General features: G+C 46.4%; 3 protein-coding genes across 3 annotated transcripts in view; all 3 read left to right on the plus strand.

The window, feature by feature from the left end:
* Positions 1-19,634: 19,634 nt before the first annotated feature.
* Positions 19,635-21,131, plus strand: PNMA8A (PNMA family member 8A; the record flags this gene model as incomplete). The annotated part of the gene is made up of 1 exon (XM_079724440.1): positions 19,635-21,131. One exon carries the CDS (start codon positions 19,635-19,637, stop codon positions 21,129-21,131), a length of 1,497 nt encoding a protein of 498 aa, XP_079580566.1.
* Positions 21,132-59,262: 38,131 nt separating this feature from the next.
* On the plus strand, positions 59,263-59,874 carry PNMA8C (PNMA family member 8C; the record flags this gene model as incomplete). The annotated part of the gene is made up of 1 exon (XM_079724328.1): positions 59,263-59,874. The coding sequence occupies one exon, from the start codon at positions 59,263-59,265 to the stop codon at positions 59,872-59,874; it is 612 nt and encodes a 203-aa protein (XP_079580454.1).
* Positions 59,875-71,477: 11,603 nt separating this feature from the next.
* CCDC8 (coiled-coil domain containing 8) overlaps positions 71,478-71,833 on the plus strand; it is a gene marked incomplete at its 3' end in the record, with an annotated part of 1,566 nt that continues 1,210 nt past the window's right edge. The window contains exon 1 of the mRNA XM_079722934.1: positions 71,478-71,833. This exon is cut by the window's right edge and continues 1,210 nt beyond it. Coding sequence (XP_079579060.1) covers positions 71,679-71,833 — 155 coding nt within the window. The 5' untranslated portion in view covers positions 71,478-71,678.

The raw sequence follows: 71,833 nt of genomic DNA on the forward strand, positions 1-71,833 counted from the left end.
TGTGTATGATTGGGTGTGTATGTCTACCCAGAGAATTGTGTGGGTGTATGTATAGATCTGTGTTGATTGTAGGCTCGTGTGTGTGTGTGTGTGTGTGTGTGTGTGTGTATCTGGGCTGACGGGTGTTGGTGCATTGTATATTATTTCATTTCATTTCATTTTTTATTTTATTTTATTTTATTCTATTCCATTTTATGTTTCTTCAACCTGATAAAGGGCATCTGATAAAAAAATACTACATCATAAACTTCATCATACTTGATTGAAGAGTTTCCTCCTAGGATTGTGAACAAGGCAAGGATACCCAATCTCCCCATATTGATTTAACATTGTATTGAAAGTCCTAGCAGGTGCATGGTGGGGTTTTTTGTTGTTGTTGTTGTTTTGCAGAATGGGGGCTTCTCACTGTTGTGGCCTCTCCCATTGCGGAGCACAGGCTCCGGGCACGCAGGCTTAGCAGCCATGGCTCACGGGCCCAGCCACTCCGCGGCATGTGGGAACTTCCCAGACCGGGGCACGAACCCGTGTCCCCTGCATTGGCAGGCGGACTCTCAACCACTGCCCCACCAGGGAAGCCCGGTGCATGGTGTTTTAAAAGGTGGGTAATGGTTTGTGAGTTTGTGAATGAGTCTTTGTGCCTTGGTGTGTGTCTGCATGTCTGTGGCTGTGTGAATGCCTGTGTGTGTTTGTGATTGTGGGTGTGTGGGTGTGAGGGAGGGAGTAAACAGTCTCCTCAGGGAGAACAGTTTCAAGATTAACAAGGGTGGGTCTGTTCATGTGACCAAGGCACAGAAGGACACAGATGGCTTTGAGCAGGGTTTACCGGAAACTGCCGTAGCATGAGTTCCTCTCTGAGCTCCTTGGGGCAGGGTCCGCTCCCAGCTCCCTGAACTCCTCCCAGGGTCTCTCCCCATCTCTGCTTCTCCCATACCCTCCCACCTTGCAGATTCCCAAATAGGTGAGGCCTCCTGAGTCTGTGGCCAGCAGTTCCCCTCCCTCCAATCCTGGCACTCAAGCCTCCTCTCTGTAGGCTCCAGAGATGGTCCCTGTGCAGTAAGGGGTTAACTCAGTGGGCTTGGCCCCTGCACATTCAAAAAAAAGAACTGGCCTCCTGGGAGGGAACTTCTAAGCCCTAGGAATGTACTGCCTGATAAGAATGTCTTTGTTTCCCCGGGGGCCTTAGGGCAGAGAGTCTATGCTAACAATGCGATTTATGCTGAATGCCTGTTTTTGTTCATGGTGGGGTCTTGGGCCAGGCTGCTGAGTTTGATCTCTGGAGGGGCTGGAGACTGAGTAACCAGGCTTACGTGACCAACCCCCAATAAAAACCATAGACAGGGCTTCCCTGGTGGCGCAGTGGTTGAGAATCTGCCTGCTAATGCAGGGAACATGGGTTCGAGCCCTGGTCTGGGAGGATCCACATGCCGCGGAGCAACTAGGCCCGTGGGCCACAACTACTGAGCCTGCGCATCTGGAGCCTGTGCTCCGCAACAAGAGAGGCCGCGATAGTGAGAGGCCCGCGCACCGCGATGAAGAGTGGCCCCCGCTCGCCACAACTGGAGAAAGCCCTCGCACAGAAATGAAGACCCAACACAGCAAAAATAAATAAATTAATTAATAAACTCCTACCCCCAACATCTTCTTTAAAAAAAAAAAAAACCACCATAGACACCAAGGCTCAGGCAAACTCTTCAGAATACCTCTACCCCCTAGAAAAGTCAGAATCACGTCGCAGTTTTTAAAAAGTCCCCTAGTTCATTAAAAAATGAAGATGTGTCCGGGAGTTCCCTGGTGGTCTAGTGGTTAGGATTCGGCACTTTCACTGCCATGGCCCGGGTTCAGTCCCTGGTGGGGGAACTGAGATCCCACAAACCGTCTGGCCAAAAAAAAAAAAAAAAAAGAAGAAGATGTATCAAAACATTCTGAGCACACCACTAAACAGTGGTCTAATCTGACCAGTTACATTTAAGGAAGACTTGAGTACACACTACAGATAAAGACAATCACTGCTGTGCACAAGACAGTGAGTGGGCTCAGAAAAAAATGAGGATTTCTAGTGCAATGCAGGCTGGCCTGGGGCTTGGGTTTCAAGCCTCAGGGTGGCTTACCTGCGTGGGCAGAACATCAGAAACACCGGAAATGCCATTGCTGGGAGAGTGGCTGAAAATGATGGTGCAACACCACGCTGGTGTCTTATGCACCCGGAATGTGTGGACTGGGGTCCTTTGGAGTAAGCACAGAGAGAGGCAAGAAAAGTTGTAAGTCATAGGATCTCCTTTTTTTTTTTTTTTTGTCAAAAATAAAATACTCCAAATAACCTCTGTATCTCTATGAGTCCATGAACAATGAGAAAATGTGAACAGCTGTGTCAGGCTATAGAGGTGAGGGTTACAGCGTAGCCAAATCTTGGCTCTGTGACTTGTGTGACCTCAGATGACCTCTCTGGGCCTCAGTTTCCTCATCTGTAAAATGGAGATAATAGTATCTGCCTTGCAGGGTGACTGGGAGACATGTAAAGGGCTTCTAGTAGCTCCTGGCCCACAGTAAGTGCTCAATAAGTACAAAAGTTACTAGTTAACCTGGTTATGCAGGGAAAAGGGGGCATTTATAGGGGAATGGGGTGGGGTGGGGGGTGGATCTAAACCACAAAGGGCACAAAGGGTCACCACCTATGCGATCACGGTTATCCAGTCATGTAAAGTGATGTGTGTGCAGAAGGAAATTAAGCAGAACTACTTTTTAAAAGAAAAACTGTTAATATGATCCTCTTCTTTTCAAGCTGTCAGAGTCTCTCTGAGCCCACTTCTGAAACTTCCAAAAAAGCCTTTTCTGCTTAAGGCGGTGTATTGGGTTGAAGACTGTCTTTTAAAAATTCAGGTCCAGGGTGTTCCCTGGCGGCCCTGTGGTTAGGGCTCTGAGGTTTCACTGCCGAGGGTTCGATCCCTGGTTGGGAAACTAAGATCCTGCAAGCCACTCAGCGCGGCCAAGAAAAAAAAATTCAGGTACACCCAGTACCTTGGAGTGCAAGGTTGTTTGGAAATAGGGTGTTTGTGGATGTAATTCTTCTTTTTTTTTTTTTCATTTATTTATTTATGGCTGCGTTGGGTCTTTGTTGCTGTGGGTGGGCTTTCTCTAGCTGCAGAGACGGGGGGCTACTCTTCGTTGTGGCGTGCGGGCTTCTTATTGCAGTGGCTTCTCTTGTTGCGGAGCACGGGCTCTAGGTGCGCGAGCTTCAGTAGTTGTGGCACATGGGCTCAGTAGTTGTGGCTTGCGGGCTCTAGAGCACAGGATCAGTAGTCGTGGCGCACTGGCCTAGTTGCTCCACGGCAAGTGGGACCTTCCTGGTCCAGGGCTTGAAACTGTGTCCCCTGCATTGGCAGGCGGATTCTTAACCACTGTGCCACCAGGGAAGCCCTGCGGATGTAATCCTTTAAGGATCTCTAGATGGGCTCCAAATCCAATATGACTGGTGCCTTTATAAAGGGAGGAGATGGGAATTTGGGCACAGAGGAGACAGCCATGTGAAGACAGAGGCAGAGATGGGGTGATGCTGCCACAAACCCAGGACCACCTGGGACCACCAGAAGCTGGTGTGCTGGTCACAGCCAATCACAGAAACAATGGCTCTGGCCACCTGTCATAAACTGGGTGGCTTAAGACAACAGAAATGTATTCACTTACAGTTCTGGAGGCTGGAAGTCTGAAATCAAGATGTTGTCAGGGCCACGCTCCCTCCAGAGGTTCTAGGGAGGGGTCCTTCCTCACCTCTTCCAACTGCCGGTGTTTGCAGGTAATCCTGGGCTTTACTTAGTTTATATTATAGCTGAGTCACTCCCATCTCCGCCTCTGTCATCACGTGGCCTTCTTCCTTTTGTATCTGTGTCTCTCCTCTTATCAGGACACCACTCTGAATTTATTTATTAATTATTATTATATTATTATTATATTAATAATATATTATTATATTAATAATATATTATATTATATTATATATTATTATTATATTATTATATTTTATTATATATTTTGGCTGTGCAGTGTGCAGGATCCTAGTTCTCTGACCAGGGATCAAACCCATGCCCCCAGCAGTGGAAGCGCAGAGTCTTAACCACTGGACCGCCAGGGGAGCCCCTCCACTCTGAATTTAGGACCCACTCTAATCCAGTATGAGCTCACCCTAACTGGGGTTCTGGGTGGACATGAATGTTGGGGGAACTCTATTCAACATACCACAGCCCTGCTCTAGAAGCCAGGGACAGGCACCGAAGGGACAGCAGTGAACAATCAGACAGACATCTCTGCCCTCGGGGAGCTGATGTTCCTATTGCAGGGTTCAGTCAATAAACAAAGAGACACATCTTATTAAATCAAGTGCTAAAAAGAAGAATCAAACAGACCAAGGAGACAGAACATAAGGGAGCTGCCTTAAGATAGTCAGCAAGGGCCTCGCTGAGGAGGTGACATTTAAACAGAGACCTGAATGATGAAAGAGAGGGAGCCATGTGGATTCCTGGGCGGAAGGGCATTCCAGAGGGAACGGCAAGTGCAAAGGCCCTGTGGCAGAAATGAACTCGGAGTGTTTTAAGAAGAGCAAGGGGGCCAGTGGGACTGGTGTCTCATCATAGTTTTGTTTGGTTGTTTGCTTTTTCTTTTTGGCTGTGCTATGAGGCTTGCGTGAACTTAGCTCCCCAACCAGGGATCGAACAAACCCATGCCCCCTGCAGTAGAAGCACAGAGTCTTAACCCTGGATCACCAGGGAAGTCCCTCATCATGGTTTTAATATTCATGTCCCTGACAAGTAATGATGTTGAGGATCTTTTCATGCACTTTGGATGAATAGCTATATTTTAAATCTCGTCTTAGTTTGTAATTATAAAAAAATAAAGAAAAAGATATGAGGCTCTTACATCCCCAAATCAAAACATTTTCCTTAACGATGAAAATAGCTAAATTTTACAGAGAGCCAATCAAGTGTCCCGAGTTATAAGAGACTTTTATACGAATCTGTTTATATGAATTGACTCATTGCATCACTAACAACAGCCTTACATTGTTAATTGTAGCACATGCTTATTGAGCATTTATGATGGGCCATTCTCAGAGTTTTACTTGATTTAACTCCTCTAATTCTCATTTCCTCGTGAGTTGGGTACTAGTCTTATAATTCCTATTTTATAGATGGGGAAACTGAGGCACAGAGAAGTTAATTGCTCATCCAAAATCACCCATCCAGGAAGTACTGACACTCAGAGAATCTAACTTCAGAGATGGTACTCCTAATGACTAAGCTCTACTGCCTTAAAAAATTGGGATGGATACGTGGATAGATGATAGAACGAAAGTATCGTTTCCTGAAAATGGCAAGTGTAGAACAGTGCTTGCCTTCTCCCTTTGCATCATCTGGGAGCTGGTTAAACAGCAGACACCCAGGCGCCAGCCTAGAACTACTGCCTCAGGATCTGCTTTTTAACCAGGCACCGAGGTGATCTGGATGCACATTACCATTTGTGCATTACCATCTGAATTACCAAAAAAAGAGAAAATATGTGTATGGATGAACAAAGGATTTTGTTTTCATTGTGTTCCTGTAAAAAAAAGAGAACAGCACGTGAGACTTCCCTGGTGGCGCAGTGGTTAAGAACCTGCCTTCCAATGCAGGGGACACGGGTTCGAGCCCTGGTCTGGGAAGATCCCACATGCCGCAGAGCAACTAAGCCCGTGAGTGAGCCACAACTACTGAAGCCCACGCGCCTAGAGCCCATGCTCCGCAACAAGAGAAGCCACCGCACTGAGAAGCCCTCACACCGCAACAAAGAGTAGCCCCCGCTCACCGCAACTAGAGAAAGCCCAGGCGCAGCAATGAAGACCCAACACAGCCAAAAATAAATTAATTAATTAAAAAAAAAAAGAGAGAGAGAGAGAACAGCACGAGTGGCCAAGAGTCTAATCTCTGGAGGCCTGATCTGGGTTCAAGTACTAAGCTCCCCACTCCTAGGCTGTGTGAACTTAGACAAGTCATTCAGCTCCATGGGCCTCAGCTTCCACAACTGAAAATGGGGCGATGCTGGATGCAGCCCCTTCCCTGCTGGTCGCTGTGAAGTTTTAGTCCTCAGCACAGAGGACTCAGAACAGTACCCAGCCCAGAGCAAGGTCTGCCCGTTCCTTGTGCCACTTACATTTTGTAATCATGTATAAATGTACCCACAATGTAACACCTCTGTAATAAAGGGGCCAACTCCCACCAACCACTTGGCCAGGCCACGCGCTTGTGTGGGATCTTAGTTCCCCAACCAGGGGTCCACCCGGGCCCTCCGCAGTGAAAGTGTGGAGTCCTAACCACTGGACTGCCAGGGAAGTCCCCCGACTTTCTTTTTGAGGTTTGACCATCCACAGCGTTTAGATCGCCCGCCCCATGTCTGGGAAAGCTCATAGAAAAGCCCACTCCCTCCTGTCCTTGGCAATGGTGTGAAGGTCAAGGCTTACAACCCCCAGCCCCACCTACCGTAAAGACCCAACCCACTCACTCCAATTCTGTTCAAGCCACCAGACTGCCTTGTGCCTGCCCTGGACTCTCCAGAAAGATCCAGCATGTGAGTAAGAAACCTTTTCATACCCTCTTGGTGCTTGTGGTATCATAAGTCTCGACATCCCAACTGATTTGGGGTGTGTTTGATCCACCCAACCACAAAACCACCTTTTATGGGGCAACCACAAGAAGACTTCACTATTAAAAATGTGTTGACATCCAGGAATCATTTGTTTTTAATTGACATATATTTGATTTACAATGTCATGTTCATTTCTGCTGTACAGCAAAGTGACTCAGTTATACATATATATGTATTTTATTTCATATTCTTTTCCATTATGTTTTATTGCAAGATACTGAATATAGTTCCCTGTGCTCTACAGTAGGACCTTGTTGTTTATCCATCATATATAAAGTAGTTTGCGTCTGCTAATCCCAGACTCCCAATCCTTCTCGGTTTTGTTTATAATGACCAGAGACTCATAAACTTGTAGGATGTCACAGCAGGGAGAGAGTTAACTAACATCTACAGCAGTGATTCTCAAGCTGTGTTCCTTGGAGCAGCTGCAGCAGCCTGGGTCCTCTCCTCCCTGGAAACTACTGACTCAGAACCCCAGATAAAGGATGATTAAAAGATGATGATGGTGGGCTTCCCTGGTGGCGCAGTGGTTGAGAGTCCGCCTACCGATGCAGGGGACACGGGTTCGTGCCCCGGTCCGCGAAGATCCCACATGCCGCGGAGCGGCTAGGCCTGTGAACCATGGCCGCTAAGCCTGCGCGTCCGGAGCCTGTGCTCCGCAACGGGAGAGGCCACAACAGTGAGAAGCACCATCTTTACAAAAAAAAGATGATGATGGTGATTCTTTTTATTTATTTATTTATTTATTTATTTATTTTTGGCTGCACCGTGTGGCTTGTGGGAATCTCAGTTCCCCAACCAGGGACTGAACCTGGGCCACCGCAGTGAAAGCCCGGAATCCTAACCACTAGGCCACCAGAGAACTCCCAGGATGGTGATTCTTAACCTTAGCTACTCATTGGAATTCCCTGGGGAGCATTTTAAAAATTGGAATGCCCTGGCCACACCCCCAGAGAGTTTGAACCTGTTGGTCTGGGATGGGGCGTAGTAGGCATCATAATTGGAAAAGCTCTCCAGGTGACTCTAACGTGTGACCAGGGCTTCGAACCATTTCTACTGCAATCCTCCAATTTCAGAGGCAAAAAGCTGAAGCCAGATAAGGGAAGAATCTTGCTAAGGTCACAGGGCAAGTTGGTGACAGAGCAGGAGCAGAACTCAGGAGTCCTGATTCCCCCTCAAAGCTTCCTTTCATTCTATATGGTGGCCCTGGGCCCTGTCGGTGGTGGTGTTGTTTTAAAAGTAATAATAATTATTATTATTATGTGCCATGGGAAGACCAATATGGCTTACTTTGAAGGCTTCTACATTTTTTTTTTTTAAGATTTTTTTTTGATGTGGACCATTTTTAAAGTCTTTATTGAATCTGTTACGATGTTGCTTCTGTTTTCTGTTTTGGTTTTTTAGCCCTGAGGCATGTGGGGTCTTAGCTCCCCTACCAGGGCTCGAACCCACACCCCCTGCATTGGAAGACAAAGTCTTAACCACTGGACTGCCAGGGAAGTCCCCAAAAGGCTTCTACATTGTTTGAATTAAAACCAATAATCTAACTTTAATAAGCAAAATGTTCTACAGCAAAATGTTTAAATGGTGTATACGTGGCAAAAAGATGGCTAATTTTTCCATGTTTATCGAGGTTTTTCTATAGTAATCATATATTACTTACATCGTTAGATAAAGAGTGTCTATATAAATGACACTGGGGGTAAAAAAACAAAAATAAGTAACTAGGGTGAGGCGGCCACGGAGCATTTTAATGGAAACGCCAGCTCTAGCCAGGAAAAAAAAAAGAAAGATGTACAAATGATTCATTTTTCCCTTCAACCTCTGAGCTCAAAACCTTCCTGGTGTGTGAGTGGGTGGCCCTGGAGGGTGGCCTCATTCCTGCATAAACCTTATTTCAGTTGGAATAAAATCTCTCTAGTCATGGGTTAGATGTATGTTCCTCATTACCACGACCCCTCTCCTAATGTCCTCCATAGCCCAATTCCTTGTATTTAGGGCTTAAATATATGTCATTTTTAAAAACCATTTTTAATTAAAGTATAGCTAATTTACAGTGCTGTGTTAGCTTCAGGTGTACAGCAAAGTGATTCATATATATATATATATTCTTTTCCATTATAGGTTATTACAAGACATTGAATATAGTTCCCTGTGCTGTACAGTAGGTCTTTGTTGTTTATCTCTTTCTTTTTTCTTTTTTTTTTTTTTTTTGCGGTACACGGGCCTCTCACTGCTGTGGTCTCTCCCGTTGTGGAGCACAGGCTCCGGATGTGCAGGCTCAGCGGCCATGGCTCATGGGCCCAGCTGCTCCACGGCATGTGGGATCTTCCTGGACCGGGACACGAACCCGTGTCCTCTGCATTGGCAGGCGGATTCTCAACCACTGCGCTGCCAGGGAAGCCCTGTTTATCTCTTTTATACATAGTAGTGTGTATGTGTTAATCCCAAACTCTTAATTTATCTCCCCCTCCCACCTCCCGCTATCCCCCCTGGTAACCATAAGTTTGTTTTCTATGTCTGTAAGTCTATTTCTATTTTGTAAATAAGTTTATTTATATCATTTTTTTTAGATTCCACATATAAATGATATCTTATGATATTTGTCTGTCTCACATGCTTCACTTGATATGATAATCTCTAGGTACATCCATTTTGCTGCAAATAGCATTCTTTTTATGGCTGAGTAATATTCCATTATATATATATATCTATATATATCTTCTTTATCCATTCATCTGTTGATGGACATTTAGGTGACTTCCACATCTTGGCTATTGTAAATAGTGCTGCTATGAACATTGCGGTGCATGTATCTTTTCGAATTAGAATTTTCTCCAGATATATGCCCAAGAGTGGGATTGCTGGGTCATATGGTAGTTCTATTTTTTGTTTTTTAAGGAACCTCCATACTGTTATCTATAGTGACTGCACCAATTTACATTCCCAGCAACAGTGTAAGAGGACACACCCAAAGATACGTGATTTTTCCCTCCCGTGATATCTTTCAGGCCCACAAGGGAATATGATCTACCTCTCTTCATGTTTACCTCTCTTCAAATTTATTAAATTTGGTTTACCAGTTGTCTTTCTGCTGTGTTGCCATCTTCAAGTAGATATTTATAATGTTTGGCAAACGTAAACATAATTTAGTATCCAAAGAATTTGAAGACAACAATACATATCTTCTTTCAGAAAAATAAATAAAATAGTTTATTGTCTTTTGTCCTTTAGTTAAGGGCTTCAGACAAAAAAGCAGGATTAGTCACCAGCCAAGACTACTATTCTCACCACGTGACACTTTCCAGACACCAGGAAGAAATATGATCAGCGTCCACAACATAAACGAGAGAAGTTTCACCTGACTGTTTTGTGCATTTGGTCTTTTTAAAATGCGCACTTGTACCACTGGGTTCAGATTTTCATCCATGGAACATTCTAGAAAGTAGACATAACATTCATTCCATTGCTGTACCCGAATGAGTAGCTGCTTGTAAAAAACATTTTTTAAAGTCATGGAATATGTATCATGCATACAGACATGTGCCCCAAACACAGTTTAACAAAAAACATAGCAAACTCCATGGTACTATGACCCATCAAGAAATGGTCAATCCAGAAACCCCACGACGTATCCTGCTCATCACAAACTCCTCCCTCCCCCCAGGGTAAATCATACCCCGCTTTGTGATAAACACTTCCTTGCTTTTCTATAGATAAGGTATGTTTATTACCAAGCTATGCATCTCTCAACACTATAGATTTGACTATTTTTGAACGTTATATTCATGCAATCTTACTGTATAGATTATTTTGCCGTGTGGCTGTTTTTCAGGAAAAATAAATGAAGCAAAGAAAAAGAACATGGGGCCTCCCAGTTTCCTGGCCATGTTTCCTCCCTTGGAACCTTTTTCCTTCCCTTTAGAGAGTGGAGACAGCTGCTGGGTATTTTTTTGTCAGGAGAAAGTTCAGGGCCTGCAGCTGGTGGCTGTAACCTGAGCCCCAGCTCAGATGAGAACACATCTCTCCCCCCAACACATAATCCCAAGGTTTTGTCGATTATTTCCAGAGAGGAAGAGAGAGAGAACTCAGAATGGCCCTGGGAGGGGATAGAGTTGCCAGTTCTGTGGTATTGAAGCATGAGGCTGTATTTTATTTTATTTTTAAAGTTTTTTTTTTTGATGTGGACCATTTTTAAAGTCTTTATTGAATTTGTTACAATATTGCTTCTGTTTTATGTTTTGTTTTTTTGGCCCCGAGGCATGTGGGATCTTAGCTCCCCAACCAGGGATCGAACCCGCATCCCCTGCATTGGAAGGCGAAGTCTTAACCACTGGACCCCAGGGAAGTCCGAAGGCTGTATTTTAGATTCCTGTTCCATGCAATGAAAATGTACAAACCAGACGCAGTGTCTTTGGAAAAGCATCATCGTTTCAAACAAGTTGAAAAGTCACATCTGATTTCAAGCAACGTAGAAACAAAACCTACCCAATGACTCTGCTCAGCCCTCCATTTGAAATAGCAAAAAAATCAGCAAAAAACACCTTACATATCCATCCATAGGGGAGTAGCTAATTAACCTATGTCAGTGGCTGTCACACGTCGCTGACCATGATCCATGGTAAGAAATGCATTTTACTGTGACCCAAGAAAACACACACACACACACACACACACATACGCACACATACACACATATGCCCTATAGAAAATAAAGCTTCCTAAAACATACTACTACACAAGATGAATTCAGATATTTTGTATTCTGTTGTTTCTGTTGGGAAAAATTGTGCAAGACCTTGAAATGTATTAAGAAGCTGACTGGTGTCTTTGCCGGAAAATTCAGGGTTGTCTGGCACCCTTTTTCGGGTTTTCAGATTCCATGGGGTCTCGGAATCTTTGAGCGCTTTACTCCTCTGTAAACTGCAGATAACAAAGCAATGCAAATGATTGTTGCCCATAGACAGTAAGTGAATTTTGTCTTGGAGAACAAAGTATTTCCCTCTCCTGCTGGGGGAAAAGCCAGTTTTCTATATACAAAGGAAGTTCATTTAAGCTTTCCTAATGGCTTACCTGTGTGTCTGCCCTGTGGCTTTTTCCTTTTGAGCTGGTTGTACTATCTTACCGAGTGTGTCCATTTTATGGTTGTATCTTTTTTTTTTTTCTTTGCTGTACGCAGGCCTCTCACTGTTGTGGCCTCTCCCGTTGCGGAGCACAGGTTCCGGACGCTCAGGCTCAGCGGCCATGGCTCACGGGCCCAACCTCTCCGCGGTACGTGGGATCTTCCCGGACCGGGGCACAAACCCATGACCCCTGCATCAGCAGGCGGACTCTCAACCACTGCGCCACCAGGGAAACCCTACGGTTGTATCTTTTTACCTTTAAAAAGATTGTCACGAGGTTCTCCATGCAGCATGAATTTGTGGGAGATTTTTATTGTCCTCTTTTCAGTATGTTCTTTTTTTTTTTTTTTTTTTTGCAGTACGCGGGCCTCTCACTGTTATGGCCTCTCCCGTTGCGGAGCACGGGCTCCGGATGCGCAGGCTCAGTGGCCATGGCTCATGGGCCCAGCCGCTCTGCAGCATGTGGTATCTTCCCGGACCGGGGCACGAACCCACGTCCCCTGCATCGGCAGGCGGACTCTCAACCACTGCGCCACCAGGGAAACCCAGTATGTTCTTTCATAATAGCTATATATTGCTCTTTTTTGGTGTTCTATAATCAGATTAAGACACTTATTCATACTTGCCCCCTCACAAATTAGGAAAAGATAAAATAAGTGCTTGTCCAGAAAATCATTCATTTCCCCATCTTGGATAATAATAGTGATGAAAGCTATGTGCTGAGTGAGTTCTACGTGCCAGGCCCTGAGATTCATATGTATCATCCCCAGAATCCTCCCAACACCCCATTGTGCAAACAGAGAAGCTGAGGCTCAGAAAGATGGAGTGATGTGCTCAAGGTTTCCCAGCTCTGAGGTCATGAGCCTGACCCAAGAGGACCATCACTTTAAACGTCTTCCCCTCTTGCATTAGTGTCTTTGGAGAATTTATGGCAAATCCATCCAATAAAAATATTCCCCAAGCCCTTCCTCTGTGTCCGGCCTGTGCTGGGGACACAGAGGTGACCAATGACAGCCCCAGCTCTGAACCCCCAGGATTCACAATCCAGTGGGGGAGACAGACCCATCTCCAGGCAGTGATGACCCAGAGTGTGCAGAGTTGGGACGAAGGAGTCTCAAGGGGGCGCTGGACCCAGCTTGGGCAGTCAGGGAGGGCTTCCTGGAGGAAGCCGAGCCCTGAAGGACAAGGAGGTGTGATCCAGGTCAAGTGTGACCAAGGCTTTGCAGAAAGAAGCCCAGGGCACTGTGAGAGTCCAGAAAAACTTACAGTATAAGTGGAGGAATCCAAGCGGAACAAGAAAGGTAAATTCCAGATCCTCCCCAGAACTCCTCTTGGATAATCACATATCTTAGGACTGGCCACGAGGTTTGGTCTCTGGTTGGCAGGCGATGGAACAGAGGAGGAGGGTCTCTGATGAGAGCAGCTGGCAGTCTTTTCCAGGCCCAGCCCTACTCAGGGAGCTCTGTGGATCTTTGTTTTCCCAAATCTACTCTGCTCAGTTCCAGAGCCAGGGTCACCAGGCTGCCCTTATCCTCTTTGCTTGGGGTCCAAGTCCCCGGTCAGGGACACAGCAAGCCAGCCAGATGTAAGTTCAAATCCTGGCTCCCGGGACTTCCCTGGTGGTCCAGCGGTTAAGACTCTGTGCTTCCACTGCAGGGGTCTCGGGTTCGATCTCTGGTCCGGGAACTAAGATCCCACATGCCACATGGTGCGGCCAAAAAGTTAAAAAAAAAAAATCTCACCAAATCCTGGCTCCCCTACAAACTGGATGTGTGGTTTCTGAGCCTCAGTGTCCTCATCTATATAATGGGTTGATAATCTCTAGTCCATGTGCCTGTTGTGAGGGTTAAATTCATATCAGATCACACCTCTGCTCAGAATGTCATGGTGTCTCCCATGTTCCTCTGAGAAAAAGCCAAGTCCTCCCGAGACCTCAGTCCCTCTCTGATCGCACCTCCCACCTTCTCCCCCTCCCTCCCTCTGCACCAGTCACACTAGCCTCCTTGCTGCTCCTCAGACATCTCACGATCTCCAGCCCCTGGGCCTTTGCACTGGCTGTTTCCTTGTCTGGAAAGACTCCACTCCATCTATCTGCAAGGCTCGTGGATTTGATCTGTTTTGTTCACTGCTGTATAAACAGTACTAGAACCATGCTTAATAATAATAATAGTAATTGTATATTATATTATATTAATATAACAATGATAATAGTGATGATCATAATTATTACAAGAGCCCCTAGGCATATTCAAGCGCTCAGCTCCATCCCTGAGGTTACCCTGTTACCAAGTCTAAGCTTGTACTTACTGCTGACTGCATGACAGGTCAGTAAGTCGAGAGATGAATTGATGAGGCAAGGAATAGCAACTTTATTTGGAAAGCCAGCAGACCGAGAAGATGGTGGACTAGTGTCCCAAAGAACCATCTTGCCTGGGGTGGATGTTAGTTTCTTCTATAAAACAAAGAGGGGGAGGTAAGGAGGTAAAGTAAAAAAGGTGATAAGTTATTGTATTTCCTGGTTCCAGCCAGATTCCAGAGGGGATGTATTAATTTCTTCCTTCCTGCAGCCATTCACAGGTAAGTCTGGTCAGGATGTTTCCTATGAGCTAAACAAAGGTACTTTAGCTTAACGCTCAGGCATGGGAGACAAAGTTCCTGGAGATGGGCTATTATGTATACTTTAAGCTTATAGGCAACATCCCTTTAGTGAATAATTTATAGCAAAAGCAATAAAATACAAAGGTTAAAATAAAAGAAACAGATCCAGTATGGAGTCAGATTTGTTCTTCCTGATTACAACCCCCCTACCTCTGGCCCTTACTTTCTCTGGGTCTCAGCATGCACTACAGCCAGGCCAACAGGGGTTGTCCTAGAAGATGGCTCTCATTGGCTCTGACCATCTGATGATTCTTTTAGCTGGACCAACAAGGAGAGGGAATTCAAGAAATCCACTGGGAAAGCTTGCCAGGATAAAAAGTAAATTCTTGTGGTAAGGCCTGTTAACAAGCAGTGGAGATTTTTGAAAATGTACATGTGAAGAGTAATGGAGGGTGGTGGTGAGAAGGGGACTTGAGCTGTGAATACTCCAACCTTGATTTGACTAGGGGGACCTGAGCTTAGAGAGGAGAGGCAGAGAGAGTACAGGTTGAAAAGTTTCCCTGGAATGGCCACCCACAGGACTTATGGCCACCTGGAGTGACTGGCCTCATTGACTGTCATCAAGAAAAAAAATCACCCTCTAAGGCAGGGGAGGGCGGGCGTCTCTCATGAGTTTACTATTTACCTGTCTACACTGATGAATAAGCACTCCTTTGTTCTGGCTCCCTTCCCAGCACTGCAGACAGAGGCAACCCTCTTTCTTTTGTCTTATTTATTTATTTTTAAAGAGAGTGTCTCACTCTCTGGCTTCAGAGTTCCAGTGGTTGTCCAAATGGCCGGCTCCATTTCCAACCCAGGACAGTCAATGGATGCAGTCATTTATTCATTCAACAAAGAATGATTAAATGTCCCTCTATGGCGAACACTGTCTAGATTCCGGGAATCTGATGGTGAAAAAGACAGGGAAAGTGCTTACCCTTGGGGGCTTCTGTTGTCATGGGGAGTACAACTTTAGATAGTGTATGTACTATCTTTAAACCACTTTGGGAATTGTTTGTTATGCAATGATGCTAACTGATACACTAATAAGCCAACGTGATATGATAGGGATTTTTGTGAGTGTGTGTGAGGGCAAAACTCCTGCAGTTAGGTAGAGTCTGGTAAGGCTTCTTAGAGGAGGTGACATTTGGACCAAGGCTTGAATGACAAGGAGGGAACCACACAGGGAACAGCAAGTACAAACATCCTAAGGTAAGAATAGTGGAAGATCATGGCTGAAAAAGACGTAAATGAACATGGAAATGCTTCAGTTCTTAAGCTGGGGGTGGGGTGGTGGGTAAGCTGGGGGTGGGGTGGTGGGTAAACTGGCATGCAGGCACTCATTCTATTCTAAAAGTGTGTACTTTTTTCATATATCTAAATATTTAATAATGACAGTTTTCTAAAATTATGAGAATAATTATTTAAATAGAGAACAGGGTATATATTTATTTGGTTAAATATTTCAACAAAACAAGGACAGATAGGATGACTTTTTCTAACCAGTTAACTATATGAATTTTACCTTTTAAAAGTTGTAGTACCAGATATTATGAGAACAGTTAGTATTAAAACAATAAAATCCTGTGGGGATGCATTTTACTCTTTCTGTAAACCATGTTAGCAAGAAAGCTGAAAAATAAAATACCAAAGATAGAAGACATTTTCTTTCTTTCCTTAAAAAAAAAATTCATGGAAATTTAAAAATGTAAACGACAGTAGTGAGAATAGTGTAATGACCTCCATCTATAACAATTTTTTTTCAGGGTCATCTCACAGCCAATCTTGTTCCTTCTATCCCCGTACCCTCTTGTTTTTTCTGGAGTATTTTAACAATAATTTTTTTCAAAATATAAATAAATTATGGGTATTTGGAAATAGCCTGTGTATTTTTTTTTTTTTTTTTGCCACACTGCACGGCTTGTGGGATCTTAATTCCCTCTGCAGTGGAAGCGTGGAGACCTAACCACTGGACCACCAGGGAATTCCTATAGTCTGTGTATTTTTAATGATTATATGAGATGGAGAAATATATGTGCAGACTCACATCAGGTGCTGAGGTTAGCAGTCTGGGGGTTAGCGGTGACCGGGAAAGCCATGTCACGGGACCTTTAGAAAATACAAATTGAAGAAACTCTGGAGCAAGAAGGAGCTCTCACAGCGCAAACTGGATAGAACAAGTCAGATGAGTCACAGAACTACCACGGTGGGTTATTACAACTTACTCAGGAGGGGAAATCTGGGTGGGAGCCCAGAGCCCCTGGACCTCAGTATTCATGGAAATTCTGTGTGTTCTCATTTAAAGTACACAAGAAGGGCTTCCCTGGTGGCGCAGTGGTTGAGAGTCCGCCTGCCGATGCAGGGGATGCGGGTTCGTGCCCCGGTCCGGGAAGATCCCACATGCCGCGGGGCGGCTGGGCCCGTGAGCCATGGCCGCTGAGCCTGCGCGTCCGGAGCCTGTGCTCCGCAATGGGAGAGGCCACAACAGTGAGAGGCCACAACAGTGAGAGGCCCGCGTACCGCAAAAAAAAAAAAAAAAAAGTACACAAGAAGACAAAATAAAAACCTAAAGGTGAAACAGAGAGGAAGAGGATGCAAAGGTAATCCTAAAGTGCCAAGATGGGTGAAAGTGTTGGGGTTGCATGGACGCATTGTCATGGAAACTGCAGTTAGAAGTGTTGTCATGGAAACCACAGCCAGGACTCCTACCAAAGTTGCTTCAAAACTATTTTTAGATCCACTGGTAATCATCGGTGGTTCACTGATGGGAGAAGGGGCAGGCAGCTGATTCTGCTTACACACACACATACACACTCACACACATATATATACACACGCATATATACAAATATATATTTATAATTACCTATACATATAATTGTATATTGTATATGTAATTATAAATATATATTTGTTTGTTCATATATAAATAACAAATTTAAAGTTTTTCTCTCTCACACATTTATTTATCTGTTTAATATTTTGGAATGTTTAATTAACTCAGAATCTGCTTCTCTGATTGAACCCTGACTGAAACACTCTTAGGCATCCATGTAGAGAAGAGTTAACTCAATAGGTCTGGGTTGTCCAAACCCCGTACCTTTTTTCTTTTTTTGCGGTACGCGGGGCCTCTCACCGCTGTAGCCTCTCCCGCTGCGGAGCACAGGCTCCGGACGCGGAGGCTCAGCGGCCATGGCTCACGGGCCCAGCCACTCCGCGGCATGTGGGATCCTCCCAGACCGGGGCACGAACCCGCGTCCCCTGCATCGGCAGGCAGACTCTCAACCACTGCGCCACCAGGGAAGCCCCACTTGGCATTTTTTGACCTTTTAATTTTATCCATTTTCCATCAACAAACTTATAACAGCGCCTTGTGCTACCACTAGATTTTAGTACAACTTGCTACACTCTTTTAACAAGAATATCCCATTTGGTAGACATTATGCTACCAATCTTCTTGTTACTTTCCTGGACCCAATGGTTCAACCATCCCAGAACAAACTCCAGGTCAATGGAAAGATGGTATAAGAAGAATTCCACTCAACAGTGGGAGGGCTCCTGGAGCTCTTGCCTTTACAATAATAACAGTTTACTATGTGCCAGGACCAAATACACATTATTTATTTATTTATTTATTTATTTATGGCTGCGCTGGGTCTTTGTTCCTGTGTGTGGGCTTTCTCTAGTTGTGGCGAGCGGGGCTTCTTTTCGTTGCAGTGCGCAGGCTTCTCATTGCAGTGGCTTCTCTTGCTGCGGAGCACGGGTTGTAGGTGCACAGGCTTCAGTAGTTGTGGTGCATGGGCTTAGTTGCTCCACGGCATGTGGGATCTTCCTGGAAGTGAAATGGATATCTGGCTATTTGGTCTTGCAAAGGCCAATTCCAAAATGGAATCCAAACAACAGATTTTGGTTGAATACCCAGGCCCACTGCATTTTTCATATGTGATCTCCCCTAATCTTCAAAATTTCCAGATCAGGAAAGTTTTTATTGGTATTCCTATTGTGAAGAAGAGGAAGGAGCTCAGAGAGCTCAAATTTCTTGTTTAAGATCTCACAGTTAGGAAGCCACATTGATAGATGTATCAGTGAGGGCCTGACAAGAAACATGGCAACTCAACCTGAGTCACTGAGGACTGTTTCATTAACTATTAACAAAGGTGTTACCTGTAGGCAGTGAGTTGAGGAAACCAGCAAGGAAAAGGTGAGGCACTATCCCCAGGCTTGAAGGGGGTGGAAAATCGAGAAGTTTCTAGAAACTTCTGGAAATTTCTGGAACAAGGAACTGTAGCTAACCTAGAAGGCTCTCAACAAGAGCTGTGGCTTTTATTAGGGGAACTCAGGGGGATTGAAGCTGCTGTTTCCTCGCGCCCTCTGCTTTGTGTTTTCTCCTAGGAGTCTTGTTGGCTCAACCCAACAGGAAGGCTGAGGGTAAGAGGGGTAGTTGGTGCAGCCATAGAAGTCAGCGCCCCCCACCCCCGTCCCGGAGGCCCATGTTGAGTAGAGAAAGGTGGAAAGACCGGATCCGGGAGGGCAATCGGAGAACATGCAGACCTCGGGCTCGGTGAATAGGTAAACAGTCGCACTCCCACGCGATTCCCCAGGCCCAGTTGCACAGCCCACGCGCTAGCTTGCAACCACCGGTTGCCATGGAGACCGCGGGCACTACGCGGGAGCAAGTGCGCAAGCGCGCCCTGGGACGCCGGCCTCGGCTCAGCGCAGCTGCCTGGAACCAGGCGAGACGCCACCTGACGCGCCCTGTCCGAGCGGGGGCGGACGCTGTCGTCTCGGGCGCTTGGCCCAGAGCATCCGTGCCGGCGTGGCCCGAGCTGGCACCTGGCGAGCGGCTGCATCCCGGCGGCCTCTCCTTGGCCCGTCTGGGCGGTCAGAGGCGGGGCTGCCGCATCCCTGACGGGCTGGCCGAGAGCCCGGCCCCGGGGAGGCCGGTCGCGGTTTTAGGCGATTCCAGGACACGTGTGAGCACCCGGGGCCCGGTTTGGGGAGGAAGGCCTTGGGAAAGCGCGAGGCCTCCTGCAGGCCAGCCTTGGAGGGGGCAGCTGAGAACTCTGAGCCTGGCCGTGTTCCCGGGAATTTGACCTCCCTCTCCTGTCACCTTACAGGATTGCTGTTTAGGGACCGCTGCAGTCCCGGTCCCCGTCGTAGACTCTTCAGTACACGTGGGAATCGAGCTGCCAGGTGTCCACGACCATGGCGGTGAACCTTTTGGAGCACTGGTGCCGGGGGATGGAAGTGGACATCCACAGGTGCCTGTTGGTCACAGGCATCCCGGAGGACTGTGGCCAAGTGGAAATTGAGGAGACCTTGAATGGGGTCCTCTCCCCGCTGGGCCCATACTGTGTGCTCAACAAGATTTTTTTGAGAGAAGAGAATGCCAAAGCTGCCCTCATTGAGGTAGGCGAGGGTGTGAATCTGAGAGCCATACCCCGGGAATTCCCAGGAAGGGGGAGCATCTGGAGAGTGGTCTGTAGGGACCCCACCCAGGATGCTGAGTTTTTAAAAAACCTGAGTGAATTCCTGGCTGCAGAGGGGCGCACCTGGGAGGATGTGGTCCGCCTGCTGCAGCTCAGCCAGTCCCCACCACCCCAGAACCGGACTCAGCCCCCAGAGAACTGGGCAGAAGCTTTGGGGGTGCTTCTGGGGGCAGTGGTGCAAATCATCTTCTGCATGGATGGCGAGATCCGCAGCCGGGAGGAAGCTAGGGCTCAAGAGGTTGTTGAGGCCCAAGGAGTGGCATCCTTGGCCTTGGCAACAGCGAGGAAGGTCAAGAAGGAGCCAGGGTGGGCTGCAGAGGTGGGCTCTGCCTTGAAGATGGAGAACCTGGACGGCTGGAATGACGTGGAAGGTGAGGGTGACCCTCCTGAACCTCAGGTTCAAAAGGCGGGAGCTAAGACTCGCCCCAGGAGAAAGAAGCAGAAAAAAACTCCCAAGCAGGAACCAGTGCCCTGGAAGAAATCCAGAGGTAACCATTCCCACAGCTCGGCCTTGTTGGAGGATCCTGAAGCTGATGAGGCTGAAAATATGGAGCTATCAGAATATATCAGGAGGAACAAAAAGCCCTGTGTGAAGCAGGAGGAGTCAGCTTTGAGGAAGGCCCTAGCGAAATGTGCCTGGAAGTCTCCCAGCAACCCGCCCCACGATGCCCAGGCAGAAGCTGCGAGCCCTGGAGTTGCCTCTGAGTCAGACCAAGATGGTGGTCCAGAGGGTCCACCAAAGAAGAAGGCCATGGGCTGGGCCTCGGCAAAGAGCCCTGCTCCCACGAGGAAGAAAAAGAAGGTGAGCTTGGGCCCTGTCTCTTATGTCCTTGTCGATTCAGAAGACACCAAGAAGAAGCCAGAGATTCCAAAGAAAGGGCAAGGCTCGAGAAGGGATGCATTGGATCAGAAGGCCCTTCGGAGCCCACAGCCCGCTGAGTCACCAGCCTCAACCTCCCAGGGTCCAAAGGCCAAGCCACAAGGCTCTCCTCATGCCTCCAGTGGTGAGAATGACAACAGAAGTCATTTGGGTTGTGTCAACAAGTGGCCAAAGGGGGAGGAACAGCACGGGCAGGTGGGGACGGAGGAACCCAAGGGGACAGAGGGTCAGATGGTCGTTGAGGACGACCCCAGTGCAGTGGAGGGAGTGGGTGACACACCAGTTGAGGTTTTAGAGGCTGGGAGCCCTGACCCCCCTCCTAGGAGCCCCTGAAAGCCAACACTGGGGACACCTGTGGGGACAGGAGGCGGCAGAGCAAACCCACTGACCTATCTTTTGTTGGTGAGTGTCCCCGTGGTATTCTCCGGTCATCTGACACTTCATCTGATCCATCTCCCTCAGTAAGAATCGAATAATTTGGGGTTATATTGTTTGTCAAATTAGGTGGCTTTGAGGGTGGAGTTTTCTGGAGGCCTGTTTGGGAGATGGAAATGTTCAAGGACTTAGAAGTTCCAAGGAAGTGAAAAAACTTTCCAGTGACACCTCTCCCTGCTTCCCCTCTTGAGCTGTTCTGATTTAGCCACAGAACCCAGAAAACTTTGATTTCCATCTGCACCTGAGCAGTCGAAAGAAGACCAAGGAAGAAGTTCCAAGTGGGGAACAAAGTTTCTCTTGTCGTTGACTTTTGACTGTTTTAGGGACCCACCCAGTTCGTAGAGATCCAGCTCTCAGAGGTAAATGGTATGTGAGTTGTAGGTGGGAGGAATTAGTGTAAGGAGGCGTACCCCTATGCTTTTCTCTGCCAGGCCTGCTTTTTCACCTCCTCCTAGACTCACCTTCAGAGGTTGGAGAGTCACTAAGCAGATTGGGAAAACTCTAAAATGTTCACCTTGGCACATGGGCAAGTTCACTGTTACGTTCATCCGTGTTCAGCCTTTCTCCCCCATCCCCTGCTTCCTTTTCTGGATGATCAGCCAACCTCTGCAGGGCCTGTCAGTGTAAAGGGCGGGGCGGCCGTTCGCTCCCTTCTTCCCTTTCTCTGCTTTGACCACGGGGTAAGTTAAGCCAAGATCTTTGCTGCAGACCTGACTTCCTTGCTGCTACTGGTCTGCAATATCCATCCTCCAGTTCTCTAACCAGAGGACGTTAAGGTCCCAAGCATCGGTGTGGGGGGAAAAAACTGTCCACTTAGGCCTTGAAGTGTTTGGTTTTCGGTCCTGTTAATAAAAATGATACTTGGATTCCCATTTGGGGTGAAACCCTTGCAGGAAGCACGTGGGAGCAATGGGTAGGAAAAGACTCTGGCATTCCTGGCTCCCTGGCTCTAATTCCATCCAATACCCCCAAACTATTTTTGAGGCTGAAGACCAAATCTCACATTCTAGGAAGAGAGAGAAAAATATTCTTTAAAACTTGGCTGTTAATTTCTGCCCTCTGACTAGACCAGAATGCCATGTGTCCTGGGTGTGCAGGAGTCGGGGGAGAGGCGGGTTACCTGAGCTCAGTGGTTTCCAGATTGTATCCCCGGGAAGCGCAAGCTGTGCTTAAAGAAGTAATCCGAATCTATTTTTTCATGGATTTAAAGAAAAAAACAAAAAACTGAAAGATGACTACTTGAATGTGTCATAAGCCAAACAAGTCACATCAGAGACTATCAAAATACTACCTTGTGTTCACCAGTTAGCTTGTTTTGGTACAGGTATCCAATTCGTTGATTCCACCACCTATTTGCCTGTAATTGAATTTCTTGTAAATGGGACTGATAGGAAAAGTTCCAAGTGGGAGAAGTTGGTCCTGTGCATGGCCTGTCATAGAACACTCTGAAAGAAGTTTCCCTTTGTAATTCACATACTCTTGTCCTGCTGTGATACTCAATTGTGTGATGGCAGATGTATCAATACGGCACGCAGTAATTCATATTCTATCAGAGAGAGTTTTAGGGTCTCTCTTCTGGCTTCAGTTTTTGTGATAAAGAATGTGAACAGTTGTTAGATGTTGTGGGTGATTCAACTTTGAAAACAGATTTCTTGTTGACGATTCATTTCAAAAGCCTGGATGAGTCTGAGGACGCAGGAAGAAAGAAGATGGTTTCCATTTGTAGCTCTTCCCCTGTGTGCATCACCGTTTTCCTTGGGTCTGAGCAAAACAAAACAGAGGAGTGAATTGGCCTTTCAAGGTGACGAAAGCCTCCAGCTCTCCAGCTCCTCATTTCAGAATCAGGTCCATTAGGGCTTCGTTGTGTTAACACGTTGACACCATGATTAGTAAATGTAAATGTATATGCTATAAAATAAAGTTTAGCAAACTAAGTATCTGTTGAGTCTCTTATAGGTGCCAGTGGTATGGACTGTTTAATTTGAGAAAAGGGTTCCCCCCGCTGAACAATACCCACTGTCCTAGACACCCAGCCCAGCTGTTGCAGACCTGGGTTCAAGCTGCAAGGGTCATCAATTTCCTGTGAGAGAAGACGTCATCAAGATGTCTCTCATTGCTACATGGCTTGCCACCAATGTGAAAGCCTTCCCCAGAGAGTCTGCGTTTTTTAGAAGTTTCTAGAACAGGTACCTGGTGTTGTGAATTAACCTGAGAAGGCGAGTTTATTTTTAAAAGCAGCTTCCCCTCAGACAGAAGCTGAGTTTTTTCAACAAAAAATCGAGTTAAGTTTCCTCCTGCCCAAGCCCCACCCCTGCTTGGGACGCCTGAATCAGGGGGCCACTGCATCAGAGTCACCTGATGCACAAGAGACCAAAGGGGAAGCTGGACTTTGAGGACGGGGGAGCTAATTAGGCACTGGAGTGTGCACGCATAAAAACCCAGGTCAGAGGTTAATGTATTGGGTCCTTTTCTCCGCCCCTCTGTGGGAAAAGCCATGTTTGGCCAAGATCTTTATGCACCTCCCATGACCAGCCACTCCGTCCAGTTGCACCCAGTCTGTCAGGAAAGGCTGGAAGTGGGAGAACATGGCCGGAAGTGGGAGGAGATCCAGGGGTGGGGCTCTGTGGGGTACAGGGGAAGTCAGCTGTCCAAGGAGACCCCTCAGACCACTGCTTGGACAGGGCAGCATTCTGTTCGGGGGTGGGCCTCAGAGCAAGGCCTGGCCACAGGGGCCTCCGGGGCAAGGTACGCGGTGCTGAGGAGAGGCTTGCACACCACCAGGAGGGCCTGAAGGTAAAGTTTGCTCATCCATTCATGCTTCTGTTTAGCCAGAATTTATCGAGCATCTACCATAGAACAGCCGGGAACAAGACAGAGCCCTACCCTCCTGGAGCTGACATTCCAGCAGGGAGGTGGACCATGCATAGATACATGATGGCAGGGAAGGGTTGGCGAGTACTGTGACAAGGTACAAAGCAGGAGAGGGTCGAGGTGAGTGTGTATGCAAGAGAGAAGAGAGTTGGCTGTTTTGCACAGTGGTCAGGGAGCGCCTCTCTTAGGAGGTGACGTTTGAACAGACCTGAAGGAGGTGAAAGGTAAGACAGACCACTGGCTGGTGGAACAACATCGCCAGCAGAGGGAACAATCGGTGTGAAAGGAGGCTCGAGGGCACCTGGTCTGAGAAAAAGGAGGCCGGCGTGGCTGCAGTGGAGGGAAGCAAGGAAGAAGTGAGGAGACGACTCAGGAAGGATGGGCTTTGGCTTTAGTCTGAGTGAGTCAGGAGAGGGGAGGGTCGTGATCCAGCTACGATGTTCACAGGCTCCCTTCCCCGTTCCATTCTCCATCCAATTGTTACTCTGAGGAGGAGGTTTCTCTGCTCGTGGTTGGACATACGGGCTGTAAAGTGTAATCCTTGACCTGAAGCAGTGATGCTCCACTGTCCAAACTGGTCCAGGTTCTTCTGGCTCTTTTATAGGACTCTGGGCACTTGCATCTTCCACTGAGTGAGAAAAGCCCAGTCTGGAATCAGTGTCCACTTCCGTCAACCTCCGTTTGGAGCCCCGCCCCCCCGGGCTAGCAGCGTCAGCCTCACGTGCCAGCTACGTACGATCAGGCCTTCCCACCAGAGGGTTTTGCCACACAGCCATGTGCAGTCTCTGTCTCTCGTTGGCAGATCCAGCAGTTCTTACTGGCATTTTGTGCCTCAGAGGGTGCAAGAGGACTGGGTCTGGCTTCAGCCCCTCTCTGTATTGCTACAGTGCCCCCATAGCCACTCATTCCATGGCCCCAGGTGACCAACTCAAGGGACCATATGGGGATATCTGCTTGTGGATTCCAGTCACCTTCCAAACCTGGGAGTTCTGAAAGGCACCGACATGTCCTACTTTAACGCACCTCCTAAATTCCCCTAGTGATTTCCACAGGGCTGTGCCCCATACGGGCATCCCTTTATTTATTTATTTATTTATTTATTTATTTTTGGCTGCGTTGGGTCTCCGTTGCTGCGCGCGGGCTTTCTCCAGTTGCGTTGAGTGGGGGCTACTCTTCGTTGCGGCGCGCAGGCTTCTCGTTGCAGTGGCTTCTCTTGTTGTGGAGCATGGGCTCTAGGTGCGTGGGCTTCAGTAGTTGTGGCAGGTGGACTCAGTAGTTGTGGCACGTGGACTCAGTAGTTGTGGCTTGTGGGCTCCAGAGCGCAGGCTCAGCAGTTGTGGCGCACAGGCTTAGTTGCTCTGCGGCATGTGGGATCTTCCCAGACCAGGGCTCAAACCCGCGTCCCCTGCATTGGCAGGCGGATTCTCAACCACTGAGCCACCAGGGAAGTCCCTGGGCATCCCTTTAATAGGCCAGGTTTCCCATGGCCAGGCCATTGCCCATCACTCATGAGTCAGTAAAAACCAAAACGGATTTTACCACTTTAATTCTTCCACCACCATTGGGAAAACAGCATGCACTTCAGCCCACTGAGCTGATTTGTTTTTACGTCCTTCCACTCTCTTCTGGAGTTCCCTACTAGTAGAATGCAAACTACTAGATGTAAAAGACCAGTAGATGCTGATGGAGGTCATCTTGCCACCATGTATCAGGAAGTGCAAAGGCCCTGAGGCAGGAGTATTTCTTGTGTCGGGGAGGCCAGTGCAGCTGGAGCAGAGTGAGCAGGAGGGGAAATAGGAGGTGAGGTCAGAGGGGGTAGACTTTCTGAACCCAAGGCAATATAGAGGAAAGCAGATGCAGAAGAGAGAAAAAGAGAATATTGTTTGTATTGAGAGCCTGGCTCCAGCCATGCCTGAAAGCCAGACTCTTGGACTTTTGGGTTACATGAATCAATAAATACCTTACTTTTGCTTTTCTTTCTTTTGCCTTAGCCTATCCTCTCCTCCCCCAGCAATCTGAATTAGCTTATTTCACGCCTGACATTTTCCTGATGAATGAAACTACGAAAAGGAGTACAATGAAAACGAAATCACCCATCCACCCTAGCTTCCAGAGTTTAGTGGTTTCTTTTGTATCCTTCCAGAGATGCTCTATGTAGATAAAAGATTTACAGCATTTATATGCAGATATATTTTCATCCGCCTTTTCACTCAAATGTACGAATACTATGCACATTTTTCTGGACCTTGTTTTTGCACCTAATATATCTTAGAGGATGTTCCATTTTTCATCATCCGGCTGCCTAGGGTCAGGGTTGGTGGCTTCAGGTACGATTGTATCCAGCTGCTCAAAGACAAGTCTCAGGAATCTGGCTCCCTTGCCACTCTAAGCTCTTTTCTGTGTGTTGGTTTCCTTCTCAGGCCAGCCTCTCCATGGCGACAAAGGTAGCTGCCAGCAGTGTAAAGCTATTTGATCCTGAAAGCTCCCAGTAAAAATGGGTGTGTTTTCCAATGGTTCCAGTTACTGGTCCACGGAAGACTTCTGATAGGCCCCCCTGCCCTGGATAACATGTCTAGCTCCAAACCAGAGTGGCTATGGGAACATAGTGCCCTGATTGGCCAGCCTGGGTCACATGTCCCTGTGACAGTGGGTGTAGGCCCTTTGATAGACAGCCAGCCCCTCCAGATATCAGTGGAAGAAGGGAGGGACCAGTTTTCAAGACGGATGCAGGGCTTCCCTGGTGGCGCAGTGGTTGCGAGTCCGCCTGCCGATGCAGGGGAGACGGGTTCGTGCCCCGGTCCGGGAGGATCCCACATGCCGCGGAGGGGCTGGGCCCGTGAGCCATGGCCGTTGGGCCTGCGTGTCCGGAGCCTGTGCTCCGCAACGGGAGAGGCCACAACAGTGAGAGGCCCAAGTACCACCAAAAAAAAAAAAAAAAGGAAAAAGAAGAGAGATGCAGAGAGGACAAAATAGATACCGAATGACTCCTAATAGAGGCTCAGGACAAAGCTTTAGTTCTCCAGCTCAGAGTAAAGCCTTGGAGAGACCCTAGAGGGCAGGCCACAGGATGGGCCTGGGGGAGACACAGCCTAAGGGAGTGGGTAAGGGAGACAACCTGCTTGAGTTTGAATCCCAGCTCCACTCTCTGACTGTGTGACCTTGGGCAGGTCCCTTCCCCTTCATTTCTTTATCTGTAAAATGAGGCTTATCAACTTCACAGAGTCCTCCCAAGGTGGGAGACTCTATAGTAATGGGTAAGGCTGTTGGGTCTTTAAAATCCTTTATAATAAGCACCATAACTAGAGGGTAAGTAAGAAATATTTTAAACGGGAGGTGTCTTTGGGGAGAGGGATGAGAAGGTGATGGGAAGAGAAGAATTTCTTTTTCACTTTGGTCCTTTTTTGTACCTTTTGCGTTTTTGGCCTTTGCCCATGAATTCTTTTTACTTCTGTAAAATATCAGTAGGGCTGTTTTCTGAGAGGCAGGATGACAGGCCATTTATTTTCCTCCCCAATATTTGTGTTCTATAACCTAAAGCGCATTGACTAAGGTTGCCAAGATAACTTGTTTTTCTAGAGGTTTTGGAATAAAGATTCCTTTGAGATATGAACATATATTTGACATTGTGTTAAATGTGCCATGGGTAGGTGAATTGGTAGCTTTGTGCTGCCTTTTTTTAAAATTGTGGTAAAATACACATAACATAAAATGTAGCAGTTGAATCGTTTGTTTTAAGTGTACAGTCCAGTGGCATTAAGTACATTCACATGGTTGTGCAGTCATCACCCCCATCCATCCATAGAATCTTTTCATCTTGTAAGACTGAAACTCAAACCAATAACAATAACTCTCCATTGCATCCTCCCTCCAGCATTCAACAACCACCATATAAGTGGAATCACTTTATGACTGGCTTGTATCACCTAGAATAATGTCCTCAAGTTTCATCTCTGTCATAGCATGTGTCAGAATTTTCTTCCTTTTAAAAAAGAAGAAGAATGTTCTTCCCGAATAATATCCCATTGTATGTGTGTATCACATTTTGTTTATCCGTTCATCCACTGATGGACACTTGGGTTGCTTCCACCTTTTAGCTGTTGCAAATAGTGCTGCTATCAACATGGGCGTATACATATCTCTTTCACTCCCTGCTTTCAATTCTCTCAGGTATATACCCAGAAGTGGAATTGCTGGATCATATGGTAATTCTATTTTTAATTTTTTGAGGAACTGCCATACTGTTTTCCATCATGCTCCCTTGATTGTTTTGTTTTGTTTTTTTGTTTTCATTTTTGTTTTGTTTTTGGCTGCATCAGGTCTTAGTTGAAGCACAGGGGATCTTCACTGTGGCATGCAGGATCCTCCACTGCAGCACGCAGACTCAGTAGTTGTGGCATGGGGGCTCTCTAGTTGTGGCTCGCGTGCTGAGTAGTTGTGGCGCGTGGGCTTAGTTGCCCCGTGGCATGTGGGATCTTAGTTCTCCGACCAGGGATCGAACCCAGGTCCCCTGCTTTGGAAGATGGATTCCTAACCACTGGACCACCAGGGAAGTCCCATGCTCCCTTGATTTTGAAATCCCAGCCCTTTCTGCAAAATTGTAGAAGCAGGGGACCACATGGCAGAAACTTCTCCAGCCCATCTGCCGCCAGTATGCTCCACTTTCACTGTGGTAATGATGAGTGAACCTGGAACAGATTTTGCCAGCATAATCTGGCATGACAGATGATGGCTGTGCTTATTGTAAATTTGAGGTGTTCTCCTAATACCCTCTGTTTATGGGAAGGAATGTGAGCGCTTGTTAAATAGTGTTAAAAATTCAACACTGATACAAAAATATACCACTCTTCTTCCAGGCCTTAAGATCTGTTAAATTTGAGCATTTCCGGTAATTGCAGGGTGAACAGTTTTAACATTCTCACAGCTGGAGTAGCCAAGAAAATTCTAAAACAGACCAGGAAAGAGGATGAGCCTTGTGGGTTAGTAAAGATATTATAAAAATATGTTACGAATCCACAATAACAGATAGTGCAATAGAACAGACCGGCAGATCCAGGAATAGACACATAGATTTGGGAAATTTTGTTTGGTGGTTTTGCAAATCAGTGGGAAAAGAGAGATTACTGAACAGCTGGTGTTGTGGCAGCAGTGGGAAGAGAGGCTAGTTACTCTTATAAAGTATAAATTGCAGATGTATCAAAGAATAAAACACAAAAAACAAAAAGGATAAAAGTTGTAGAAGAAAACACAGGCGAATTTGTCCGTCGTTCTGGCGTGAGAAAGATCTTTCTAAGCAGGATACAAACCCTAAGGGCCAAACCAAGGAAGAAATTAATTCATTTGTCAACATAAAAATTAAAAGTCACCCTGTGACAGATGTTGCTATTAAAAAAAAGACAGATGATACACTTGCAAAATGTTTCTAATATATATCATAGTAAAGAGCTAATTTTTTTTTTTTTTTCGGTACGTGGACCTCTCTGTTGTGGCCTCTCCCGTTGCGGAGCACAGGCTCCGGACACGCAGGCCCAGCGGCCATGGCTCCCGGGCCCAGCCGCTCCGCGGCATGTGGGGTCTTCCCGGACTGGGGCACGAACCCGTGTCCTCTGCATCAGCAGGCGGACTCCCAACCACTGCGCCACCAGGGAAGCCCAAAGAGCAAATTTTTTAACTCTAGTAAGAGCTGGTTCAAGTTAATGAGCAAAAGATGAACACCCTAATAGAAAAATGGGCAAAGCATATGAACAGGCAATTCACTGGGAAGATATTACAAACAACTGATAAATTATGTGAAAAGTAAGCTTACTGCACTCAAGCTGCAATCAGTGCAAATCAAAACAAGAGAGCATTGTTCACCTGATGGGCAAACCTTCTTACACATTGTACATACTCCCTCCTGGCAACCATATTAGGGAAAGGCAGCTTCATAGAGCGTATTTGTTTAAACGGATGCCAAGTTTCTGGAGTTTTTAATCAATATTTGGTGATTACAACTAATATTTTCACAGAACACCAGTGAACCTCTGTTACTTTAACAAAATAATCAATTTGGTGGTGCTACTTGAGTGGTGGGATGCCGCATACTTTTAAAATTTTACTTTTTTATATTTCCTCACATTAAAAAATACAACACCACAGACATTAAAAAGCATGCAAACAGACATGATTCAATCCAGACATTAGCCAGTGTGGTCGGATGAACTCATTTCTCCACAGATAATGCAGTGACTTTTTCTACCCATTGTGCTTAGAGATTTGTACTTTTTGTGACAGAACGAGTGACTGAGATCAGAGAGCTGTGCTGGTCTGTGCTAACACCACCTGGTACATCCAGGCCTGTAAAAGTGGCCCCGGAAGTCCTGGGTCTACACAGCGCGTCTCTCCTTCTCAGTTAAGCGTCAGGTGGGACTGTCACAGGTGCTTTGGGTCCTGGCTCTTGTCGAGCCCTGATGGCCATGGAACAGCAAGAGGATGCATGGCAGGTCTCAGCATGACTCCATGGTCCTGGGATCATCTTAGTGGCCGGTGTAAGATTTGGCGTTCTCCTGTGACTTCTGCAATTTTGATGAGGAAAGGAAGGACTTATTAGATAGACTTAGTGGGTCCACTATGAGACCACGTTTCCTGTGACTTCACTTTCAAGCTTCTGGCTCCATTTAATTGAAGTGTATCCTGGGTTTGCAAAGTGAGCTATAGAAAAATTATTACCATATGAGAAGACAGGGAAATTTCTGGGAAAAAAAATGTACTGAGTAGGGATTACCACATAATCTCAAAAAATGTAGGTAACACATAAAAATGTAAACATGTATATTTTAATTCATTTAGAAGTATAGTGTCTGTGCTTTTAGCCACTGAAGAGGAAGTGAGAAAAAAGAAAGATGAACTGCAAACTGGGAATAATATTAACAGCATGTATAACACACATGGGCTAATTTCTTTCATTTACCAAAAGCTGATTCAGAATAATAATATGAAGAAGACAACCTGGCAGAAAAGTATACAAAGGCCAGGACAGGCAGTTTGGAGAAAAGAAATCAAGATGACTATTAAGTGTGTGAAAAGAACAACGCTCGACCCCATTCCTATTTTAAGAATTAAAATCAAAAGCAATGAATTATAGTTTTTCACCAATCAGAAATTTGAAAATTGGATAACAACCCACTGCTGGTGAGGCTGTGGAGAAATGGGCAATCTCCTCCACTGTTTGTAGGGAGGTGAATTTGTCCAATCCGGAAATGATCTCAATGCCTGTGGTTTCAGGACTGGTTAAATCAATTATCAGCCATTCTTATGTGCCAGAGGCAAAAGGATTTCTGAGCTATCTTATTAATTTAAGGAAACATTCAGAAGAATGCATATTAAGATCATTTTTGTTTAAACACAAAAGATTTGTGTATAAATGCTGGTTTATGGGGCCTCCCTGGTGGCGCAGTGGTTGAGAGTCCGCCTGCCGATGCAGGGGATACAGGTTTGTGCCCCGGTCCGGGAGGATCCCATGTGCCGCGGAGCGGCTGGGCCCGCGAGCCATGGCTGCTGAGCCTGCGCATCCGGAGCCTGTGCTCCGCAACGGGAGAGGCCACAACAGTGAGAGGCCCGCGTACCGCAAAAAAAAAAAAAAAAAAAAGTATGCCCTTTATGGAGGGTATTTAAAAAAAAAAATGCTGGTTTATGAATAATTTATTTTTCTGATAGTAACAAATAAAGAGTAATAAGAAAGCTGTCCTCTTGGGGAGAGGGACTAGGGGAGGAGTAGCAATAAGGTGAGTCTCACTTTTCGTATTTTGTCTTTAAGTACTCTGAATATTCCAACAATGAACAATTCATTCATTCATTCATTCAAAATAACCAGAGAGGGACTTCCCTGGTGGCGCAGTGGTTAAGAATCCATCTGCCAATACAGGGGACATGGGTTCGATCCCTGGTCCGGGAAGATCCCACATGTCACAGAGCAACTAAGCCCGTGCGCCATAACTGCTGAGCCTGCGTGCTAGAGCCCACAAGCCACAACTACTGAGCCCGTGTGCCACAACTACTGAAGCCCACACACTTAGAGCCCATGCTCCGCAACAAGAGAAGCCACCGCACTGAGAAGCCCACACACCACAATGATGAGTAGCCCCCGCTTGCCGCACACAGCACCAAGACCCAATGCTGCCAAAAATAAAACAAACAAACAAGAAAACAAAATAACCAGATATAGTACAACCACTCTGGGGAACTATTTGGAAGTTTCTTAAGGTTAGCCATACCCTTGCCACATTACTCAGGCAATCTACTCCGAAGTATTTTTGCCCAAGAGAAATGAAAACCTATATCTACCAAAAATGTGTACCTGAACATTCACAGCAGCATTTTGCTGATTGTAGCCCAAATCTGGAAACAACCCAAATGTCATACCAATTTTAGTTATCCATGAGTTGATGGACATTTGGGCTGTCTCCACTGTTTGGCTGTTGTGAATAATGCTGCTGTGAACATTCACGTAACAAATTTTTGGGTTGCCATATGTTTTCTCTTGGGTTACCTAGGAAGTGGTTCATCCACTCAATGGAATATTACTCAATGACAAAAAAGAATGAAATACTGATACCCACAACAATATGGACAAATCTCAAGGTTTTTTTTTTAATTGAAGTATAGTTGATTTACAATGTTTCAGGTGTACAGCAAAGTGATTCAGTTGTACATATATATATATAATTTTTTTCAGATTCTTTTCCATTAGAGGTTATTAAAAGATATTGAATCTAGTTCCCTGTGCTGTACAGTAGGTCCTTGTTAATCTATCAAAGGTTTTATTTTAAGGGGAAGAACCCAGATACAAAATAAATACACATACTAGTCTTAGTTCAGGCTGCTTGAACAGAGCGCCATAGACTGGAGACTTATAAACAACAGAAGTTTATTTCTCACAGTTCTGCAGGCTGGAAATTCGAGATCAGGATGCCAGCATGGTTCTGGGGAGGACCTCCTTCCAGGTTGCAGATGGCAGACTTCTCTTTGAATCCTGACATGGCTAGGGATCTCTCTGGGGTCTCTTTTATAACGGCACTAATCCCATTCAGGAGGGCTCCACCCTTATGATCTAATCACCCCCAAGACCCCCCACCTCCTAACACATCACCTCAAGGATTGGGATTTCAGCATATGAATTTTAGGGGGACACAAACATTCAATCCATAGCATTACTGGATGAGTCCATTTATAAGAAGTTTTAGAACAGGAAGAACTAATCTCTGGTGGAAAAAATCAGAACCGTGCTTGCTTCCGTTGGGGGAAGGTCTTTGCGAGGGGGTTTGGTGGAATGTTCTGTGACCGGGGTGGTGGTTGCACAGGTATACGTGTCTGTCCAAACTCACCAAATTATACACCTAGAATGTGTGCATTTCATTGTGTGTAAATGACACCTCAATAAACACAATTTTTAAAAAGTAAAGAGGGTAGGGCTTCCCTGGTGGCACACTGGTTAAGAATCCGCCTGCCAGTGCAGGGGACACGGGTTCAAGCCTTGGTCTGGGAAGATCCCACATGCTGTGGAGCAATTAAGCCCGTGAGCCACAACTATTGAAGCCCGCGCGCCTAGAGCCCGAGTTCCACAACAAGAGAAGCCACTGCAGTGAGAAGCCCGTGCACCGCAACAAAGAGTAGCCCCCGCTCACCGCAACCAAAGACCGCGTGCAGCAACAAAGACCCAACGCAGCCAAAAACAAATAATAAATAAATTAAATAAATAAGGAGGGGGCCCGGGTTCGATCCCTGGTTGGGGAACTAGATCCCGCATGCCACAATTAAGAGCCTGCATGCCACAACTAAAAGATTCCGTATGCTGCAAGGAAGATCCTGCATGCTGCAACTAAGACCTGGCGCAGCCAAAATAAAAATAAATAAATATTTAAAAATAAAAAGTAAGGGAGGTGATTTTATTTTCATCTTTATAGTTCTGTGCACTGAATGATTAACAGCCAAAACCATAACTATGTTGTACACTAAAAGCCACATCACCGTAACGGGGCTGGTTTAACGCATTTTGTGTGTGGTTATAAATCTTGTGGTAAGCCAGCTCCAGCTCACTTTGTGAGCCTGTTTACGTTACCCATCAACGCGATGTGGATTAAGACCGTTATAGCCCAGCATGGGTCTCTGTTTGAAATTCAGGTCTGACACGTCCATTCTCATAAAACTGTGCATGTGAGTCACATCTCAAGTGTGTGGAAGTCACATTCAGTTCAAGGTCAGGGGGCTCAGACAGAGGGGTGGAGGCTGCTTGGTCCAGTGTGAGGATGCAACAAATCTCCACCCCGGAGGAGGAGCTGTTGGAATGGATTCTCCTGTTGGATCCTGTGATCTTGACATTTCTGAGGGGAAGGTGCTTAGTTATTAAAGGATGTTAATGATTCAAAAGAACCAAATTCCCCATACTTGACTTACAAGCATTTGGTTTAACCGAACCACATCTGACATTATAAAGGCAAACTATTGGGCTTCCCTGGTGGCGCAGTGGTTGAGAGCCCGCCTGCGGATGCAGGGGACACGGGTTCATGCCCCGGTCCGGGAAGATCCCACATGCCGCGGAGCGGCTGGGGCCGTGAGCCATGGCCGTTGAGCCTGCGCGTCCGGAGCCTGTGCTCCGCAACGGGAGAGGCCACAACAGTGAGAGGCACGTGTACCGCAGGAAAAAAAAAAAAAAAAAAAAAAGTGCGAAGCCAAACAGCCATGCGATCTCATCATTCACATATCAACGCAACAATAATGCAAAAGTTTAGGGATGCCCAGACTGGCGAGGGCTTGGGGAAGCAGGCACGGTTTTTGGATATATTCAAAGTGCTGAAAGGGAAAATCCTGCAACTTAGGATATTCTACTCAGGTGTTCTCTTTTGTTTGTTTGTTTGTTTGTTTTTTGCGGTATGCGGGCCTCTCACTGCTGTGGCCTCTCCTGTTGCGGAGCACAGGCTCCGGACGCGCAGGCTCAGCGGTCATGGCTCACGGGCCCAGGCGCTCCGCACCGTGTGGGATCTTCCCAGACGGGGGCACGAACCTGTGTCCCCTACATCGGCAGGCGGACTCTCAACCACTGTGCCACCAGGGAAGCCCTACTCAGGTGTTCTTAATAGGCTTGGACATTTGTACTTCCTTCTGAGGGCGATGTGGTTCTAGCCATCAAGATTTAAAGTATACTCATCAAACTGTGCTGAGGTATGCCAGGGATGCTGGTTACAGCATTTTTGTAAAAGGGAAGAGGAAACTGGAAACAATATGGTTAAATGATTTATGGGACACCATAGAAAGGAACACTGTGCAGTTGTCAGAATGAAATGGATCTCTGAGTGCTGATTGCCAGGCCATATTTTTAACACCTTTTATTGAAAAGTATGTGTATCCTAAGTGTTCAGCTGGATGCATTTTCACAAATGGAACACACCTGTGCAACCAGCCCCCAGAAAACGCCTAAGCCTCCCCCACCAAAGTCTATTGAGAGCCCTGCCCATCCCCCACCCTTCCCCCACCCCCAACCTCACTCGCAGAGGTAAGTTCTGTCCAAGCCACACTTTTCAGTGAACAAACTGTGCTGCAAAAAAGATGCATTATGATCCCTTTTGTTGAATATTTTAAGAAGGAGTAATAACGCATTGATATTGTTAATACATGCATACAGATCTATTTGTTTCAGGAAGGTACAGGTATTTTGTTAATAGTGATTGCCCTTAGAGTGAGGGACGGGGTACAGGGCAGGTGGAAGGGGTGCAAGGTGGGGACCTTCAGGGTTTATTTTGGTTTCCTGTGCTTTGTCAATTTCTAACCATACAATCATATTGTGTCTTTTTTTCTTTCTTTCTTTCTTTTTTGGCCGCTCTGAGGCATGCGGGATCTTAGTTCCCTGACTAGGGATCAGACCTGTGTCCCCTGCAGTGGAAACGCAGGAGTCTTTAACCACTGGACTGCCAGGGAAGTCCTGTATTAGGTGTTTTTTTTTTCAGTAGTCAATATTCAGCCATAAAATGGCATGAAGTGCTGATACATGCTACATGTGGCTGAACCTCAAAAACATTCAGCTGAGCGAAAGAAGTCAGGCACAAAAGGCCACATATTGTATGATCTATATATATGAGATTTCCAGAATTGGGAAATCTGTAGAGACAGAAAGTGGATTAGTGGTTGTCAGGGGCTGGGAGAGGGCGAATGGGGTTCGACTGCTTAATGAGTACAGGTTTCTTTTTGGGGTGATGAAAAGGTCTTGGGTCTAGATAGAGGTGGTGGTTCCACTACATTGTGATCTACTAAATGCCACTGAATTGTGCATTTTAAAACGGCTAATTTTATGTCATGTGAATTTCAATGCAATGTTTTTAAGTAGTTAAAAAAAATCTGGCATCTGGATCATGGACCTTTTTTGAGGTGGGTACGGTAGAGGTTCTTCTTTATACTTTACCTTGAATTAAAAAAGCCACAAAGCCAAACGCCCGTGTTAGCTCTGGCTGCTGGGGAAAGTAGCTCTGTTGCAGATCTCGGAAGAAAGCTTTTGCTGTCCTCTTTAGATGTGTATTTGATGTGTTTTTTTTAATCAACATGTTTTTGGTTGGAAAGTTTTTAGCTTTCCAAGGGTCAGTTTTTAAAATTCCAGCCTGGGCTCTTCCATTCTCACAAAACTGGAAAAGCAAGAGGGCTGGCAGAGAGTACAAGTCTGGTCATGCTCAAGTAAAGCGAAGCCATGGGGCCCCCGCGTCAGTGGGAACGTTCTGAAACAAGCGTGAATGTGTAGCTAAAGTCAACGATTACAGCCCACTTTCATGCTCCAGGCGTGTTCTGGGTGTTTCCCCTATGACTTTCACACTTCGGTAAGAAATGCGAGCATTTACAGAATGTTCAAGGGCAAAACGCTGAAGTAAAAATTCCCTCCCACTGCTTTTCCGTGATCCTGTACGCACTTAACTGAAGCATTTCCTATGAGGGCAGGCTGAGCTGTTTTTAAAACTGTCAACATACAGGAATAGGGAGGGAAACATCCGAAATAAGCAACTGGAAAACAGAGAGATAGATCAGTCACGCAAGGGGATTGGCTCGGATAAATATGAAACTGTATGATGAGCCTGCAATAATTAAAACAGTCCAGTACAGACCGAAGAAAGGGAGAAACAGAGCAACCTAAATCTACGAAGAGTGTTTACAAATATAGGTGGGGGTTTCAAATCGGCACAGGAAAGGTGAATTATTCAAAAAGTGGTCTTGGGACAACAAGCTAACTGTTTGGGGAAAAACAGCCCACTCCTTACATCAAAATTAATTCCAGACGGATCCAAATGTATAAAATGAAATTGTAAGAGTTGCAGAGGGAAAGATGGGTGGATCGTTGATCATCTTGGAGGGGAGGAAGCTTGTCTCTTTTTTATTTTTAATTCTTTTAAATTGAAGTATAGTTGATTTACAAAGTTGTGTTAATTTCTGCCGTACAAAGTGATTGAGTTTTATATATATATATATACACACATATATATAAATATATACATTCTTTTTTAAATATTCTTTTCCATTATGGATAATCATAGGATACTGAATATAGTTCTCTGTGCTATACAGTAGGACCTTGTTGTTTATCCATTCCATGTATAATAGTTTGCATCTGCTAACCCCAAACGCCCACTCCATCCCTCCCCCAGCCCCCTCCCCCTTAGCAACCACAAGTCTATTCTCTAGGTCCCTGATTCTGTTTCTGTTTCATAGATAGGCTCCTTTGTGTCATATTTTAGATTCCACATATAAGTGATATCATATGGTATTCGTCTTTCTCTTTCTGACTTACTTCATTTAGTATGCTAATCTCTAGTTGCATCCATGTTGCTGCAGATGGCATTATTTTGTTCTTTTTTATGCCTGAGTAGTATTTCATTATGTATATGTACCACATCTTTATCCATTCAACTGTCAATGGACACGTAGTTTGTTTCCATGTCTTGGCTATTGTGAACAGTGCTGCTATGAACATAGGGTTGCATGTATCTTTTTGAATTATAGTTCTGTCTGGATATATATCCAGGAGTGGCATTGCTGGATCTTATGGTAATTTTATTTTTTAGTTTTCTGAGGAACCTCCATACTGTTCTCCATAGTGACTTCACCAGTTTACATTCCCACCAACAGTGTAGGAGGATTCCCTTTTCTCCACATCCTCTGGAGAGGAGGAAGCTTTTCAAAGCTGAGTGGACTCGCAGAGTTCAAAGATCTTATCGCAAATGTAGGCACAGCCAGGGACCCAGCGAGGGTTTCCAGTCTCTTGTAACCTGAAACCATCAAAGAAAAGAGGCTTCTTAGTCACTGTGATTAACAGAAAAGTTAAAACTTTTATACAAGAAAAAAATAACAAAGTCAAAAGATAGTGACAAACTGGGGAAAAATAGAGGTTTCATGCCTCCCTTTACAAAAAGCTCACGTAAATGATCAAGAGAAGGAGGAACAGCTGAGAAAAATGGGCAAGAGACACGGATTGGAAGTTTACCGAAAAACAAGCGTCCACAGCTAGTAACCACATAAAAAGATGCTCAGCGTCACACTTAAAGAAAAGCAGAGCAGAAACAGTCACAAGGATGGACTTAGAGATCAGGGGAATAGAGCCGAGAGCCTAGAAAACAACCAGGAGATACACTGTCCACGTATGTGATGGGCAAAAGTTCTAAAAGTTGTGTAATAGCCAGTGTTGACCAGGATGCGATGAAACAGTGTCACTCATTATTAGTGGGAGTGTGAACTGGTGCAAAGGCCATTTGGCAAATAGCTGTCAAATTTTCAAAAGACTTTTGTTTTGGGTCCCAGGGAACCTGCTGCTAGCAGTTTTCTCCTGCCACATCGTCTCAAATATATGCCATAGCTCTCAAGAGGTATTAAAGGAGAGGGTTTGTAAGAGTGGAAAATGAAAGTGATCCAAGGGTCCATCAGTATGGAACTGATTAAATGAACTGGGGTATAACCCTGGGAGGATGGGACACTCTACAGACATTAAAAAGAAATGCTTAGGACTTCCCTGGCGGCGCAATGGTTAAGAATCCACCTGCCAACGCAGGGGACACGGGTTCGATCCCTGGTCCCGGAAGATCCCACGTGCTGCGGAGGAACTAAGCCCGTGCTTGCACTCTAGAGTCTGTGAGCCACAACTACTGAGCCCACGTGCCACAGCTACTGAAGCCCGTGCGCCTAGAGCCCGTGCTCCGCAACAAGAGAAGCCCCCACTCGCCACAACTAGAGAAAGCCCGCACGCAGCAACAAAGACCCAATGCAGCCAAAAAGAAATAAATAAATAAAATTAATTAATTAAAAAAATAGTTTCCAAGTTGTTCTATAATACATCAGTGATAGACATCTAAGCATTTCTTTTTTGTTTTTAAATTTATTTATTTTTGGCTGCATTGGGTCTTTGTTGCTGCGTGCGGGTTTTCTCTAGTTGCGGGAGCGGGGGCTACTCTTCCTTGCGGGGTGCAGGCTTCTCATTGAGGTGGCTTCTCTTGTTGCGGAGCACGGGCTGTACGCACACAGGCTTCAGTAGTTGTGGCGCGCGGGCTCAGTAGTTGTGGCTCGCAGACTCTAGAGAACAGGCTCAGTAGTTGTGTAGCTCGGGCTTAGTTGCTTCATGGCATGTGGGAGCTTCCTGGACCAGGGCTCCAACCCATGTCCCCTGCATTGGCAGGCGGATTCTTAACCACTGTGCCACCAGGGAAGTTCCGGAAAATATTTTTAAAATACCCAGGTGCAGTAGGGCACATGGGATCACATTGGTATAAGTGAAAAATGTTATGTGGTTACAAATGGTAGTATATGCATCGATTCTTTTTTTTTTTTCCCCTGGAAGGAAAAACAACAAACTTTGAAAACGGATTCTTCTGAGGTAGGGAAATGAATGGAAGGTGGGTGGGTGTGGGAGTGGGAGGGCTTTACTGCCATCCTTGTCTGTAACTCTCACATTTGAACGCACATTATTTTTTAGAATGCCTACATGGCGAGATAGTAAGACGTTTTTCATTTTCTCTGTATCTCTTTGCATTAAAAAATGACACTGTACTTTAAAAAAAAAAAAGAAATTCCCTGCACACCACATTCACAGATATTGCTAAGTTAACCAGATTTTTCTGCTCTTCTTGGCAGCGTTTCCTGTCGGTTTCTGTACAAATATGTACTTCTTATAAAGTATCTTTGTCTTGGAAAGTGTATCCCTTTGGACGCTGGTTAGTTTTTAAACATTTTTGGTCTGTGCAGGTCCATGCCTGAAAAACTCCACCATTTCTGCAAAGCACATGCCTTGTCACACTCAACGTAATGACAAGTAAATCTTGGGCACTGCTGTTGTGGACAAAGTTCCAATCCCTGAGTAATTGTTCTATAAAAGCCAGTGAATGTGTAACAACTGAGGCGTGATCACATGCTGTGGGGGACACGGGTTGGGTGCCTCCCCGTGACTTTGACATTCAGGCTAAGAAGTGGGAACAGCTGAGATTCTTATTAACTCTAAAATGAAAATCCCCCGCTACCTGTTTGTCCACCTCCTGGAAATTGACATATGCTTGCAGGATAAGCTGCTGAAAAATTGTTACCATATGAGAATAATGGAGAAACTTTGAAGGTAGGGGCAACAGTAAGCCCTATCAGACAGCAAAATGCGACCTAACTGTTTGGTGCCCCCAGGTACAAGATTTTTGGTTTTGATGAAGGCAGTGCTTCTATGCAGCAGGCAAGATGAGGACCAAGCAGCCAAACCTTTCTTTGGAGTGTGAGGGGAATAAAAGCTGGATTTCTATGTTCCTTTCACTGAAATCCAGATGGATCCGAAAGTTAAATGCAAACCATGAAGCCATCAAACACTCCAAAAAAAACTGGTGAATTAATATATGCACTTAGAAGTGGGGGAAATATTTTTCTAAGTGGAAAAACAGGACTCAGAAACTATGAGGAGCAAGCTTGATATATTTGAATTTGAAAGCTTGTATATGATCAAAGAATTGTAAAGTCTAAAAAACTGACAAACTGAATGCCTATATTTGAAATCATTCCATGGATGTGTTCTTTTTTTTTTCCTCCATTTCCAAAACCTTTTAATTGATTTTGTTTTTTAACATTTTAATGGTTGTTAAATGAGCTGTTCTCAACTTTCTTTTCAGCAATGTCCCAGCTCTGGTAACAGTTTTTAAACAGCTGTCAGTTCTAATCTTGGTTACACAAATCCAAAAGGATTCAAAGTGGGGCAATGAGGAAGTTGTGTTTTTTTTAAAATTTTTGATCAAATTGTGAAATTCTTGTCATTTCTAATCTTGGTTATACAGGTCCAGAAGGATTCAAAGTGGTGCAGTGGGGGAATTTTTTTTTTTTAATATCTGAATTGAATTGTGAAACTCTTGTCATTTCTTACCACAAATGAGAAAGTCACAAGGGAAATACCCTGAATTTGCCAGCATGAAGCCATCTAGAATAGCAAACCCTTGTGTTCAAACTTGTTACACGGTCATTTGTTATAAAGCTGTTATGTCACAAGGCTGAATAAATCCTTAGCAGATGCTCTTGTCATTTTTTGGAGCCTGAGGAATGTGAGAGGTGGCAACTGCTGGCTTAAACAATCTCACTGGCGAGGACGTGCCAGGGCCGGACTATTCCGATACGGCTATAAGTGTTTTATTCAGTGACAGATTTACAAGAACAATCAGAGCTGCAGAAAAAGGAAGGGGGAAAAAAAAGAAAGAAAGAAAAAAGAATCACTGTGGTTGCTGCCAATAATGTGGTCTTGGCTTCCAACAGATTTTATTTTTAGGTTGTGGTGGCTTGGTTTTTATTTAATAAGGACCCATATAAAGAAGAAAACAAGAAGTGACCCATTAACCTAGTGCCAAAATAGCCCCTGTGGACATTTAAAAATAAGGTATGCACAGTGTTAGACACTGAGGCAGTGCAGGATTGAAAATAGAAAGCACCATCCCATCCCACTTCTCCTCTGCCTCCCCTAAAGCCAGCGGCCATAGCACGTTCACATTTCTCCTTCTAAAAGAGAAAAAATGTTTATGTATATACTGGCGCACATCTCTCTATGTGTGTGCGTATGCATGTATTTGTGTATATGTGTCTGTGTCTATATGTCTTGTGTACATGTGTGTAAAAGTATGTATATGTTTGTATGTGTATATAGACGCATATGTATTTATGTGTATTTATATCTGTATACATGGTTGGATATGTACACATGTATATGTGTGCATGTATAAATGTATGCATATATGTTGGTGTGTATGTATGTATGTGTTTTTGTATATGTGATATGTCTGTGATAACAGCAGAAGTAGTTGCTTATATACCACAAGGATCTATTTTTTAATTAATTAATTAATGTAAAAAAATTTTTATTTTTGGCTGCATTGGGTCTTTGTTGTTGCACGCGGGCCTTTCTCTAGTTGTAGCAAGTGGGGGCTACTCTTCGTTGTGGTTCGTGGGCTTATTGCTGTGACTTCTCTTGTTGCAGAGCATGGGCTTTAGGTTCATGGGCTTCAGTAGTTGTGGCACGTGGGCTCAGTAGTTGCGGCTCACAGGCTCTAGAACGCAGGTTCAGTAGTTGTGGCACACGGGCTTAGTTGCTCTGCAGCATGTGGGATCTTCCTGGACCAGGGCTTGAACCCGTGTCTCCTGCATTGGCAGGTGGATTCTTTTTTTTTTTTTTTTTTTTTTTTTTTTGCGGTATGCGGGCCTCTCACTGTTGTGGCCTCTCCCATTGCGGAGCACAGGCTCCAGACGCGCAGGCTCAGCGGCCATGGCTCACGGGCCCAGCCGCTCCGCGGCATGTGGGATCCTCCCGGACCGGGGCACGAACCCATATCCCCTGCATCGGCAGGCGGACTCTCAACCACTGTGCCACCAGGGAAGCTGGGCAGATGGATTCTTAAACCACTGCGCCACCAAGGAAGCCCCACACAGGATCTGTTAAGAAATATCATCAGTTCTACTTTCCGGATGGACACGGCATCCATCCACTTTTTACCCTGGATTGGTCTCCATCTCCTCCCACCTCCCTGCCTGCTCCCATGACTGCCGCATAAACCCAGTGAAATTTAGATTTCAGATAAACGATTTTGTTTGGTATAAGTATGTCCCAAATATTGTATGGGCCATGCTTATAACTAAAATAATATTCATTGTTTATCTGAAATTAAAATTTCACTGGGCAACCTACCTTTTAATTTATTATATCCAGCAACCTCTAGCCTCTCTATGGAAGATTCCCCACATGCGGCCAGAGGGCTCCTGTTAGCCCCTAAGTCAGATCATGTCCCTCTCTGCTCAGAACCCTGGCTCCTATATCCCTCAGAATCAAAGCCCAAGATCTCATCATGGCCCTACTAACATTACCTTCTACTTACGTCTTTGCCTTCATCTCCCTCCACTCTCCCTTGTTTACTCCGCTCCAGCTGAGACAGGCTGGGACCTGGGACCCTTTGCCGCAGTGCTGCCATGCTTTCATCTGGACACACCCCTCCTCCAGCAACAGAATACAAAGAAACTGTATGGGACTAAAAATAACTGCGTGCATGTGCACTTGGGGCAAATTCTGGACAAAAGACACAAAGAGACCAGAAAGACCCAACTGCCACTTTTGAAGAGCCTGGAGCAAAAGCGGGGGTCGGGAGCAAAAACAGTGTACTGCGCTCGCCCCCTGCACACAACACCACCTAAGGGGTGGGCAAACCACCTAAGCCACCGCTCCAGCCGGACTCCTGGACACACCCCTACCCTCACCCCATGTAAGGAACAAGCTCGCCCCCCAACCCCCTGGCCCCAGGGAGCGAGCCAGCAAGGGAAACTGTTGTTTATTCTCGCTCCCCGCTGCTGCCGCAGGGGCCCCAATAAAGCCTTGCCTGAATTTCTTGTCTGGCCTCTGATCAATTTCTATTGATTAAGGAGGCCAAGAACCCTGGTGGGTAACACAGCTACCCTGCTATTCCTTGATCCCAATATGCATAGTCCTGCCTCGGGGCCTTTGCACTGGCTGTTCTGTCTGCCTGAACTGCTGTTGCTCCAGATAGTTCCATGACTTACTGTCTCATTTCCTTTAAGTCTTTGTTCAAATGGCATCTTTTCAATGACACACGCTCTGACCACTCTACCAAAAAATGCCTCCCTCCTCCCCCCTTCTCGTATCTTTCAAACTTATCACTTCCTCACTTACTGTTTTATTTATTTGTTTATTTATTTATCTATTATTTGTCTCCTCCTACTAGAATATAAGCTCCATGAGGGCAGGAGTTTTCTTTTTTTCTTTCTTTCTTTTTGGCTGCGTTAAGTCTTAGTTGCTGCACATGGGCTTTCTCTAGTTGCAGTGAGCAGGGGCTACTCTTCCTTGCGGTGCGTGGGCTTCTCATTGCAGTGGCTTCTCTTGTTGCGGAGCACAGGCTCTAGGCTCGCGGGCTTCAGTAGTTGCAGCACGCAGGCTCAGTAGTTGTGGCTCATGGGCTCTAGAGCACAGGCTCAGTAGTTGTGGCACATGGGCTTAGTTGCTCTGTGTCATGTGGGATCTTCCCGGACCAGTGCTCAAACCCATGTTCCCTGCGCTGGCAGGCGGATTCTTAACCACTGCGCCACCAGGGAAGTCACTCTTTTTTGTCTGTTTGTTTGTTTGTTTTTGTTAACTGCAGTATCCTAAGCACCTAGAACAGTGCCTGGCATGAAGTTCAATAAATATTTTGAGGGTGTGTGTGTGTAATTAATAAATGGAGCCAAGACTACTTGGGTTCAGATTCAAGTTCTCTGCTTACTAGCTGTGTGACCATTGTCAGTTTTTCTTAATCTCTCTGAGCTTCAGTATCCTCTGCTGTAAACTGGGGATAATAGCATGACCCTCATAGAGTTGTTGTGGAGACTAAATGAATGAATGCAGGTCAGGTAGCTTGTGTATGGTAAGCATTATATAATTTTTTATTATTATAATCAGTAGTAGCATTGGGAATGCCAACAGTGTTATTAACCGGGCATCATTCAGGTGCAAATAATAGAAACACAGTTCTAATTGGCTTACATAAAGTAACATTTTCTTAAAAAGGGATTTTATTGGCTAACGTAATTCAGCGATGGTTTGGCTTCAGGCATGGCTGAATCCAGTTGTATGGAGTAATGTCCTCAGAGAATCGTTCTCCCTTTGTCTCTAGACTTTTTTGTGTATTAGCTCTATTCACAGGCAGGCTTCCAGCAACTCTGGGCTCCTGTCCTCCCAGATTCATCCAGTGTAAAGAGGAAAGAGAGCTCCCCCCAACCCCAGTCATTCTAGGAAAAGTCCCAGGTTGAGCTGTGCTTGACTGTGAGTGGGTCGTGTGCTGACCCTGGGACCAGAGATAGAGTTCGTGCCACAGGGATCACGTGGAGGAGATGGAGAGAGGCATGATTTCCTGAGGAACATGAAGGTAGTGTTTCTAGAAGAAGGGATGCTAGCTAGACCAATGCCACATTTCACCACATCATCATTGTTAGTATATTTATTATCTGTAATTGTGTTTTATGTTACTATTTCAGGATTGTGCAGCACGACACAGACTGCTAGTAGTTCTGCAAAACTGTTTCCTTCTTTTCTTTTTAAGATTTTAAAAAATATTTATTTTATTTATTATCATTTATTTTTGGCTGCGTTGGGTCTTTGTTGCTGTGCATGGGTTTTCTCTAGTTGTGGCGTACAGGGGATATTCTTTGTTGGGGTGTGCGGGCTTCTCATTGCGGTGGCTTCTCTTTTTGTGGAGCATGGACTCTAGGCACGCGGGCTTCAGTAGTTGTGGCTCGCGGGCTCTAGAGTACAGGCTTAGTAGTTGTGGCGCATGGGCTTAGTTGCTCCGCGGCATGTGGAATCTTCCCAGACCAGGGCTCAAACCTGTGTCCCTGCATTGGCAGGCGGATTCTTAACCACTGCGCCACCAGGGAAGCCCCTGTTTCCTTCTTTTGCTGTGCACACCTCTGTAAGACACTTCCCAGCCTCCTTTGACCACATGACTGAGTTCTAAGCAACGGGACCTTGCTTAGAAGGGGATTTAAACCTCCTGCCCATGATTCTCTCTACTCGTTCCTCGTTGGAGCCAACTGGAACAGAGAAGACTCCCGGCATCACCTCAGAAGCCAAAAGTTGAACATGGAGGAGCTATAAGGTGGAAGGAACTCGGGTTCCTGGATCACACCTTGAGGAAAAGCATCTGCAATCAAGAACAACCATGACTTTACATGAGCAAGAATAAACTCCTATCATTGTTTGAGCCATTAGACATTTTGGGGGGACGTGTTTGTTACAGCAGCTAATGTTACCCTGACTAAGACAACAGGAGAAATGAAGTTTATAGTTTCCCCAGGTGAAGTCTAGTTGATGGAGAGATACATATTCCGTTCCCAGCTCTGGACCTAGTAGTCAAAGGCAGGTTCTGGTGTAAAATTCACGGAGTGTCTTTCCAAGGAGGACTGATAGCAACCATCTTCCCTATGTATTGATCACATCAACTTAAGAGGCTGTATTTATTAGGCTATTTTACTTTTAAGCTACAGAAGCTCAGGCTTCTGTTTTAAAAAAGCTGAATTGGCTCTTGGAAATACAGTGTGGGCAGAGCAGAGTGGGTTGTATTGTTTGTTTGTTTGTTTGGACACCTTTACAACAATTGGGAATATAAATGGCTGTCTCTCTCAGTCTGCCTTCTCTGCATGTCTCTGCCTGTTGGCTTTATCTTTTGAATCTGAGACCACCTTTTTTTTTTTCAGGAGAAGCTCCTGGCACATTCTAAGCTCACATTCCCCAAATTCTCATTTTTCCAAAGAAGAATTGAGGCTGTCTCTGGTCTTAAGGTCTGAGAGCCCACCTGTCCCCTCCTGCAATCCTGTCCTGGCATCTCCAACAACTATCTGTGTAATGCTGAGTATCACCCCCATGGCGCTCTGGGCCCAGTTTCTCTTCTGTAAGTCAGTCAGTAAAGAATGTGTTTGACTGAAAGTAATAGAAAACGATGATATAAAAAATATGTACTTATTTTTCTCACATAACAAAAAATCCGGAAGAATGTGGTTTGGTATTGGTTCAATGGTATTGAAGGTATTGGTTCAATGACATCTGATGTCCTAGGTTCTTTGTCTCTCTGCCTCACCATCCTTAGAGTGTTGACTTTCATGATTGTGCCTGTTGCTTCATGACCACAGGATGGCTGCTACAACTCTGACCATCACATCCACAATCAAGGTAGGAATAAGGGGAAAGCCCTTTCTGACCCTTATTATCAGGGACACAAAGGTTTACCAGAAGCCTCCCAGCTGACTTCTGCTTTCATCTCCTTGGCCATGATGGTGTCACAAGACGGTGAGTAATAGTCAAGGATGCTGGGAAAATGAGTCCCTGGCTTTCAGCCTCGAAAACAGTGGTGGGTAGTGAAGAAGGGGGCTGGGAGTGATCTTTGGGTTACCATAGGAACCACTGGAGTTCAGAGTCATGAATGTGATGAAAAAGGAAGAGTCTGAGACAAGGAGGAAACAGAAGTTCTTATGGGGGGTGAGGATGATTCCTTTCTGTGGGGGCTGTAATTTATAGCTGGGGGACAATCCATGGTCAGTTGTGACTCTGGAATCTTCTGTGACAAGGGAGAAGTAACAGAAACAACAATAATAATACAACAGTAATAATTAGCAACTAACATATGTGCCAGGCACCTGCTCTACAAACACAGACTCATTTATTGCTCCAACAAACCCTATGATTACTCCTATGATTATATCCTCACTGGGCTCACAGATTCACTCTTATTCCCCACAGTGTGTTCCCCACTCAGCAGCCAGAGGGAATCTTTAAAACTGAAGTCAGATTATGTCTCTCCTTAGCTCAGAGCCCTCCCACAGCTCCTCCCTCACTCACAGTAAAAGCCAGAGTCCTTGCCGTGGCCCCAAAAGCCTCAGACAATCTGCCCTCCCTCCACCTGTCATCCCTCTGACCTCATTTCCCCCTACTTCTCACCCTGCCAGCCACACTAGCCTCCTTGCTTTTTTCTTGCAAGCTCTAGGCATGCTCCTGCCCCAGGACCTTTGCACTTGCTAAATCCTTCTGCTAAGCTTCTTTCCCGATTTCCACAGGACTTGCTCCCTCGCCTCCTTCAGGTCTCTACTGAGATGTCCCTTTCTCCCCAGAGTCTCCTTGACCCAGTCCCCCAGCTCTGTCAGTTCCTCATTCTTTTTGTGTGTGTGTGTGGTACGCGGGCCTCTCACTGTTGTGGCCTCTCCCATTGCGGAGCACAGGCTCCGGACGCACAGGTTCAGCGGCCATGGCTCACGGGCCCAGCTGCTCCACGGCGTGTGGGATCCTTCCGGACCGGGGCATGAACCCGCATCCCCTGCATCGGCAGGCGGACTCTCAACCACTGCGCCACCAGGGAAGCCCCAATTCCTCATTCTTGATTTGTTTGCTACCTAGCACTTACCACCATCTGACTGCCCATAGAGTTTATTCATTTCTTTTGTTTTTCTCCTTCTCCTGAGTGGAAGCTCCCCAAGGGCTGGGGTGTTTGCCTGTCTCATTCATGCTGCATCTCCAGCACTTAGAACAGTGCCTGAAACGTACAAGATGCTCAATAAATATTAGTTGGATAAAGGAATGGTTGATCTCCATTTTGAAGTTAAAGAGAGCTACTGTTGATTGTGCACGTACTGTGTGCCAGCGACCACCCTAAGCGCCTCCAATGTATCCATGCACCAAACCTTCATTACAATGTTGTGAGGATTCAGTTATACCCAATTTACAGATTGAGAAATTGAGGCCCAGGGAGGTGAAGAAAGCTGCTCTACCAAGTTTCTGCTACGGGAATAAATTACCACAAACTCAGTGACTGAAAACAATACACATTCATTGTCTTAAATTCTGGAGATTCGAAATCTAAACAGATCAGCAGGGCTGTCTTCCTTCTAGAGGCTCCAGGGACGAATCCCTTTCCCTGCCTTTTCCATTGTATAGAGGCTGCCTGCATTCCCTGGCTCACGGCCCTTCCGTGCCTCTCTCGGAACTCTGCTTCCCTCCTTCTCTGACTCTGACCATCCTGCTTCCCTCTTTCCTGTATAAGGATCTTTTTGATTCCGTTGGGCCCTCCTGGATGATCTAGGTTACTGTCCCCATCTCAAGGTCCTTAACTTGATCACATCTGTGAAGTCCCTTTTGCCACAGGGGGCAACACGTTCCCAGGGTCAGCACAGCAACTGTCCTTGGACATTATTCATCCCATCACAGTTGCTATAGTTACGTTCAGAAAATAATCCACAGCGCTGAGATTCAAACTTGCTGGCTGGCTGCAGAGCCCCCGGTCTATCCTACTCGCCATGACTGCGGGAGGAGACCCATCACAGCCCCCACCTTTCTCTGGGGTACAAAGAGAAGCTTCCTGAGCCGCCTCGGAGGCTCTCCAAGCTCTGGGCGCCGCGTTCCCTCCGTCCCCCCAGCTCCCCATCCCCTGCCACTGGGTTCCTGCTCCTGGAATGCAATATGTTTCCTTTGGACTTTGGCCTGTGAACAACCTTCCAGGCCCTTCCCTCCCCCTCAGCCTGGGGATGTGCTCAGGCGGGTTGGAAGGACCGAGGGGCCAGCCGGCGCCAGATTCTGGGCCCGGAGCACAGGGAGGATTTGCAGATGGGCTGGGGAAGGGGCCCCACTTTTTGTGCAAAAACCATGCCCTGCCATGATGCAGGGAAGACTCAAACATACAGCCGCCCGGATTTCACAGAAAACCCAGAACCACAAACCTCACATGTGTAACCCTCCTGTTTTTCTAGTAAGTTTTCCTCACCAAGCCTGTGGCTGGCGATTCTCCTCTGTCCTCAAACCTCCAAGTGCCCCCACCCATCCTGAATCCCCAACCGCTGATCATGCGTCTTCCTTTATTAAGAACAGAGGCGAGACAGGCAGAGGTATTATGGGATAGAAGTTGAGTCTGGATTCTGCAGCCCGACTGCCCAACTTCAGAAAGACTTGCCTCTTACCGGCTGTGTGACCTTAGGGAAGGCCCTTCCCCTCTGTGGGCCTCAGTGTTCTCATCCGTAAGATGGGGATGAAATCGTAACTGTACCTACCTCTGAGAATTTTTATGCAGATCCAACGAGTTATATTTGCAAAGTGCTTAGAACAGGGTCTGGTATGTAAGCACTATATACGTTTTTGTTAAAAAAGAAAATAAAATTAAAATTTGCTTCTTTAGCCTCCCACGGTGAAACCCAACTTTGCCAACATACGCTTGCTTTTCTCTTCCGTCCTTGGAGGAAATGGCCATGCTCCCACCAAAAGCCAGTCCCTTCTCTGCACTGGGGTCCCACCTTCCTTACTGGGGGAAGGCTCCATCTCTCTCTAGCCTGTTTCACAGTCTCTCTTGCATCATTTCTTGGTTTTTAGAAGCCCTCTTTGACCCCATCTCCAGCTACCACCCCATTCCCCCCTTTCCTCTTTATAGCAAAACACCTTGAAAGAACTGCTACCCTTGGGTTTCGACAGACATACCTTCCGGTCACTCTTCCAACTCCCTGTGCTTTGATTTCTGTTCCCACCTCTCAAAAAGTACAGGGGCCTCCGTTTTGTAAAGCCAACAAAACAGCCGCTTCTCTGCCCTCATCTGACTGCTACCCTTTCCCTGAAGCCCTCTCCTCTCTGTGCTGTTACATTCTTATTTTGAAATAATTTCAAACTTACAGCTGAGTTGCAAACTAGGACCCAGAACGCCTGCATCCCTGTAACATTCTGGCAGGTATGTGTCATCATTCCATCCCTCTCTCTGTTTCTCCCCAGCCTTCCCCCTTTCTCCCTCTGTTATGAGCTGTGTCCCTCCCCCCAAAATGGTATGTTGAAGTCTTAACCCCCAGTAGCTCAGGATGTGACCTTATTTGGAAAGAGGGTGGCTGCAGACGTAATCAGTAAAGATGAGGTCCTAGTAGAGTAGAATGGGCTCCGAATCCCATGCGACTGGTGTCCAGTAAGAAGACAGCCACGTGAATGAAGACAGAGGCACAGAGACGTGACACGTGACAGAGGCAGAAATGGGAGTTGTGCAGCTGTAAGCCAAGGAAAGCCAAGGCTTGTCAGCAAACCACCGGAAGCTAGGAAGAGGCAAGGAGGCAAGGATGGATTCCCCTCGACATTGCAGAGGAAGCATGACCCTATTGATTTCAGACTTCCGGCCTCAGAACAGTGAGTGAATAAATTTCTGTTGTTTGAAGCCACCCTGATTGTGGCATTTTGATATGGCAGCCCTAGGAAACTGATACACCCCATCCTCCACTCTTTCTGTCCATAAGCATATTTTTTTTCTGAACCTTTTGAGAGTAAGTTGCATACATCATGCTTCTTTACCTCTAAATATGTCAGTGTTCACTTCCTAAAAATAAGAAGGACCTTCTCTCACACAACCACGGTAGTTACCAAAATTAGGAAATTCAACACTAACACCACACATTTATTCACCCCGAAGTCCATATTCAATTTCATCAATCATCCCAATCATGTCCGTTCCAGCAACTGTATTTTTCAGCCCGGGATTTAATGTGAGATCAGAAGTTGCATTCAGTTTTCTCCTTCTCATCTCCTTCACTCTGGAGCCATTTCCCATTTTTCCTTGACTTTTGTGACCCTGACACTTTGAAGAGTACAGGCCAGTTATTTTGTGGAATGCCCCTTGATGTGGGCTTCTCTGGTGTCTCCTGGAGGTTGGATTCAAGGATGCACTTTTGGCAGGAATTCCCCGGAAGGGATGCAGTGTCCTCCTCGGTATATTATAGCGGGGGCGCCTGATTTCAGTATGTCCCACCACGGGGGATGTTTGCTTTGATCACTTGATCAAAGTGGCGTCTGCCAGGCTGCTCTGGCATGAATCACTACCTTTCCCTTTGTAACTCCTCTCTTTGCTTTAAACACACACACACACACACACACACACACACACACACACACACACACCTCCCTTCGTTTTGTAAGCAATACCTCTTGAGGATTTCAGTTTCCTAGAAAGGGAATCTTTTAATACCTGCACAGAGAGAACGCCCTCCTGCTTTTCTTTTACACGTGCAATTGTCCCATTATATGGATGCACCATGATTTGGTAAACAGCCCTCTGTAAACGGGTACTTGGGCCAATTCCAGTATCTTGCTATTCTTCTTTGCTCTTCACACTGTTGGGGTTCTTCCGCCCCCTCCCCTCCTGCGCAATCCCTCTTCCTGATTCCTCCTCTTCTGCCTGATCCACCCCAGGGCCATTTGCTCTCCTTTCTCCACACCCTCTCTCTAGATGATCTCATCCTGCCCCTCAGCTTAAAATACCTCCATGTGCCAATGACTTCTATATTTATATCTCCACCCCATCTCTCCCCCGAACTCCAGGCTTGTGTGTCTAACTCTGTTTGGATGTCTGATAGGCATATCACATTTAAGACCTCCCCAAAAGGAATTCCTGATCTCCCAGCTCATTTCTCCCTAAAGTTTCCCCATCATAGTGAACAGACCCACCATCATTCTAAACATCTGAGCCAAAAATAGTCATTAAAATTTTTTCATTGAGGTGCAATTCATGTAATATAAAATTAACCATTTTAAAGTGTACAAGTGGCATTTAGTACCTTCACAATGTTGTGCGACCATCACCTCTATCTAGTCCAAGAATTTTCATCACCCCCAAAGGAAATCCAATACTCATTAAGCAGTCACCCCCCATTCCCCCCTCCCTCAATACCTGGCAAGCACTAATCAAATTTTTTTTTTTTTTTTTTTTGCGGTATGTGGGCCTCTCACTGTTGTGGCCTCTCCCGTTGCGGAGCACAGGCTCGGGACGCGCAGGCTCAGCAGCCATGGCTCATGGGCCCAGCCGCTCCGCGGAATGTGGGATCCTCCCGGACCGGGGCACAAACCCGTGTCTCCTGCATCGGCAGGGGGACTCTCAACCACTGCGCCACCAGGGAAGCCCCACTAATCAATTTTATATCCCTACGGCTTTACCTATTTGGGAGATTTTATATAAGTGGAGTCATACAGTATGTGGCGTTTTGTGTCTGATTTCTTTGAATTAACATCATGTCCTCAAGGCTCATCGATGTTGTAGCATGTATCAGAATTTCATTCCTTTCTGTGGCTGAATATATTCCATTGTATGGCTATACCACACTTTGTATATCCACTCATCCATCCGTCAGTGGATGGAGCCAGGTCTGTATGAAGGTACGTGGATCAAGGTAGGAGGCTACAACATACTGTATTTAACAGCTTATCAATTTGATTTATAACATTTAAATAGTTAACTATATACAACTTAACAACAAAAACAACACAAAGCAATTCAAAATGGAGAAAGGACTTGAATAGACGTTTCTCCAAAGAAGATATACAAATGGCAACAAGCGTATAAAAGGATGCTGGACATCATTAGTCATTAGGGAAAAGCAAATCAAAACCACAATGAGAGGGCTTCCCTGGTGGCACAGTGGTTGGGAGTCCGCCTGCCGATGCAGGGGACGCAGGTTCGTGCCCCGGTCCGGGAGGATCCCACATGCCGCGGAGCGGCTGGGCCTGTGAGCCATGGCCGCTGAGCCTGCGCGTCCGGAGCCTGTGCTCCGCAACGGGAGAGGCCACAACAATGAGAGGCCACCGTACTGCAAAAAAAAAAAAAAAACAAAAAAAAAAAAAAAAAAAACCCACAATGAGATAGCACTTAATATCCACGAGGATGGTTATTATTTAAAACAGAAAAACAACATGACACTGTTGGCAAGGATGTGGAGACACTGGAACCCTTGTGCATTGCTGGTGGGAATGTAAAATGGTGCAGCAGCTGTGGAAAACAATATGGTGGTTTCTCAGAAAAATTAAATGCAGAATTACCATATGATCCAACAATTCCACTCTTAGGTATATACCCAAGATAACTGAAAGCAGAGACTCAAAGAGTCAATGTACACCAATGTTCATAGCAGCATTAAAAGTAGTCAAAAGGTTAGAACAGGGTTTCCCTGGTGGCGCAGTGGTTGAGAGTCCACCTGCCGATGCAGGGGACGCGGGTTCGTGCCCCGGTCCGGGAAGATCCCACATGCCACAGAGCGGCTGGGCCCGTGAGCCATGGCCGCTGAGCCTGTGCGTCTGGAGCCTGTGCTCCGCAACGGGAGAGGCCACAACAGTGAGAGGCCCGCGTACCACAAAAAAAAAAAAAAAAAAGAAAAGAAAAGTAAAGATATGAACATAAAATTTAGAGAAAAAATTAAATTAAATTAAAAATTAAAAAATTAGCTAGCTGTGTGGCCCTAGGTAAGTGATTTACCCTCTCTGATCCTTTCCCTGACTATAAAACACAGGAGCTGCTCAATAAATACTTGCTGAATAAGTGAGCAACTAAATCAGTAAAACAATATATAACACATAAACTGTGGTAAAAATTAAATGACTTACTGAAAAAGAATATATATATATAGAAAAAGAATACATATGTGTATATATATATGTATATGTATATAATTGAATCACTTTGCTGTACACCTAATACAACATTGTAAATCAACTATACTTCAATTTAAAAAATGGTTTAAAGAAATTAAATGACTTAGTACAGATGCAGGGCTTAGAATGTTGTCTGGCACACAGCATGCCCTATGTAAGTGATAATGATGACTCCTTTTAAAAATAGTATTATTGCTGTGGTTATTATATGCAACCTTCAAGATCCCTTCCAGAGTCACCTCCTCCAGGAAGCCTTCCTGGATAAGACTAGACAGGATCAGTTGCTCAGGGTCCCCAAAGCATTTTATGTAGTTTTCTCTTTAAACTTCGTGTTTAAAGACATGTCCCAATTAGTATACTCTGTATTCTATGCCCCGCACCAAGGATCAGAACACATTTTCATGATAATTATAGGGTTTTCCTCCCTGGCTGTAAACAGGCTGGCCTGTCCTGTCATAACCACTGGACTCTAAGCTCCTAAAAGTAGAGCTTATTTCATTCACTCAAGTATGCCTAACACGTCGCCCAGAGCCTGGAACAAGGAAACTTCTCAAGCAATCTTGGTGGATCCAATAAATGCACCATTCTGTCGCCTGCCTCTCAGTATGTAATGTGCATAAACCCAGGGATATGCAGTGGTGCCCCAAGGATTCATAAATCCATTGCAAATTTTTTTTTGCAAGGAGCTTGTTAGAAACATCTCTGTTACAAGTCTTCTTTCCCTAGTTTTATTGAAAAATAATTGACATACATCACTGTATAAGTTTAAGGCATATGGCATCATGGTTTGATTTACCTATATTGTGAAATGATTACCACAGTAAGTTCAGCCAATATCCACCTTCTCATAGAGATACAATAAAAAGAAAAGAAAGAAGGAAAGGAAGAAGGAAAAATTTTTTCTCCTTGTGTTGAGAACTCTTAGTACTCTTTTTTTTTCTTTTTTACACCCTCATATTTATTTATCAGGTGAACGATACGTTTAAAAATCGTCATTGCCAAGAACTCTTGGTATTCTTTTTTTAAAAAATTAATTAATTAATTAATTAATTTAGGCTACGTTGGGTTTTCATTGCTGGGTGCGGGCTTTCTCTAGTTGAGGTGAGCTGGGGCTACTCTTTGTTGCGGTGCACGGGCTTCTCATTGCTGTGACTTCTCTTGTTGCGGAGCACAGGCTCTAGGTGCGTGGGCTTCAGTAGTTGTGGCTTTCGGGCTCTAGAGCACAGGCTCAGTAGTTGTGACGCGCGGGCTTACTTGTTCAGCGGCATGCAGGATCTTCCGGGATCAGGGCTCGAACCCGTGTCCCCTGCATTGGCAGGCGGATTTTTAACCACTGTGCCACCAGGGAAGTCCCTCTTGGTATTCTTTTAACAACTTTCCCATATCTTGTGCAGCAGTGTTAACTAAATTCCTCATGTTGTACATTACATCCCTATTATTTATTTTATTACTCAAAGTTTGTACCTTTTGATCACCTTCACCCATTTTTTTCCACGCTTGACCCCCTGTCTCTGGCGACCACCAATATGTTTGCTGTATATATGAGTTTGGGTTTGTGGGTTTTTTTTTTTTTAAGATTCTACATATATTTGAGATGATATGGTATTTGTCTTTCTGTATCTGACTTATTTCACTTAGCATTATATCCTCAAGGTCCATCCATGTTGTCATAAATAGCAGGGTTTCCTTCTTTTTAGTGGCTGAATGGTATTCCTCTGTGTGTGTGTGTGTGTGAGTGTGTGTGTGTGTGTGTGTGTGTGTGTGTAACATTTTCTTTATCCATTCATTCATTGATGGGCACTTAGGTTGTTTCCATATCTTGGCTATTATAAATAATGCTTCTGTGAACATGGGTGTGCAGATATCTTTTAGTGTTTTCCTTTCCTTTGTATAAATACCCAGAAGTGGAAATGTTGGATCATACGGTTGATCTGTTTTTCATTTTCTGAGGAAGCTCCATACTGTTTTTCATAGCAGCTGCACCAAGTTACATTCCCCATGGCAAATATTTATGACCTTCCCACCATAATGGCTATTGCATCACTTCTGTTATCTAAATCTCATGCAAATTTCCTTTTAGACAACTCTAACCCAGAGCCACCAGGGGAAAGGTGTTCTAGGATACATAGGCCCAACTTAGCTAAGTTGGACAGAACTAAATTGCCACACAGCCCAGAGCAGCCTACCCAAGGCCACACAGCAACTGTATATGATGGAACAGGAAACAAGCCAGGCGACACAATAGGGCACTTTCTTCTCAGGGAACAGCATAGTGTTATATGAGGTTAAATGTTTAGGCCCAGGCGTCAGGGTGCCCGAGGAAGGAAGTCTAGCTTTGTCATTCATTAGCTATGTGGCCTTAGGTAACTGAACTAACCTCTCTGATCCCCAGTTTTCTTGCCTATAAAATTGGGGACATTAATAATACCCCTTCATAGGGTTGTTGTAAAATGAAATGCATGTGCAGAGTTTAGCATGGTGCCGGGCACATTTTGAGAGCTTGTGGCAGGCATGACTGTGTACACTGTTATTTTCAATTCCCCTGCACTTCTAGGTGCATGGGTGACTGTACTTCCCCACCTCCCGGAAGTTAGGTGTTGTCATGTGACTTGCTTTGGCCAATGAAATATGAGCAAAAGTCACATGTAGCTTCCTGGTGGAAGTATTCAAATGCTGGTGCATGAGTCCCTCTGCTCTCTGTTCCCTTGCTGTGGTAGTCATGGGAGCACACGATGACTTGGAAATAAAAAAGCAGCCTGCATCACTGAGCCACAGCATGAAGGGGGTTGCCCTGAGAGGTCTCTGTGATTCTCTCAGCTCTGCCTTCCTCTGGATGTAGAATTCATCCTCAAGATGCCTTCTCTTGTGGTTCCCAGATGGCTTCCTGCAGCTCCCATATTTATTCTTTCACATCTAGGGGGAAAGAGAGGGTATTCTTCCTCACAACTAATCACAAAACTCCTGAGCATCTTTCTAGTTGGACTAAGTCCATGTATCCAGCCCTTAACCCATCTCCATGACCAGGGAGATAGAATGCACTGATAGGCTTAGGCCTGGGTTACCTGGGTGACCACTTCTGAACCAATCACTGTGGCAAGGGGGTGGGATTATGCTGATTAGTTCAAACCCTTCAGTGCCCATCCCTGGAGCTGGGAGTTTAGAGGGGTTCAGTCTGATACAAACTTATGGCTTTTCTTACTGGGGTGGTAAGAGGAGAAATGGCCATTGTGAAGGTGAACACGTGTGCAGGACATTTCTTTTCCCTTTTAAAAAATATATTTGAAACAGTCACAAACTTACAGGAAAGTTGCATGTATGGTACAAAGAACTTCCCCCCCACCAACGGTTTTGAGAGTAAATTGCAAATCTGGTGCCCTATCATCCCTGTATATTGTAGTGGGTGTGTCCTACAAACAAGGATATTCCACGGTAAAGATACTTTTGTTCCCTTTGATTCATACATTTTATGTGAGACAACATAATAGCCCACATTGCTCCAGCAAACTTTCCATTTATCCGTTTAATTATATCCACATAGATTCATGGATTCTTGTTTTATTTAAGGGGTTATGATCTGTTGCGCTCATTTTTTTTTTGCGGTATGCGGGCCTCTCACTGTTGTGGCCTCTCCCGCTGCGGAGCACAGGCTCTGGACGCGCAGGCTCAGCGGCCATGGCTCACGGGCCCAGCCGCTCCGCGGCATGTGGGATCTTCCCGGACCGGGTCACGAACCTGCGTCCCCTGCATCGGCAGGCGGACTCCCAACCACTGCGCCACCAGGGAAGACCCTCTTGCGCTCATTTTTAATGTTGATGCTCAAAATGTCCCAGATTTGGCCAGTGGGAGCCCTTCAAGCTGGCTCTATGCCCTTCCACCTGTTCTCATCATTCTTTGAGCATTTCCTTACTTTCTGACCCCCAAAATGTTCCAGGCTCATCTTGTATCTTCCCTGTCCCCCGACCCCTAGAATCAGCCATTTTCTCAAGGGAGAAGAGAGGGTACTTCTGAAGGTGGGTGGCTGACCCCTCACCCCTGAATGACTCCCCTCAGACTCTGATTTAAATGCGGCCGGGCCAGGCCAATGGCAGAGGCAATGCTCTAGCAGTTGCCATGGAGACCACTGAGCTGCAGAGCCGAAGGAGGCGGTGATGTCATTGTGGGAGCAAGTGCAGCGGCCACATCCTTGTCTCAGCCAGGTCACAGGGCAGTGAGGGTAGCCTCTGGGCCAGCGGCAAGGAATGAGCCACCCTGCCAGCCAGGCACCCTCGCAGGACACCCTGGTGACAGCAGCCCCAGGGCGATCAGCCGTCCCAGATCTGCTGAGACTGACAGGGCCTGCGAGACCTTTGAGGACCACTACCAGAGAGAGGGACCAGCATCTTCATACTCTCTCTGGTGCGGCCTTGCCTAGGACTCAGGAACCACGAGCTAGCCGGCAGACACCCACCCCTGCTTCACACTCTGTAAGTCCCTAGGAATTCCCAAGAGCCCCCTGGGAGGAAGTTTACAGAAGGCTGGACACTGTGCAGCCCTGTGGGCAGGGCCTGGGGCATCTTTGGCTGAGGTGGACAAACTAGGCCCCGTGAGGCCTTTCTCTTTGCCTTGGGAAGGGGTCGTGGCATCCTGGATAACGTGTTGGATTCCCGAGGCAGCTCAGGTGTGCACCATCGGGCATACTGCTGCCTCAGAGAGCTGGGCAAGATGCTTTTTGGCGTCAAGGACATTGCATTGTTGGAGCATGGGTGCAAGGCTCTTGAGGTGGACAGTTACAAGTCTCTGATGATCCTGGGTATCCCGGAAAACTGCAACCATGAGGAATTCGAAGAGATCATACAGGCCTCCCTAAAACCTCTGGGTAAGTTCAAAGTGGCTGGGAAGGCCTGTGTGGAAGAAGAGAGATCCAAGGCCGCCATCATTAGGCTGGCAGAGGACATCAATTATGCCATGATCCCCAGGGAGATCAAGGGCAAGGGCGGCATGTGGAGAGCGGTCTACATGCCCCGGAAGCAGGATATTGAATTTCTGACCAAATTGAACCTCTTCCTGCAGAGCCAGGGCAGGACGGCGGAAGATGTGGCCCGGGTCCTAAGGCAGGGACTGTGCCCGACAGTGACGGGCCCCAGAGAGCTTCCTGCCAGAAACTGCTATGAGCCTGGGCCAGGGGAGAAACCGGGGCCTGGGGCCGCTGCTGCGGTGGACAGGGTGCCACCTCTGGACTCCACGAAGGAGAGCAAGGCGGGAGATGGCAAGAAAGGCAAGCGGAAGCACAAGAAAAACCGTCGACGACACCGTGCATCTGACGGGAAGCTGTGAGGTGACCTGGGGTGGGCATGGGTGCGGCTGAATGAGGGTGGGCGTCAGCTGAGTGGGTGTGGGTGGCGACTTGGAAAGCTGGGTGCCCTCTGAGTAAGTTTGGGGGATGAGAGCGAATGTGGATAATGCGAGGGAGGATGAGTTACCCAGTCAAGGGAGTGGGTAACTTTTCAGTAAGAATGGGTAACATCTGATTAGTGTGAGCGAAGGTGGGCATTTTTATCTGAGTTAACTTGCGGTGACATCTGAGCGGGTGTGGTTAAGACTTAGTTGAGTGTGAGTCACTCATCCACTCATTCTACAGATGTGCATTGCACACCTACTATGTCCCAGGCACTGTTCTAGGAGCGGGGGATACAGAAAGGAACAAATCCAACACAACTTTCTGCCTTCACGGCACTCGTAGTGAGTGGGTAGCTTCTGAGTTACTTGGGTACATCTGAGTGCGAGTAGATACCATTTGAGCAGAGTGGATAATATCTGGTTGAGTATGGATCATTCATTCATTCAACAAATATTTCCTGGGCAGTGTACCAGACTATTCCAGGCACTGGGAATACAGCAGAGCACAAAACGGACCCAAACCTTGCCCTCGTGGCACTCATATTAAATATTTGAGTAGGTGCGGGTAACATCTCAGTTGCTTTTTGGATACTTCAATACATATGCGTGAGCGTGGGTGCCATTTGATATGCGGGTAGCATCACATCACTTGAGTATATAAGCTCAAGCGGGTAATATTTGAGTAGCTGTGCGCAACACTTAAGAGTGTGGGAGTGGCACCTGAGTATGCGTGTGGGTATTATTTGAGTGGGTGAGGGTAACTTCTGAATGAGGAAGAGTTTCAAAGATCCGCATACAAAGTCTAACAACCCGGAGGCGCCGCGGGACCAGCTGCGCAGTCGCAGTCGGAGCCGAGCAGCGAGTCAGACTGTTGCCATGGAGACCACGGGCCGCTTGCGGCGACTGCGTAAACACGTGTTTGCGGGAAATGGAAGAGGAGAAATGGGGCTCGGAATTTCAAGGTTTTGCAGAAGGTCTCTTACCAGAGTTGAGGAACAGCCAAGCAGGAAGAACATGTCAGGGAGATCTGTTCTGCGCTCGGGAGAAAGGCCACTATCCCCCCTTCGCCATACCCGGCGGCCTGATGTTGGGGACAAACCCTCTTGCTGGGTGTGTATTGCGGGGATGAGGCCCAGACCTCCCCAGCTTTGGGCTCTGCTGGAAATCCTGTCATCGCAAAGTTAAGACCTGTTTTTGTCTTTTATAAGGATGTATCTCGAATGTGCCTGTGGCATAAACTTGTCCGGCATGGGCTGCTCTTTTGCACGAGGCAAGCAGAAACCATGACTGGGAAAGTGAGCTGTCTCCTTGCCACGTCTGAGGACCTCACTGCTCTGTGTGTGACTCTGAAAAAAAGCTGTCACTGTTCTCTACATGCTGGGTCTCCCTTACAGGAATGGTCAGACATGGGACATTTCTGCTCTGATTGGTGCCTGGGGTGAGGGTATGAGTCTCCCCAAATTAAATCTCAGAAGCTCTAACTTGTGCTCAACTCTCTAAAGAACAAAAGACAAGACTTCCAGGGAATGGTCAAAAGGAGGTAATAATTAAGAGGTCACCTTCAACAATGATCCATTTACAACACTAACGTATAGTCCCCAAGTCTATAAGCTGAGTCCCCCACAATGGTGAGAAAAGACCACAAGAAAAAAACAATCAAGTAAAATCCAAGTGTCTGTGGGTAGACAGAACACCTGCTCAGGATGTCTGACCTGTGAGTTTGCAAACTTCCATTAGTTCAGGGATTTGCAAAGGTTTGAGCTGAACTTCTTATTTATTTATTTTAATTAATTTATTTATTTATTTATGGCCGCATTGGGTCTTTGTTGCTGTGCATGGGCGTTCTCTAGATGCGGCGAGCGGGGGTTTCTCTTTGTCGCGGTGCGTGGGCTTCTCATTGCAGTGGCTTCTCGTTGCGGAGCCTGGGCTCCAGGTGCACGGGCCTCAGCATTCGTGGCTCACAGGCTAAGTAGTTGTGGCTCGTGGGCTCTAGAGCGCAGGCTCAATAGTTGTGGCACACGGGCTTAGCTGCTCCGTGGCACGTGGGATCTTCCGGACCAGGGCTTGAACCCGTGTCCCCTGCATTGGCAGGCAGATTCTTAACCACTGTGCCACCAGGGCAGCCCTGAACTTCTTTTTAAAAATGTAATTTACACACAGAGAGACAGGCTCAGATTCTTACCTACCAAACTGTAGTGGTGGAGACTCCCCAGTGTATTACGATGGTGGGCATCAGTCATGTCTGTGAATTCCAGCATCCAAACCCCTTTCTTATTTCTGCAAGACTACCCCATTTTGCCCTGCTCGCAGAGCCAAAAGGTGGAAGTTCTTTCCCTGCACCCCACCTTGGCAGCCAGGATGCAGGCAAGCCTCCCACCCTCAGGCAGTTAGAAACTCCCATTAGGTCCTTGCATTCGCAGCAGGTGTCAAGACAGAGGAATTTTTAGAGTTTACTTGCTTTGACATGACCTAAGATCTTGAAGACTCTGATTTCTGTCCATTCCCCAAGCTGGCTTTCTACCATCAGCCTTGACAGCATTTGTCTTGTGCAATGGTTGGGATAAAGCTTTTCCTGCCATCCTCACACATGTATGTGAACTTCTTGCAAATGCATCCGTGGTCTAGAAGTTTGTAGCTCTCTACTGATCTTTGTATTCCTTGCAAATTTCCAACCTGGGCATACTCACTGACAGAATATTGTACTATTTTGTTTCTGTTTCCTGAGAATCTGAGCTTAAATAAAGGTTACACAAAACCTCAGGCAGGGCTTCCCTGGTGGCGCAGTGGTTGAGAGTCTGCCTGCCGATGCAGGGGACACGGGTTTGTGCCCCGGTCCGGGAAGATCCCACATGCTGTGGACCGGCTAGGCCCGTGAGCCATGGCTGCTGAGCCTGCGCGTCCGGATCCTGTGCTACGCAACGCGAGAAGCCACAACAGTGAGAGGCCCGCGTACCGCAAAAAAACCAAAAAAAAACCCAATCTGGTTGCTAAAAAAAAAAATGCTCTGAAAATCACTTCCATGGGTTGCCTGAAGTTTTCCAGGGCTGCATTGTTTTTGGGTTTTTTTTTTGCAGTACGCGGGCCTCTCACTGTTGTGGCCTCTCCTGTAGCGGAGCACAGGCTCTGGACGCGCAGGCTCAGCGGCCATGGCTCACGGGCCCAGCCACTCCACGGCATGTGGGATCTTCCCGGACCGGGGCACGAAGCCGTGCCCCCTGCATCGGCAGGCAGACTCTCAACCACTGCACCACCAGGGAAGACCCTGCATTGTTTTTAAAAGGGGTGTTATGAGATCTCATGGCCAAGAGAACACAAAACACACAGCTTTCTTCTATCTCACTGGCTTCCAGTGGCTGATGGGAAAAGTGAAACAATTTATCTGGAATAAAAACAATAACAGCTATCCTGTGTTCCAGGCACTGTGCAGAGTCCTTCATATTCATTAATTCATTGTATCTTCCCATCCCTTGAGGTATGGGACTATAGGTCCACAACCCCTGATTCAAAACCCTCGGGCCAGGTATGGTTCAGAATTCAGAGTGTTGGGTTTTAGAAAAGTGATACAGAGACTATATCTTATATTGTGTAATTCACCCCCAGGGGGATTTGGGCAGCTCCCATAATCATATCCATTAGTATTCTAATAGTAGAGAAATATTGACACTAAGTGAAATAAATTAAAACTGTAAATAACCTCATGTCAGTCTAGATTTTGCTTCCAATTTTTTTTCATTTTTTGGATAAATTTTTTGGTGCAAAGCTTTCAGAGCTTTTTGGATTTCAGAAGAGGAGCTAAGTGATTATGAACTATAATTTTATCATGATCATCTTCTCATTCTATGGCTGAAGAAAGCGATGCTCAAAAAGGTTAAGTGACTTGCTTAAGGCCACACAGGAAAGCTCAAAAGAAATTGAAGCCCAGGTCTTTCTGACTACAGTCTGTGCCCTAACACAGATCCCAAGAAAAGGGGACAGGTCACACCACAGAGGGGGGCACATGAGGAAGCTCCAGGATTGGTCAGGAGGCAGAGGGAGAGGGAGAGTGGGAACCGTGGACAAGAACTTTATTATGGTTTCTTCAGGGAAGGAATGGGTGAGGCAGGGAAGGCAGGCTCAGGATTGGCTAGTCTGAATAATTTCAGCAGGCTCTGGGGTAAAGGGGCTGTCCCTAGATGTCTGGGACCTGGCCCTGGAGTGAATAGGGCAGGTGGATGGTGGCCCAGAGTGTGAGGGCTTAATGAAGAAGGTAGTTGGGGGCATGGGCTCTGGATTGGTTGGTTTGTTTGCATTTGAAGAACACGTTCAAGGACAAGCATTGTTCCCTTTCTCTAGGAATTGCCTAACCCTGGGAAGGGCAGTCCCTCAAGGGTCAGCAAGTCCCCGGATGTCAAAGCATCAGAGTACAGAAATAAAAGACATGGTTAATACAGTGATAAACATACAACACGGATAACTATCCCTGTAAGTTCATAGTGGAACTAAATTCCTCTAATCAGCTTGCTCATTAGGCAACCTGCCAGTTAAGGCAGCAGAAGCCTCTGTCTGGTGTATGGAGGTTGGAGGTGAGGAATAGTGTTGGACGGATGGCCTGGGTATGAGTCCGGGCTCCTCCACTTCCCAGAGCATGAGCCTGGGCAAGCCTCTTATCCCTCTGTGCCTTGGGTTGCTTATCTGTAAAATGGGGCTAGTAGTAACCTATTTTACCAGGTTTGGGGGAGGAGTAAATCTGTTCAGACATATAAAGGACTTAGCACAGTGGCTGAGACGGGGAAGCTGTTAAGTGTTGGCCATTGGGATCCTGGATCCAGTGACAGTTGCATTTTGCGTTGACAAAGAATACATCAGTCTGGTTTTAGAGCTCAGATTCCTGAACTTGATAAAAGTGTACCCAGCTCCCACAGCAGACTATGTGTTCTCTGTGTGCTGACAAAAGGCTGCTTCAGAATGGGATGCCAAAAGGCAGACTGGTGAATCCACCAAGGTCATGACCTTCGGAAGACAGTACTCACTGTTCCCTGGCATCAACAGGGCACACAATGGAAGGAGTGTCAAAGGATTTGGAGCTACACAGGCCTGGGTTCAATTCTTGACTCTGCTACCTGTTTAGCCGTGTGTCTTCAGGGAGCCGACGTCACCTCTCTGGGCCTTAGTTTCTTTATCTGTAAAGTGGGGCTAATGCTACCCATGCTGCAGATTCTTTGCAACAGAGACAGTATACAGCTTGCAGTGAAAAACACAGGCTCTGAAATATTCATAGGAGCTTTAATCATAAAGCTGCTAGAACCCAGATCTCCACTGAGAAGTGAATGGATAAATCGTGGAGTATTCACTCAATAAATGATTACATAGCAACTAAAAGGAATGAACTATAGATACAGCAACACAGATGAATCCCCAAATCATGATGTTGAGTGAAAGAAGCCAAACAAAAAGGACACATTGTTTGATTCTTTTGATATAAAACTCTAAAAAAAGCAACACTTATAAGACAGAAATCAGATCAGTGGTTGGGGGTAGGCAGAGGTGACTGCCATAAACGGTACAAGGGGAGTTTTGGGGCTGATGGAAGGGTTCTATATCTTGATGGTGGTGATGGTAACTCTAAAACTTACCACAATGGACATTTAAAAAGGGTATGTTGTATAAGATATAAAGTATACTTTCAATAAAACTGACTTAATGAAATAAAGAGTGGGGCGGTCTGGAGGTGGGCTGCCTGGGTAAAGTACTTCATTTTCGTGCCTTAATTTCCTCATCTGTGAAATGGGTTGATAGTAATCATACCTATTGCTGAGGGTGATCATGAAGACTCAAAAGGATGCTATCTGAAGATCAAGTGCTCAGTAAGGGGGAGGCGATTTTACAGGAAAGTTCAGTGTGAGATATGTGAATGCCAAAAGTTTCATAGACTCCTGAGAGAAGGGAGGTCTAACCATTGGATCGCCCTCGTGTGAGGCTGGCAACGAGGGGCAGGCAGCAGACAGAAGCTCTGCAGGCTGGGGCGGGGGGCATTTTAAAACATTTCCAAGGTTCCCATCACCCAAAACTGACTCCTGGGGATCAGGACACTGCACAAGAATTCTTTCACTTCAGGAATAATTATTCTTGAGAGACAAGGTCAAGGAATAAAACTCAAATGCTTTAATTTGGAGTTTTCTTCAGTCCTGCCAGAGAGAAGTCCAACATCAAGGTGTTGGCAAGGCTGAGCTCCCTCCAGAGGCTCTAGGGAAGAAGACTTCCTTGCCTCTTCCGGCTTCTGATGACTCCAGGTGTTCCTGGGCTTGTGGCCCCATCACTCCAGTCTCTGTCACCGTCTTCACATGGCCTCCTCCGATTCTGTACCTCTTTTCTGTGTCTCTGTCATCTGCTTCCTCTGCTTCTCTCTTATAAGGACATTCCTGATGGCAGTTTTTGGGTCCACCCAGATAATCCATGGCAATCTCATCTCAAATCTTTACTTACATCTGCAAAGACGCTTTTTCCAGATAAAGCACCATTTTCCAGTTCCAGGGGTGAGGACCTGAAATCTTTGGGTAGATATGATTCAACCTGAGAGCCCCCCGCGCCCTTTAAAGGGCTCCTCTATGTTGCTAAAATTGGACAAACCGTAATCTCCGATCTGGCTCTTTGCTGCTATTGTGGTACTTCCAGTTGGTCAAGTTCCTCTAGGGACATTCAGTTCCTCACCTACTTCTGTCCATCCTTAGCAGCCATCACCTCTGTCAGTGTCATTTGGGAAGATTTTTAAATGCAGTACCCCACCCCCACCCTAAGACATTCTGATCCAGTAGGTTGGACTCAGGAAACTGGGATTTCTAAAACTCTTCCCAGTGATTCCTAATGTGCAACCAGATTTGAGAATCACTACTTTAGAGAAATGTGCCACATGAATAAATGAATGAATGATTCTTTAAATATATGGCTGCTCTAACTGCCAGCTTTGCTTCCATACTCACCAAAAGCCTTCAGGTTTGGGATTGGGGAGGGTGGGAGGGGAGAGCGACCCAATTATGTGGTTGGAGTGTGGGCCACAAGGCTGCTTCCTGCTGTGTGTGTTGAGGACCTACTATGTGCTGTCACTTAACCCAGTGATATCTGGTTCAAAAGTGTGGATAATTTATATCCTGTTCATTCTAGATAGGGATCTGATTTCGGGACATTTAGGACAAATCTGGTGACTGTGCCAGAGTTACAAATGTCACCTGGGAGAGGAGTCTTCAGGGATTGCCCGCCAACCTTGTTCCCTCCCCACAACCACCAAAGGCAACAGGGCAAATAAAGGAGGCTTAAGAGTATGGGGCTGGAGGGACTTCCCTGGCAGTCCAGTGGTTAAGATTCTGCACTTCCACTGCAAGGGGCACAGGTTCGACCCCTGGTCAGGGAACTAAGATCCCACATTATTTAAAAAGAGTATGGAGTGGGACTTCCTTGGTGGTCCAGTGGTTAAGCCTTCCCCTTCCAATGCAGGGGGTGTGGATTCGATCCCTGGTGGGGGAGCTGAGAACCCACATGCCTGCAACCAAGGAACCAAAACATAAAACAGAAGCAATATTGTAACAATTTCAATAAAGACTTAAAAAAAAAAAAGTAGGAGGCTGGAATCTAAGAATCCTGAGTGATTCAAAGTTCTGCCACTTCTTAGCTGTGTGGCTGCCTTTGGCCTCAGTTTTTCTCATCTGAAAAATGGGAATAATACTTGTTTAGGAGGGGTTGTGGGATTAAAAGAGAAAATGCACAGGGTTGGGGGTAAAATAGGTGCTCAAGAAAAATGAATTATTATCAGTATTATTACATTCCAGGCTTGAGGGCTTATGCAAAGATGAAAGCTGTTGAGAAAAAAGAAAACTGAGATTGATCTGCTTGTACTGACATGGAAAGACTTCAAGACATGCTATTAAGTGAAAAAAGCAAGTTTTATAGCACTAGATCTAGGCCAATCCCCTCATTCATTCATTCAACAAATATTTTGAGCTCCGATCAGCACTGTTCTAGATTCTGCAAATTCAGCAGCGAACAAACCAGACAAATATCCCTGCTCTCATGGGGCTAGTATTCTAATAGGGTGAGACAATAAATAAATAAGAAAATATGAGGAAGTGGTAAATGATGTGATGAAAATAATTCAGGATGATGTTAAAAATCCTCATGGGTTAAATTCTAAAATTACCCATGCAAGCATTTTTTTTTTAGAAAAAGAAGTACAGAGGCATTTAACTGTGGTTACTTTGGGGGGAGAGGCTGGAGGCTTGGGACTGGGGGAGGGAGTCTTGTTTTTCATTTTAGCCTTTCTGTAACTTCAGCATTTTCTTAAGTGTGTGTGTCACTTTTATTAATTTTTTTTAAGTGGCAACCAAGTGTAGCTGGGTAGAGAGAGTTGAGCCATATTTTGTTTTCTTCCTCCATTCTTTTTGGATTTTTCATTTATTTTAAACAAGTATAGAAGCGGGAGCTATAATTATCGTTTTTTTCTGGGGCGGCTGGAGAATCTCGCCTGCCAGAGGGCTGGGTAATCTAAATCACCCACAGCGGAACTGCTCAGGGGTTGGCAATTTTTGTAACAATGTTGAACATTTGAGGGTTTTATTTCTAGGATAATCCTCCCCCACCACCCACCCCCAAACACAATTTTTACCAGTTACAAAACCCGATGCCTCATCTGCGAGGCCATTCCCACGTGGAAGCCTTGACTTATCAGAGTTGGATTCTTAAGCCAACATTCCTCAACCAGAGGTGTCTCAGAAATTCTTAGTTTCGGACCTCTACAAAGCAGCTTCTCAGGGAAGCTGATTTGTGGGATCAGGCCGAGGGAAGTAATAAGAGGCTGAGAGGAGGGGCTGCCCCGCTCCGCCCTCCGCCTCCGCCCACACTCTCAGAGCGGACCGTCGGGAAGGAGTGCATCTTCCTCGTTGCCATGGAGAACGCTGGGAGGCGGCGAGAGAAATTGTGCAAGAGGAAGGGGCGCAGTGGCGGGAGGCCTGGTGAAGGGGTGACCCCGGCGGCTGGGATGGAGCTTGTGAGAAGGAGGAGGAGGAGAAAATCCAGCGAAGCCTAACGACCCGGCTCTGCAAAAGCAAAAACAACCCGGATGAGCCAATAACTGTGAAAAGGTCTCAGCGAGACCTTAACCATCCCCCGCCCCTCAAGCATCTTTCTTCCTTCCTTCTTTCCCTCTCTCCCTTCCTTCTTTCCCTAAACATGTGCCTGGTTCCTTCAAGAGTGAAATAAAATCACACGTGGTGAGTTAAAGTTACACGTGTTCATTTTTATACTTTATATTAAAGTCATTAGTTTACAGGTTTTGTTGTTGCGATTTTTCTTTTAAAAGTTCTAGTTCGTTTTAATTGGTCTTCTTTGTAATCCCATGGATGCAATTCTATGCATTGAAAAACTATCCTGAAAAGGGTCTATGGCACAGAAAGGGTTAAGGATTCCTGGACTGGAGGGCCCAGAAGAGGGTAGAGGCCAACTAGTAGTTTGGGGGTCGCGGGCAGTATGACCTTTCTGAAATGATGACGTTTGAGCTGTAGGAGATTGCCAAGAGGAAGAGGGAGCAGAACATTTTGGGTGTTGGGAACAGCAAGTGCAAAGGCCCTGAGGTGGCAGTAAGCCTGTGTGTTGGATGAACAGTAAGGAGGCAGGTGTGGCTGGAGTGGAGTGAGGAGGAGACCCTTTGGCCTTCGCATGTGCACACGCTCACGCACACACGTCAGACTGTTTCAGATTCAAATCCAGGTTCCAATACTTCCTGGCCATGTGACCTTGAGCAAGTGATTTTATTTCCTCTGCTATAAAATGGGAATGATCATCATATTACCTGTCTCATAATGTTTTGGTGAGTTAATTTCATGAGTTAATTCATAGAGAGCACTTAGAATGATGCCTATTACATAGGAAGTGCTCCATGAAAGGTGACTATTCTCAGTCACTTCTTTTTGTTCATAGCTGCCTAGTATATCACTATAAGAACAGAGCTGTACAGTCTAGTCAATTCCTACTAATGAACAATTAGGTTCATTTGAGACAGGCTGGGACCTGGGACCTTCTGCTGCAGTGCCGCCATGCTTGCACCTGGACACACGTCTCCTCCAGCAACAGAAACAAGGAAACTATACGGGACTAAAAATAACTGCATGCATGCGCAGTTAGGGCAAATGCTGGACAAAAGATACCAAAAAATCCAACTGCCACTTTTGAAGAGCCCAGAACAAAAGCAGGAGGTCGGGAGCAAAAGCAGGGTACTGTGCATGCCCCCTGCACACACCACCACCTAACGGGTGGGCAAACCACCTAAGCCACCGCTCCAGCCGGACCCCTGGACACACCCCTACCCTCATCCCATATAAGGATCTTCCGCCCCCCACCCCCCGCCCCCGGCCCCAGGGAGCGAGCCAGCAAGAGAACCTGTTGTTTGTTCTCGCTCCCACCCTGCTGCCGCAGGGGCCCCAATAAAGCCTTGCCTGAATTTCTTATCTGGCCTCTGATCAATTTCTATTGATTAAGGAGGTCAAGGACCCTGGTCGGTAACACATTCATTCACTCAAAAATATTTCTTGGGCACCTACTGTGTGCCAAGCCCCCCACTGCGGTTGGTGCAGAAAGACCCTGGTACCAAGGTCTCCACCCACACATCTCGGTATATAGGTAGGAACTGGCTGGTACCACAAGTCACGCGATTTTAAAACGGTAATATACAGTGCCAATGGCTTTCAAAGGGACTGTCCCATTAGCACGCCCACCTTCAGGGCTTGGCTGGAACCCGCACGTTTAGGATGGCAGGTTTGGGAACTGCTGCCTTAACTGGGGAAAGGTGCTGACGTGGGCTTGGGCTTTGGCGCGGGCGTTCAGCTTGGAAGATAGGGCCCCTGAGAGGCCCGGGGCGCAGCCACACCCCTGTGGGGGAGGGGAGCGAGGGCGTCCCGAAGGGAGTGGACAGCCCCCTTGTCAGTCTTCCCGAGTCCCGGAGTGTAAGATGAGAAGGGGGTAGGTGGGCCTCATCCTGGGGGAAGGCGAGGAGGAGCTTCCTGCGCGCGCGCGCTCCTCGGCATTGAGCGCTCGGGCTGGGAGGCGGGAGGTGCGTCAAGGTCAGCCTGGACCGGGGTGGCAGGCTGCCTAGGGGCGGGAGACCCTCCTGGGGAGCTGGGCTGCGGCCTCCAAGCGCCTCGGCCATATTGAATAGCCACGGCTGAGCCTTCTTTGTCTGCGAAGTTCTCTCCCAAGTTCCAGGCACTTCCCTGGAACAGGAAGAGCCACCGGGCAGCCCCTGTATCGCAGCTGCAGCCGGGACACCCGTTTGCAGCTTGCGGTGGGCTTGGAGCCTCAGGACTGACCTCATCCCGGCTTACGTAAGCATCCTGGAAATTGATTCCCACCAGTCCTTGAGGGGAGCGGGACTTGATCAAGACCAGACTCGCTGCAGGCAGAGAAATTGGGAGGTGAGACTCTCCCGGCGGCGCTGCCGAGACCCCACCCTCACTCCCAAGACTCGGGGCTACGAGTAGTTTGGGCTCATTGCCCCCACCCCAGATTTCACCCTGGAGATTTTAAAGACCCTCGAGAAAAGCCATGTGGGGGGCTGGTTCCCCTGGGGCTTCCTCCCATCCCCCGACTGCCTGATCCTCTGGAGCGTCCCCGACGTCTGCAAAGATGTGGATTTGGACGTCCTCGTGGAAGCCTTGAAGCCTGTGGGGACCTTTAAGAAGATCGGCAAGGTGTTTCGGCGGGAGGAGGACTCCACAGTGGGGATGCTGCAGATCGGGGAGGACGTGGACTATTTGCTCATCCCCCGCGAAGTCAGGCTGGCGGGAGGCGTCTGGAGGGTCATCTCCAAGCCCGCCACCAAGGAGGCGGAATTTCGGGAGCGGCTGATCCAGTTTCTGGAGGAGGAAGGCCGCACCCT

This window comes from Hyperoodon ampullatus (genome assembly GCF_949752795.1).
Source record: "Hyperoodon ampullatus genome assembly, chromosome: 18".
Classification (NCBI taxonomy): domain Eukaryota; kingdom Metazoa; phylum Chordata; class Mammalia; order Artiodactyla; family Ziphiidae; genus Hyperoodon; species Hyperoodon ampullatus.